The sequence below is a fragment of the Macrobrachium rosenbergii genome, chromosome 6 (assembly GCF_040412425.1).
Source record: "Macrobrachium rosenbergii isolate ZJJX-2024 chromosome 6, ASM4041242v1, whole genome shotgun sequence".
In the NCBI taxonomy this organism is placed as follows: Eukaryota; Metazoa; Arthropoda; class Malacostraca; order Decapoda; family Palaemonidae; genus Macrobrachium; species Macrobrachium rosenbergii.
The window spans coordinates 14,551,869-14,623,957 of NC_089746.1; the positions used below are offsets into that span (position 1 = coordinate 14,551,869).

At 40.6% G+C, this 72,089-nt stretch overlaps 3 protein-coding genes and 1 long non-coding RNA gene across 7 annotated transcripts in view; 2 read left to right on the plus strand and 2 right to left on the minus strand.

The window, feature by feature from the left end:
• LOC136839211 (beta-1,3-galactosyltransferase 5-like) overlaps nt 1-10,289 on the plus strand; it is a 55,023-nt gene extending 44,734 nt beyond the window's left edge. Inside the window, exons 4-5 of one of the 3 annotated variants that reach the window (XM_067104948.1) lie at nt 8,881-9,170; nt 9,685-10,289. In XM_067104948.1, coding sequence (XP_066961049.1) covers nt 8,881-9,170; nt 9,685-9,689 — 295 coding nt within the window. In that variant the 3' untranslated portion in view covers nt 9,690-10,289. Of the gene's footprint in view, nt 1-8,880; nt 9,577-9,684 lie in introns of those variants that run through there. The other 2 variants (XM_067104946.1, XM_067104947.1) reach the window with 2 other exon arrangements.
• LOC136839209 (uncharacterized) lies at nt 6,376-7,693 on the minus strand. The gene is made up of 2 exons (XR_010853254.1): nt 6,694-7,693; nt 6,376-6,488 (listed from the first exon to the last, which is right to left on the minus strand). It is a non-coding gene; the product is annotated as an uncharacterized lncRNA (long non-coding RNA).
• An 8,428-nt stretch (nt 10,290-18,717) lies between the features above and the next one.
• On the minus strand, nt 18,718-43,367 carry LOC136839212 (dnaJ homolog subfamily C member 27-like). The gene is made up of 7 exons (XM_067104949.1): nt 43,067-43,367; nt 40,593-40,749; nt 33,698-33,850; nt 31,537-31,655; nt 27,866-28,037; nt 27,401-27,558; nt 18,718-25,120 (listed from the first exon to the last, which is right to left on the minus strand). Exons 2-7 carry the CDS (start codon nt 40,677-40,679, stop codon nt 24,976-24,978), a joined length of 834 nt encoding a protein of 277 aa, XP_066961050.1. The 5' UTR covers nt 40,680-40,749; nt 43,067-43,367; the 3' UTR covers nt 18,718-24,975.
• Nucleotides 43,368-48,077: 4,710 nt separating this feature from the next.
• On the plus strand, nt 48,078-64,116 carry LOC136839213 (uncharacterized). Of its 2 annotated transcripts, none has more exons than XM_067104950.1 (4): nt 48,078-48,197; nt 50,939-51,595; nt 56,032-56,232; nt 60,467-64,116. In XM_067104950.1, exons 2-4 carry the CDS (start codon nt 50,987-50,989, stop codon nt 61,061-61,063), a joined length of 1,407 nt encoding a protein of 468 aa, XP_066961051.1. In that variant the 5' UTR covers nt 48,078-48,197; nt 50,939-50,986; the 3' UTR covers nt 61,064-64,116. The 2 variants fall into 2 exon arrangements, with proteins under 2 accessions (XP_066961051.1, XP_066961052.1); XM_067104951.1 differs by lacking the exon at nt 48,078-48,197 and adding an exon at nt 49,417-49,539.
• The last annotated feature ends 7,973 nt before the right edge of the window (nt 64,117-72,089 follow it).

Sequence of the window (72,089 nt, forward strand, 5' to 3'; positions counted from 1 at the left end):
TTTTCAGTATAGAAATTTCTCACCTAGTTTAAGGTTATCATGGTTCTCTTGTCTTTACTCTTTACTTCATAATCAAATTACTTCACATGAATTGTTAAAGTTCACTGACACAAATATTATTTACTAAGTATTCAACATGGTACAGTAGTTTGCAAAGACTGTTTGAACTAGGAAGATGATTTGATGAAAATTTCTTACAATTTGTTGAAATTTAATCAACATTTTTGCTATTGTTGGTATGCTACACTCACAAGATTGAACTAGTAAGCTATACTGTAACCATTTTGTAAACATGCTCAGAAAATATGTGAATGTAGCTCAGTGTATATCAACCTATGCAACAACCATCTTTCTCATTGTTAGGCCTGTAAAGTCCCCGCTAAACGGGTTTTCTATGAAGAACCTCCCATTTTCTACGGTGCCTTCACACCTGACCTTAGGTCAGAGTACTCAGTCCTATTTTTCATTATATAATTCTACATTTATTACCTATTCATTTTGACCTTATATATTGTGTGTGTCAGAGTATTTTTGTGTCTAATCTACTATTTTCAGTCGTCACGTTACTTGTATGTACCTGTCGTGTTTTGCATAGAGAATGATTGACCTCGGGTCACCTGTATGTCTTTGTACTGATGTCTGCACACCGCTTTATGAGCGAACGGCTTCCTCAATAAACTAGCAGTAATTGCCTACCTGCGCTTTCTTTCGCACCGTCTCACAGTGGTGACCCCCGGAGTGGTTCCCGGAGCCATTAACGGACCCAAACGGACTAACTACGGTGCTCTAACAAAGCGTTCAGGCGTTGTCGACCCTCGTCGGCAAACCACTGGCGTCATTAGCGGACCCACACGGCATGCTCCCAAGCGTGTATTGACGCGAGTGTTAACTCACACTCCAAGTGAGAGCGCGGAAATGAGCATGGACACGGACATTCCCTCCCAAATACAAATAACCACAAACCTCTCGGAGACAGATATCTCCCTTGAGCAACCCCCACTCATGCCCTCCCCCACACCAAAACCTGTGCTCTCCTCCACGCCAGTTCCCGCTCCTTGCGCGATGCCCCTCCCAACGGATCAACTGAGGGCCGCCCTCACCATAAAGCTGCCACCGTTCACCCATCACAACCTGGCATCATGGCTCTACAGGGTCGAGGGGCAGTTCAGGGTGGCAGGCCTGACCGATGAGGTGCTGCAGGCAGACAGTGATCAGCGCCCTACCGGAGGAGATATACAGAAAGGTCGCCCCGTGGGTGACGTCAACTTCGAGTCCTGCCACCTACCAGCAACTGAAAGCCTCTCTCGTCAAGACCTGCTCCCTGCCGGTCTACGAGAGAGCCACCCTCGCCCTCGATCTCGCCATCAACCCCCGGCATGACATGAACCTCCTGGAGACGTGGCACGCCCTCCAGGACCTCCTCCTCCTCCCCGAGACGGACAGCAGCGGCAGGCACAAGGAGATCAGCCTGTCGAGGGAGATCCTCCTGTGGCACCTCCTCCCAGAGGTTTGGTGTCAGATTGAGGAGCCCTACACCCTGCTGGTTGAGGATCTCATCAGAACGGCGCAGCAGCTAACTGACTGCATGAGGGCAGCGAAGCGGGCATCCACGCCCACACACCCTGTCAACTGCCTCCAGCCGGAGGAACCCAATGCAGAGGAGATCAGTGTCGTCGCCAGGAGGCGGCCACCCCATCACCAGAATAAGGAAAGGCTGGGGCTTTGCTATTACCACCGGAGGTTCAGCAAAGACGCCCGAAATTGTGAGGCCCCCTGCCTTTTCGCCCATCCAAAAAATGGGGAAAGTGGCGACGGCCACCCTCACAGGCCGCCATGGCAGCAGAAACACCGAGGAGCCCCACACCAGTAGGGTTCTACGTCCGCAACACTGTCTCCGGCAGGAGGATGCTGATAGGCACGGGGGCTGTGCGGTCAGTGTTCCCACCTTCCAGAGAGGACCGCAAACGCCTGCTGGACCTGGCTGCCTCCCTGACAGCCGCCAACGGGTCCCCTATCCTCTCCTACGGCACCAAGCTCCTGTCAGTCTCCATCCTGGGCCGGAGATACAAGTGGAACTTCATCGTCGCGGACGTGAGAACCCCACTCCTGGGTGCAGACTTCCTGGCCCACTTCGGACTGGCAGTCGACGTCGGCCGCAAACGCCTGCTAGACACCGAGTCCTGCCAGTCGCTGCCCCTGGTGCCCACAGTATGTTCCGTCGCTCCCCACCAATACGCCTCCCTCCTGAAGGAATTCCCTGAGGTGTTCAGGCCTGAACTTCGTCAGGTGCCCGGGGCCCCAGCCAAACATGGAATATATCAACACATCAAGACGAGGGGCCCCCCAATGCATGCAAAGTTTTGGAGGCTTCCCACTTAGCGCCTTCAGGAGGCCAAGAATGCTTTCGCCGACATGGAACGTATGGGCATATGCAGAAAGGCCCCCAGCCCTTTGGCCTCTCCCCTTCACATGGTGCAGAAACCGGACGGCTCCTGGAGACCCTGCAGTGACTACAGGCGGCTCAACCTCGCTACGGAACCAGACCACTACCCTCTCCCAAACATGCAAGACCTCACGGCCTCTTTCCACGGGGCCAAAATATTTTCAAAATTAGATCTCTTAAAGTCCTATTTCCAGGTACCAGTAGCTCCAGAAGACATTCCCAAAATCGCCATCATCACGCCCTTCGGGTCCTATGTCTTCGCCTTCTCCACCTTTGGCCTGAGGAACACAGGGGCCACTTTCCAGAGACTGATGGACAGCTTCCTGGGGGACCTGAACTTCTGCGTCTGCTACGTCGATGACATCCTAATTTTTTCCAGGTCCCACAAAGAACACCTGCGACATATCTGGAAGGTCCTGCAGCGCCTGCAGGAGAACGGCCTTGTCGTCAGGTTCGACAAGTGCACCTTTGGCGTCGAAAGAGCTGACTTCCTTGGCCAGGAGACATCCCCGGGAGGCGTCCGCCCACTTGCATCGAAGGTCGAGGCTGTCATCAGGTTCCCCACCCCTACCTCCATCAAGGGCGTACAAGAATTCCTCGGGATGGTCAACTACTACAGGAGGTTCATCCCCGGGGTTGTGCACACCATGGCCCCTCTGACGGAGATCCTGAAGGGCCATCCTAAGTCCGTAGTGTGGGACCCCAACCAGCAGCAGGCCTTCTCCCTGACGAAGGCCGCCCTTGCCAAGGCAACAACCTTGGCCCACCAGGACCCCAACGCCCCCCTCCAGCTAACAACAGATGCCAGCAACGTCGCCTGTGGGGCCATCCTGGAGCAGGTCATCAACGGAGCCCCTCAGCCTATCGCCTTCTTCAGCAGGAAGCTCAGCCCCACCAAGTCCCGCTACAGCACCTTCGACAGGGAACTCTTTGTGGCGTACCAGACGGTACGCCACTTCAAATTCCTCCTGGAGGGTACGTCCTTCACAATTTGGACGGACCACCAGCCGCTGGTCCACGCCTTCACAAAGCTGGGGGATGCATGGTCCTCCAGGCAGTAGTGGCACCTCGCGGCCATCGCGGAGTTCACCTGCACCATCAAGTACCTCCCCGGATTGTCCCACCCCTCCAGCAGGACGACGGCCAAGCTGCTGGCAGAGAAGTTCATCTGGCATGACATATGGTAGGACGCAACGGCCTGGGCGAGGCAGTGCATTCAGTGCCAGACCAGCAAAGTAGGGTGTCACACCGAGTCGGGGGTGGGCGACTTTCCTCAGCCGGGAAGACGTTTCGGGCACATCCACGTCGACGTTGTGGGTCCTCTTCCCCCATCAGGAGGAGCCAGGTACCTTCTGACAGTCGTCGACCGCTCCACCAGGTGGCCCAAAGCGACGCCCATGGAAGAAGCCACCGCCAGTGTGTGCACCGAGGCCCTCCTCTCCAGCTGGATCAGCTGTTTCGGTGTCCTGGATCATATAACTACGGACAGGGGCCCAGCTTTCCTGTCCGAGCTGTGGACCGCCTTGGCACGCCTGCTGGGGACCACTCACCACAGCACCACCGCCTACAACCCCGCAGCCAACGGATTGGTGGAAAGGTTCCACAGGTCCCTGAAGGCGTCCCTCATGGCTCGCTGCACCGCCGACAATTGGAAGTACCAGCTGCCTTGGGTCCTCCTCGGGTTGAGGACTGCCCCCAGAGCCAATGGCAACCTGTCCGCAGCAGAAAAAATCTGTGGGGAGTTACTTGTTGTCCCGGGCGAACTCATCACGGAGGACCGGGACAACCTAACAACAGAGGCTCCTTGACAGGGTCAGAAAGTTCGCCCCCTGCCAGCGGACGTATACCGACAGGATGTCTCCCTTCATGCCTCCTGGTCTATCCTCCACCATCTACGTCTTCTTCAGGAACGACGCCGTATGCCCACCCTTAACCAGGCCCTACAGGGGGCCTTTCCTCGTGCTGGAGAGAAACAAAAAGGCATTCTGGTTGGCCATCCACGTGAAGGACGACTGGGTGTCGGTAGACCGCCTTAAGCCCACACTCCTGGAGGAGGACGTCGGTGGCACTCCCCAGTGCCCCCCCACAGGAGACATCACCCCCTCAGCCCACCCCGCCCACAAGAAAGTCGCATGGGCACCCCCGGAAAGCCCCGGGCCCAGGCAGGGGAACAACCAACCACTCCCATACGCAACACACCGGAGTCGAATGCACCCCCAGCTGACATCAAGGAGCCGCGGCCCTCTCCGCTGCCCCAGCAGATACCTGCCTTGATCAGACGTTACCTACGTGTTGAGGAGGGGGGGGTGTATTGTAAAGTCCCGCTAAACAGGTTTTCTATGAAGAACCTCCCGTTTTCTACGGTACCTTCACACCTGACCCTAGGTCAGAGTACTCAGCCCTATTTTCCATTATGTAATTGTACATTTGTTACCTATTCATTTTTGCCCTTATATCGTCGACGTTTCCACAAACTGTCGAATCGGCAAAATTCTTGTTTTGAGTAAATCGCGTTTAAAGATTTGTTCCATTTCATACCATCTTTTTATCAAGTAATTTAGTCGATAAACTTTTGATTTTTGGTAGTTGATAAGATTAAGACCTTCACTTTCAAACAGTGTTTAAACAATTTCTTAAATTCATAATAAAGATTTCTTAATAATGTTTACCAAAGATATTCGTCAGTTTGTGAAAACTGACTGACTCACTGCGTTAACGATTCGACATCTATTCGTCACTTTGTGGTGACATTTTTACCTGACACAATGGACATTCGTCACACACCGAATATAAGATTGAAATTTTTTTTCTTATAAATACATATGATATAGGCTGAGAAGGTAAATATATACACATTTATTTGTTTGATACACACACACACACACACACACATATATATATAATGGTTTTATTGGGTAAAAGTCCTTCAATATTGATGGAAATAGTTTATTTTCACTGAAAGCATTACACTGCATGTCTGTTCTAGATATAACTACTAAGCTTTTTTAGTAATGAGGGAAATTACGGTAAAATGAAATGTTATCAGGATTGCTAATAACAGGAATTGTTCCACTACAAAAGCTCAAAAGGTCATTAAATTTAGCACTTGATAATTTAACAGCCTGAATAATGTGCTGTGGTTGCTTAACACTGGATTTCTGTTTCCCTGTGGTTCGAGAGTCAATCAGTGATAATGTTTGAAAATCCTGGGCAGAATGGGAGGCTTTGTAGAAAATTTTCCTTTCTTTTCTCTAGCTAAATGCAGTTGCATTATCTTTGTCCAGTCGACTAGTAAGCCCTCGTCAGATGACCTAATTCGGAGAATCCTAAGTTGTTGAGAACAATCCTTTCAGTCGGTGATCATTTTTGGTTCCAGTTGTATCACCTTCTAAGGATTTTTCCTAGCAAGTCTAATAACCATTGCCAACTGTGATGGGGTGAAAATATCTCATGCCCTTTTCATTGCCCTCTCAGTACTGCTATGCACCGAGTCTCCTTCACATTAACCATGATCTGTTTCAAAGACGTACACAGCGATTTGCTTTATTGAAATTGAATTCTCCAAAAGTTAAACAACATAGCTGGCAGTATGGAATTCTTGTTTTGCCTGGCACATCCATCACAAAAAAAGACAACATTAGTATACTGTACTTTGAATTCTTGTCTGCTTCTGCTAGCCAGCTTCTGATGCAAGAAGCAATTCCATTTGCTCCTTGTTTAGCAATTCCTTCATGCTAAAGGAAATAAGAACCCTCGGCATTTCCTAAATTATGTATAGTAAAATTATAGCATGACAGTTTTCTTTTGTAAAAGAGTTCATTGCGGAGAGATTTAGGCAAATATAATACTTGTTTCAGGTCGATATTCGCAGCAATTAGTTCATTATTCGACTTGGCTTTCTCCTTTATTGTTTTCTTTATTTCTGTAACTAATTCTTTTTTTTTTTTTTTTTTATGTTTTCATATCGAAATTTAAATTCCTCTCGCTCATCTCTATTTCATTTTCGGGCACATGAAATTTTAACTTATGAGTTTTGAATATATTCCTGTAAAAAGAAAAGCTAACTTCACCTCCACTGGTGTCTTCGGTATAAAGTTGATACGTTTTGGTGATTGTCAAATCGGGATATAAGGTTTGTTGGGTGGAGCTTTTACGACAATAATGTGACTCCATCCTTAGGCATCTATTAATGTGCTCTATCACCATTAGTTTAAGTCTTTTATCCCTTTTCTTTATTTTCTCCCTTCTACCTCCACGACCCTTTTCTTGTACAGTTTCATCTGATGACAGTTTCTTCATGGCTGTCCTAATTTGCCTTTCACTAATATTTAGTGTGTTTAAAAACATCACTCTACACACCCGTAGTTTTCTACCGTCAGGTTATGGTAAGAAATGTAAGTTGTGGTTTTACGGCTCAATTTCATATCTTTATCATTCTTGGTGTCAGTAGCTTGAACATGTTGACATAACCATTCCCTTTGCTTTGTAACACTTCTTAAATCATAAAAACCACTGAGAATGGTATTTCTTTCTTCATTTGTTATTTCATTATACAGCACAGACCTCTAACATTGCACATTTTTTTTTTTTTTAGCATCATGGCTTCAGGTTTCTTCTTGCTGGTATCTCTCTCTTATTTTGTACACTTGCGTATGCATAACCACAGTTAAGATTTTCTTTGCACAATTTTCAAAGCCCTTTTTTTCTGAAAAGTTATCCCTCTTTAATGGCGGCATTCCACTTGGTTGTTTTGCAAATCCATCAACTTCAAACTATTCAGGATATGCAGCACTAACAGAATCAGAAACAGTTTCTTTTCCTAAGACATTCTCATATTTTGCACACGCTTTATCACAATTCTTACTTATCACACTGTAAGTTTTGCAACTGTCGTTGTTTTCAAAATGAGAAAAACAAAGTAGCTTTTGACATTCAGATCTTGCAAAAACTGCAAACACATCACGCATACAACCTTCACTGTCACATATACCAATTTGTGATATTTCATCCTCGGATATAAGGTCATCAGTGTTCGGTACATACACTGGATCACTGATTGAATCACACTCTGAACTAAATGTATCACTAACATCCAAGGAAGAATTGTCATTCTCAAGATTCTGTTTGATGGTAGTGAGTGGTATATCAGAATCCTCATAATCATAGTCGTTTGAGGTATTTTTCTTGGCTAATTTTGACAAAGGTATATCATCATCACTATCTGGGGCAAAACAATGGAAATATTTTGAACCTTAAGGAGCTTGATGATATCTCTTTTATTAACCACTTCTTGACCCAGGTGCATTCAGCATGGGATTCACATCCCCGAAATTCTACTGCACATGGGCTGGATTTCTTTTATAAATGGCTAAAGGTCAAATTCTCTGGATTTTTAGAAGAAATATATATATATATATATATATATATATATATATATATATATATATATATATATATATATATATATATATATATATATATATATATATATATATATATATATATATATATATATATATATACTGTATATATATATATATATATTATAATATATACTGTATATATATACAGTATATATATATGTATGTGTGTATATATTCTTTCCATAATATTTCTATTATTTCTTTTCTGAAATTGAACAGCAGACTCCGTAAAGTTTATGATTATCAGATACAAGCTGTTACATATAAATAAGCATAGTACCATCATATCAATATAAAAAGTTATCATACAGAGCAACCAGATGGTTTTAATTAACAATGCTGCACTTTGTGAAAAAACAAAGTGCGCATTCGAGAAGCCTCACGTTTTCACAAGGTGACGAATCGAACATTCGTCACTTTGTGGAAACTGATTTAGTGTGAAATGCCGGTATTCGACAGTATTGATATTTTATATCTCGAAAACCACTTGAGATATCAATTTGAAAGTTTGTGACATTAAAGATCAAAGTATGCTTGTTTTTGTAGTAGTAATAACTCATTTTGCCCAAAATGTGCGATTCGACGGTTTGTGGAAAAGTCGACGATATATTGTGTATGTGTCAGAGTATTTTTGTGTCTAACCTACTATTTTCAATTGTCACGTTACTTGTATGTACCTGTCCTGTTTTGCATAGAGAATGATTGACCTTGGGTCACCTGTATGTCTTTGTACTGACGTCCGTACACCGCTTTATAAACGAGCGGCTTCCTCAATAAACTAGCAGTAATTGTCTACCTGCTCTCTCTTTCGCACCCTCTCACAGGCCTACATATGTGTGGTTGATTGTTGATATTTGTGTTGAAATTCTATGCACAGTATTAATTGTTATATTAACTGTCATCCATTATATTTACTTGCATATGACCAGAATTCTAAAAGGTAAAAATAACTTTCATCTTCAGTGTAGTTGCTGACAGCATTATAAAAAAATTTTGTCGTCATTTTTCTGAAAGGAGCATAATCAGGCCTATCCTCGAAGCAGCAAACAAAACCCATCCGTTCCGCATGGAAGATGTTTATTATACCGGAATCATCCCAGACAAGATAAAAGTAGCCAGGAAAAAACACAGCATAAGAAGTCGTTTCCCTTGGCGACCCAAAGCGTGGCAAGACTCTTTCGTCTTTGGTGACCTGATGATCCTGGAACTTGACAAGAGATTGGGAAGAGGAGCCTCAGCTTTGGTGTGGAGTAACATCCTTAAAGACAGAGGTCTCATAAAAGAGATAGATGGTATGATCCAAGGTCAGTTTAAGAACATAGTTTTTAAACGTCCTGAGAAGCAGCGACAAACTTGAGTAGATTAGCATTTACAGTACTTGACTGTATAGTATAACAGTAATTTGTTAAGCTTAGTTTGTTAGTAGCAGTCATAATATTTAGTGAAATGTATTAATACTTTTAATGAAAAGCAGCAGTTTCGTACTAGGAACTTTAAAATAGAAGATACTAACATTGAAAAAACACTAGGCAGACAAAATGAAACAATTTTGAAAGTAGCACTCCCATAACTGAAGGCGACTGACCATATTTTTGCACGCAAGTTGTGTTAAATTTTTATAAAATCAAAAGAGACTGCACTTTGACATTGAGATGTTGCACAACATATTGTTATGTATTGTAATTTGTGTTTAATAAAAGTTGAAAAATAGTTTGTAGTCATTGGTTATGTTTAGGTATAAACATAACCTTTCACTTTTATTTTGTAGCCTTATAGCAGTATTACTTAATTATAGCTTTCCACTTTTGTTTTTTTCAGCTTAACAGCAGCATTAAACATAGTTACAAGCATATCCAAAAAAGTGCGAAGAATTCGAGAAGTTAAGAGGGCATTGTGGCTATTAGAATTACATACTCCAGTCATCTTTACCTAAACAGTACTGTACTGTAGACACCTGCTTAAACTCATTTTAGTTGTTAAACAAGGGTCCCCTTATAGTTTGGGTAAGGCTGTATGAGTCATACATTATCACATTTATTGCCAGTACAGTCATGGTAAGGGGGTAAGACATGCTGTAATAACACCTCAACTTAACAACCCCAACTTAGTGGATTTCTGTACTTATCAGCTGCAATATTTTATGTGATAGACTATGTTACTTATCAGAAAGCCAGACCCTTACTTATCAGAAAGTCAGGCCCTCAAAGTGACTGTTAAGTTTAGGTGCTATGTATTTTCATTTTATCATTTTCCTTGTATATAATAAGACTAGTATGTTTGTTGATGTGTACAGTAGATTTTCTTTTTGTAATCAGAAGTATCTCCTTGCTTTGCTTGAAATCATTAAATACAGTACTAAGAAATGGGAATCTGGGTACTGTTGACCCTGACCCTTAATGATTTTAGTGCAGTACAATACTGTAGTGGAATGATTTACGTAAATTATTTTGAAAATACTGTACTGTAAAAACAGTCAAATAGGGGAGGATGATATTTATGAAGGTTTCATTTGGTCGAAACAGGTAAGGGTAGCAGCTTTTGGATTACAGAGTTCATAATGGATAAAAATATTTAAACAGCAACTATATTAGGGTGCATTTCATCAATTAAGTAGTGTTGTATCAAATTACATTTTTACTTATAGAACTTACCTGGTAGTTACATATAGCTGTCGTCTCTGACGTCACGGCAGAATTTTAAATTTCGCGCTAGCGCTATAAACACCTAGGTGATCCCTCTACCAGCGCCCTCTATAGGTAACAAGGAACTATCCCAACAATGTTCTAGAACCCATTTAAGTTTTCTGCCGAGAGACCAGCAACATGGTCTCGTTTTTTGGTTGAATTTTTGTCTGCAAGTTATACTTAAGTATTTCTTTGTGGTTTTTTGCTAGCTAGCGCTTTGCAATTTGTGGTTGGAATTAATTCATTGTATAATATGTCTGATTCTGGTTCTCAGTATAGATATTGTGCTTTAGGCTGTAGGACTCGATTGCCTAAGGCGGCTATCGACCCCCATTCAGTTTGCTCTTCATGTAGGGGTAAATTTTGTAATTCAGTGAATACATGTGAGGAATGTATGCATCTAACAACAGATGAATGGTCAGCCTTAGAGAAATATCTACGAAAGTTAGAAAAGGACAGAGTTAGGAAGGCTTCGCAGAGTTCATCATCTGCTAAGTCTGTAGGGCAGGTAATTCAATCTGTTAACCCCTCTCCTATTAACTCTCCTTTGTCCGACCCTGTTGATCCCAATCCTATCACCGTGTCAGAGTTAAAAGTCCAGATGGACACTAAATTTTCAGCAGTGCTTTCGCCATCCAGACGATGGGCCAAGCCATTGAAAAGTTGGCTCCTCGAAGTGAAGTGTTAGTGGAGGAGGTGTCTGTTCGGCCGACTCGTTCTCCCAGGTCTAGACCTCTGTCGGACTCCTCTGGTTCAGGAGAGGGGCATGTCGAAAGCCGAAAGGAGGCGAGTGGGGCTTGCTCCCGAACAGTCACCCCCTCAAGTATTCCTGTTGTGCAATCCCAGGATGCTTCCGCACGCCATAGAAAAGGCGCTGCTGGGGATGTGTCTTCTAGTGGTGCTGATTCTTTGACTCCTCCTCGAAGTGGGCGCTTCAAGCATTCTTCTCGCCCTCTCAAGAGGTCTCGCGCCGTCTCTCCTGCAGCGATTCCTAAGAAAAAATCGTTGACGGATCCACAAGCGGGCTGTAGCTTCTGGGAGGATCCTGAAGCTTTTTCCTTCTCTTCAGTGGATCCGCCCCCTCGTCGGAAGGAACCTACGCATTCCATTGCTAGTAATAAGCGTGATTTCGTACCAGGAGCGCCTACATCTTGTCCAGCTTCATCGCAGATAGTGCCTCCTCCTACTACCGGTCAACAAGATCCCCGTTTTGTCGCTCAAGTTACGGACAAATTGACGGATCTTATTCAGTTCTTTTGTGGCGCTCGTGCTGCTTCGGGAGCACCTGTTGTGGAGGCGCTTCCTTTGAATGCGCCACAAGTCTTGGCGCAAGAGCCTCCCACTTCGCATGCACCAGTGAAGAGGCTCAACCAGGCGCTTCAGCATTCTTCTCTGGCTCCGGATACGCCACGTTCTGTTGGTGAGGCGCCACTTCAGCTTGGCACGCGCCACTTCAGCATGGCGCGGCGCCACACCTGACGGATTCGGGCGCCACATCGGCATGGTCGCAAGACTTTCGATTCCGTGCGACCTACGTTTCGTCAGGAAACAGTTCCTGCACACCAATTGTCTCCTGTGTCTTCTGAAGAAGAGGAAAATGAAGAAGATGTAGAAATGGAAGAGGACTTTCCAGGAATCAAGGAGAAATCTTCTGGCTATAAGAAGTTACTCAAGTTTTTCGTTGAGAACTTTGGGGACTCTTTTTAAGCCTTCGACTCGCATCTCCCAGATCGCAGTTTAAGAGGGACAACGCCTCGGATCCAGCTCCTTTTACACACCTAGTTTTGGCGATTTCGGCCAGGAAGGCTATCAAGAAGATTAATTCCTGGCTCTCAGACAAGAGAGAGCAAGGCAAGAGTGTGTTTTGTCTTCCACCCTCCAGATTGGCTCATCGCAGCCGCATGTGGTACGAGACTGGAGAACATTTTTCCTTGGGTGTGTCTGCCTCCGCTCAAGGGGACTTCTCCAGTCTTGTGGATTCAAGTCGTCGCACAGCTCTTCAATCAGCGAAGATCTTCTTCACGCAGTCGGAGTTGGATCATCTTCTCAAGAGTATTTTCGCTGTTGTGGAGGTCATCAGTTTCCTAGATTGGTCAGTGGCGGCTCTGGCTAGGAAAGTCAAAGAATTCGGACTTTCGGATGCGCAGTTGACGGATTTCACTTCGGTATTGACTGCATAGACAAGGGAGTATGCGATAGTGCCATGGAGCTAACTTCGGTTTTTGCAACCGGAGTTCTGAAGAAACGACAACTCTGGTGCTCTTTTTTGGCGAAGGGTGTTTCCCGCAGCCAGAGGTCTGCTCTCCTCTTTGCCCCTTTGTCGCAGGACCACTTGTTCCCGAAGGAATTAGTTCGAGAGACTGCTGAAGTTCTCACGCAAAAAGCAACACAGGACCTGTTGGCTCAGTCAGCAAAGAAACTGAAGAAGACTACTCCTGTAGCTACTTCCGCCAAAACTTCGGTGTTTTCAGACACTTCTAAGACGTTCAAGGGCAAGTCTGCTTCTCGGCCCTTTTCCAAGTTCTGTGGGAAAGGGAAATCCTCTACTCGACCTTCCAATTTTCAACAGAAGAAATGAGTGTGCTGTCCTCCACATAGCAGTAGGTGCCAGACTCCAGTCGTTCTCGGAGGCCTGGCAAAAGGTCACTCAAGATCCTTGGACCTTACAGGTGATTCGGGAAGGGTACTCCATCCCATTCCAACAAAAGCCCCGTTGTCGGACGCCCAGTCGCTTTTCAAGCGTCTCCAACGATTCTCAGAAGTTTTGCGCCTTCGAGAAGAAGTAGAAGCACTACTAAGGAAACAAGCCATCGAATTAGTGCCGACCCCATGCTCTCCGGGGTTTTACAACCGCCTCTTTTTAGTTTCGAAGGCGTCGGGAGGTTGGAGGCCAGTTCTAGACGTGAGCGCATTGAACGTTTTTGTAAAAAAGACGAAATTTTCGATGGAGACGACAGAGTCGGTGTTGGCATCTCTTCAACTGGCGACTGGATGGTCTCGAATAGACCTCCAGGATGCGTACTTCCATGTTCCAATCCATCAGGAATCAAGGAAGTTCCTGAGGTTTGTTTTCCAAGGCAAAGTATTCCAGTTCAGAGCTCTTTGTTTTGGACTGTCAACTGCACCTCAGGTGTTTACAAGAGTTCTGTCAACGGTGGCGAAGAATCTTCACTTGCAAGGAATAAGGATGTCAATGTATCTGGACGACTGGCTTATGAAAGCACACTCCAAAGCCAAATGTGTGGAGGACCTAATAAAGACATTATCTCTGGCAAAGGAACTAGGTCTACTAGTCAATGTTCCGAAATCGTCCCTCTCACCATCACAACAGATGGTTTATTTGGGAGTGAGGATGGACTCTCTGCTGACTTTTCGGGCTTCTCCATCAATACGGAGAGTAGAGTCTTGTCTAAGCATGATAGAGGACTTTCTACATCGCAAGGTTTGCTCAGCCAACCAGTGGATGAGCTTGCTGGGGACTTTAGCCTCGATGGAGAAGTTTGTAAAACTGGGGAAACTCAAGATGAGGCCTCTGCAGTTTTATCTACAAAGCCAATGGCCACGCAAAACCCATCTGGATTCCTTTCTTTTCAAGATCTCAGATCGGATCAAGAAGGAGCTGGTCTGGTGGAATTCAAGAGAAAGACTAGAGGAGGGAATTTCTCTTTATATCAAGAACCCAGACCTCACACTCTTGTCAGACGCTTCGGATCAGGGGTGGGGAGCGACTTTAGACAACAAGGAATGTTCGGGCCAGTGGCAGGAAGAACAGAAAGAACTGCACATAAATGTGAAAGAACTGAAAGCGGTACATCTAGCCTTGATGCAATTTCAACAAGAGGTAAAAGGCAAGGTAATTCTAGTTCAGTCGGACAACACGACAGCTCTTGCTTATATCAAAAAGCAGGGGGGCACTCATTCCTTCTCCCTGTATCAGACGACCAAGGAACTTTTAGAATGGTCGGAAGAGAATGAGGTCACGTTATTGACCAGGTTCATAAAAGGCGAGAGGAATGTAACAGCGGATCTCTTAAGCAGGAAGAATCAAGTCTTGCCCACGGAATGGACCCTACATCCGCAGGTTTGCAAACAGTTGTGGAATCTGTGGGGTTGTCCGCTAATAGACCTGTTTGCAACAGACAGAACAAAACGCCTCCCCGTATATTGCTCCCCAGATCCGGACGACAAGGCACTTTGGGTGGATGCAATGACAATGAGTTGGGATTGCCTGGAACTTTACGCTTTTCCACCTTTCAAAATTATCAGGAAGGTCCTGGAAAAAGTTCAGGAACCACAAGAACACCAAGATGACACTAATTGTTCCATTCTGGCCATCGAGGGAGTGGTTCCCAGATCTTCTCCTCCTCTCTCGCAGATTTTCTGAGGATCCTCCCGTCGAGGAAAGATCTACTCAGACAGCCCCACTTCCTGAGGTTCCATCAGAACTTGTCAGCTCTACGGCTTGTCGCCTGCAGACTGTTGAGCGACTCCTCAGGAAGAGAGGCTTTTCAAAGGAGGTTGCAAGCGCTATTGCGCGACCCAGAAGAAAGTCTTCGGACGCAGTATACCAGGCAAGATGGAGTCAGTTTAGAGACTGGTGCAATAGACATGGAGTTTCGTCTTCTAAAACCTCTCTAAATCAAATAGCGAAGTTCTTGCTATCCCTTTATAAGGACAAAGGATTGTCTTTGAGCACAATTAAGGGGTATCGATCAATGCTTGTGTCGGTATTTAAGCACAGAGGTCTAGACATCTCGAACAATCTGGATCTAACGGATTTACTTAAGTCTTTTAATACCTTGAAGACGAAAGTTCCTAAACAAATAGCATGGAATTTGGACATCGTTCTTAAATGGATTTGTTCAGATCAATTCGAACCTTTGGCAAATGTCTCGTTGAGAAATTTGACTAAGAAAACTATTTTTCTAGTAGCACTCGCAACAGCCAGGAGGGTGAGTGAGGTTCATGCCTTGGACAAAACTATTGGTTTCGCTCAAGGAAAAGCTGTATGTTCTTCCTCTCTTAGGTTCTTAGTGAAGAACGAAGATGCGTCCAGACCATGGCCTAGGTCTTTCAGCATTAAGAGCCTTTCAGATCTTGTGGGAGAAGGAGAACAAGAGAGATTGTTGTGCCCGGTGAGAGCCTTAACGTTCTATATTCACCGAACAAAGGGAATCAGGGGCTCTTCGGAGAACTTGTGGTGTTCTGTGAGAAACCCGACAAGACCACTTTCCAAGAATGCTCTTGCTTTCTTCTTAAGAGAAGTTATTTCGGAAGCCCATGGGAATTGTCAGGACTCAGACACGGGAATCCTGAAAGTGAGAGCACATGAGATAAGAGCTGTAGCTATATCTTTAGCTTTCAGGCACAATCTCTCAGTGCAAAAGATTGTGAATTCTACGTTTTGGCGATGTAAGTCGGTCTTCGCATCGCATTACTTGTCAGAATTGAAGACAGATTTTGACAATGGCAGTACCTTAGGACGTTTAGTAGTTACTGACACGGTGGTGGGTGAGGGAGAAAGAGGGGCAATCCTATCCGACTAACATTTTCTCCTTGATGTTGGAAATTGGGTTTGGTTGCGTCGTCTGTAGGTACTATGTTTGATGGTTTAGGAGTACCTAGTCTTTTTAATTTTGTGGTTGAAAGTTTTTAATTTTTAATATTATGGTGATAGAGGTGATCCCTTATTGTTAATTTGGTACTGCGCCCAGAGCAAGGGCATACTAAGTCTTGTCCATCACGGCGTTGTCCTCTACGGCAAGTACTAACAGATTGTATGTGACACCCGGATCCTTTATATCCTGTCTATACAATCGAGGGATAAGCAGACTACAGAGGCAGTAACTGCTGAGTCAGCAATCCTGCAAGGTAAGGAACTAAAATTCATGTTTTAATTTCTAACAATGTATGTGGCTGACATGGTCCCACCTCCACTAAAGGTGCCAATCAGCTATATGTAACTACCAGGTAAGTTCTATAAGTAAAAATTATATTTTTATGATAAAATAAGGTTTTACTTATACTTACCTGGTAGATTACATGAGTAAACCCGCCCACCTCCCCTCTCATGTCAAAGGGGCATAAAACTTAATGGGTTCTAGAACATTGTTGGGATAGTTCCTTGTTACCTATAGAGGGCGCTGGTAGAGGGATCACCTAGGTGTTTATAGCGCTAGCGCGAAATTTAAAATTCTGCCGTGACGTCAGAGACGACAGCTATATGCAACTACCAGGTAAGTATAAGTAAAACCTTATTTTATTATAAAAATATCATTTTTTTCACAACACACCCATTAGTTATATTTTAGCTTAAATTATTGCCAGTGAATATTCCAGGCACCTCATTCCTGATTTGTTTCCAAAGGATTCAGGAATCTTCAATTACTTTTCCTTCCTGCAGTATTCCTCAGACATTTAGTGTTTTAATGATATTCATATTCTTAGTACTGGACACAGAAGGTGGCTGACCCCAGAGGCTTGAAGTAGTCCCCTTTGACCCCCTGCAGGCGTTGAAGGAGACTTCCCAATGGATCAAGGGGTCCTGGTTATCAGAAGTCCTCTACTTCACAGCTGCTTCAATTTTACTCTTCAGAGCTCTCCAGTGTAAAGAGGAACCAAGACTGTTGTGTTGATTGAGACTAATCTCTGCCAAAACTTGTTGGGAGAACATAGTACTGTATACATAAGGACATTGTCTTTTAAAGTTTGCCCATAAGTTGCACTTTTGGTCTGAGAGGAGAGTAGGTGCCTTACCTCCTTACACCATCAACCTCTAGAATTTTGCTGTCTCATCTACAAGTGAAACTTCAGTGATGGCAAAGTCAGCAGGCATGTTCAACCAAAGTTCGATGTTGCCTGTAAGGAAGCCATGTTAATACTCCTGACTGTGTTTGAAAAGGAAGAATCTTTTTTGTTGTAATCTCTCTAGGGATGATCATTTGTCAGCCTGCAGACTTGAATCACCCTGAAGGGGAGTAGCCTCTGCATCCTCTATGTTTTAACTTCCTCTGGCTTGTCAGTGGTGGGGAAAGTAGCTTGCTTGATCTGCTGGAGGGTAGGAAACCTCCTCTACCTCAGATCAGACTGTTAAACTGATCTAAGACACAACAAGCAATCAGTGACCGCAGCAGTTGTTCCAGCTATCTCACCTCTGGATTGCACCTTAGGCTATGCGCTGTTGAGATGGGTTTTACAGAGGAGTGAAAAAAAACTGTTCCAACTCTGCCTGAAGGGGTTTTGAAGGAGATGGAACCTTAGGTCCTAACAGATTCCTGAAAGCGTGAGGTGGGTCCTCTCCTTAAGAGAGGCTAACACATCAGTCTGTCGCAGTGAGCACTCTGGGAATTGTGGACATGAATGATTGGAACTGGCAGCAGCAATTTCTGAATCATGGACTGAGGCTGACTCATAACCACTCAGAATCTTGGTTCACTTTCTCATCCTTCCATACGGACGGCTTAAGCCGAATTAGATGAGGTTGGAGATGAATACTCATGTTCTCATCAGGAGTCTTGGGTGAACCAGGAACACCCCAAGTGTCTGCATTATCTTGTGTATGTGGCTTGCTACAAGGCTAAGTGTTATTGTAATGTGCAACTTTGAGTGTGAACCCTTTGTATGTATGAACACATTAGGCCTTCTGGACAAACAAGGCACCACCTGAGGGTTTGTATGATTACAGTACACACATACAAATTACTGTATCATGATACCCAGCAGTATTGCATAGCTATGACCTGTCAAGCAAGAACCTTCTCAGCATGTTCATGATCAAGGTGCCAAGCATGCACCAAGTGAGAGAGAAGCACAAGTATGAACAGGGGAAGAGTTGGGAACAGTCCATGTGTCTCAGATGGAAATGGACAGTTCCACTAGCATGCTAAGAGAGCCAGGTGTCATCCCTGCATATGGCAGTGCCAATGACATCTGAATAAAATATGCTGGCTTCAGCAGGTTAGTGGGAGACCCCTACACCTGCCTAATATCAGTTGACCACTTTACCAATTTCCAGTGACCATTTCCTCGGCACACTGAGAAATACTTCACAAAATCCAGTGGTTTGTATTTCTGTAGGAACAATTAAGTTTTCATTATACAGGGAAATGATTTCATGCTAAAAGACTTGAAAAAGTCAATAGTGGAGGTTAAAATAATATCCCAGTAATTAGATTCTGAATGAAATTTATTTTTAAGTTGACCATGACATCCAATTACAATATGAAGCTATGTTTTACTTTAACAAAAATGCAGTAACTTTGAATTGAATCTTAGTTATAGGCAGATTTCAATTTAATTTCAATACATCTTATACTGTATACACATTCTCACAGCTAAGCACAACAACAAAACAACCATTAATTTCAGCCAAGGCCAATGATTCTGACATTTTTCATTTTTATATACTATTCAACTCAGTATATATAATAAAACAATTGGATAACAAAATAACAATCTGTAAGACCTATAAAACAAGTACACAATGATATTGCAGGTAATTCTCCTTTATTTTATCATATAGAAAGTAGATCCAATTTAAATTTTAAAAAGTTGATACAAACTAGTTGTTAAAAGTAAAATCTTACCCCTTTATAATACTTTGAGGTATATATTAATTTTACAAACATACTGTATTACTCTTATTAATCTGTGTATATTTGCATATAACACAAAAAATATTGTTCAGTGAAATAAGATACAGCAGTTTTAGTAATCTTCTTTTAAAAATATTATACACATTATTTTGTTCCTATAAATATTGCTGAGCTCTTGATTTCATCAATTTACAAGATAAAATATGTTTTTGTGTGTACAGTATACAGTCATACATTGATTAATGCCTCTGAAAGTGAAGTCTATTATTAAGGTGTTGGCATACTGTGCTTTATAATAATTTTAGTAATCTCTGTTTTTCTCAGGTATGCAAACCAATGCCTTCTACATAGGAGTATTCTTAACCACAAGCTGGAATTAGTTGTTGAAACTTTGTAACAAAGTGGTTTCTTGGTGGTAAGGGGGCCAAGTGTATCTGCACATGGTACTGCATGTACTTGGGTCAAGCTGCTGACCCACAGGAGGAGGAAGGACAAGAAGCCAGTCACTAGATCACTCTGAGTGCTGTAGGTGAGGTTTTTTCTGTCTGAAAGGAGCTTGGGTGATTACACCTGTTGAGCAGGGTGACATCCTTCTGGTAGAATGAGTAAAAGTGGTCTTATGCTTCAGACACCTGTCCTAATACTGTGCTACTGAAAAGTTACTCCCAAATGCTAGGCATGGTTTCATGACCCCTGACTTCATAAGCTTTTGTATAAACTATACAACTGTTTATTTTGCAGGGTGTTACATTGGCTAGTTTGATTACAGCACAAAATCAGAAAGAAAGGGTATTCCTCAAAACACACTTCTCATGGTTGCCACTACTAGCAAGGAGGCATTATCACTAGCCTAAGAAGTTGGGTCCTACTCAGGTAGCATTTTATAACACACACGGGGAATAGAAGCCTCTTGTCAGCCTCACCAGCAAGGTCCCAAAAAGAAAGAAATGAAAAATTGTGCACCAACAAGAACAAGAAAGATTCCAACCCTTTGGGTGCTAGAGAAGAAGGACCGTTTTACTTGTCAGTATGTTTAGGAGCAAGATGGTCTTCAGTATATCTGTCCAAGGCCTTCCTCATGGGCTAAAACACCAGCTGCAGTGGAAGACAAGTCACATGCATCTCCTGAGACCTTGGGGAGGGCAAGATTGCTTGATGTAGACAGCTCAACTGAATTAAGAGATCTCTGATGCCCTTCAGTATAGAGGCCTGGCTAAAGAAAACAACAGTTTTTCACCAGTGACTGAAGCAAAAGATATAAGCATAGTGGCATATGACAGCAAGTGGATAGGGATGGTTTCCCTTCACCTCTTTCAGTTAGCAAAGCAGATACACGAGTGGACAGTTTGCTATGCTCTTAAGTTGCCAGCCAGGTATATTCTAATGAGTAATATTTTGGTAGACCAGCTCAGCTACAAAAGGCAGTTAGTAGGGATAAATTAGTCCTTACACCTTCATGTGGAAAAAGGGTGTTTGAGCTCTGAGGAACAGTGGTGACTGACCTGTTCACCACACAGCTGAATGGAGTTCATGGTGTTTGGAGTCAGGGATTAGCCCTAAAGGACGCATTCCAGCATACCTGGTACAATCTGGACATTTACACTTTTCCTCCATTTAGACTGATTAACTGTGTTGATCAGAAGTACCCTTGTAGGCTTCTCACTGACCCCATTCCAAGTGGGTTTGTTCTACTGGCTCTTTTGGCAGGCTCTGAGACAGACTCCTGTGGGACACGTTGCCTACCAAAATTAGTGGACAGTCTTCCATGATTATCAAAAGACTGTCCTATTCTCTTGGTTGGAAGGGTGGGCCACGGGAATCACTCTCAGAGTCTGCCAAGGGAGCAAGCAGAACATGAACCACATGGCATGGGATCAGTGGGAGCCACGAGGGCCGTTCTGAGCCCCAGGGTGATCAACACAGTTGATCAGTCTACAAGGACGAAAAGTGTAAACATCCAGATTGTACCAGGTGTACTGGAATTCATCCTTTATGGCCACCCAGGGATCTGGCACTTGAGAGCAAGACACCTGGAACTCCCTCTTCTGCTGTGAGCTGAATGGGTTAGTCACCACTGTTCCTCAGAGCTCGAACAGTCTTTTCCCCATGTGAATGTGTATGGACTAATCTCTCTCTACTAACTGCCTTTAGTAGCTGAGCTGGTCTGCCAAAACATTCCTCCCTCCCAGAAGGTACCTGGCTGGCAGCTTGACAACAGGGCAAACTGTTCACTCATGCATCATGCTTTACTATCCGAAAAAAGTGAAGGGAAACTGTCCCCATTTGCTTGCTGATGTACGCCATTATGCTAGTGTTGCTGCCCATAAACAACAGTGATCTACAACACAATCTTGAAATGCTTCCAAGAAGTGTAGAAAAATAATCAACCTCACTCCTCCTTACATGAGTCTGAGGACAGAAGCATCTCGAGAAGGGGAGATCTGAAAAGAACTCCCACAAGTAGGTTCCTGTTGTCCAACTAGCAAGCAAGGTCTTCCCATACCTGCCAACTCAAGGGCCTGAGCTGGGAAGAGGGTTCCTTGTCACTTCAGTTGCCACAGAAGTGAATGTAGAAGTTGCCCATGCAGGGTGAGCTTCTGCAGGGATGACATGACTGAGAAGAAACTGCTGAAGCCAAGTTGGTTGCTGGTGTCACACAGAAGAAACTATGCTGCCACACCTGAGATTGTTGACATGAGAGTTTGAAGGAAACGGACACTTGGCAACAATGTCTAAGCATTCCCAGATACCTAGCCTGCTACTAGGATATGAGATCTAAGTTTTCTCAGTCTATCAGATCTCCAGGTCTTGACAAGAAAAAAAAATGTTCATGATTTCCAGATCTTGACAAGAAAGTTTGTTCTGGAGAACTGTAACTCCAAGGATACCCAAACTGGACAAATGTAACTCTTAAGGATGCCCAAACTAGCCATTTGCCCATATAGCAGAAGTGAGCTAACCTGAGAATGGGCGCCCAAGCCAATGTCAAGTGAACACTAGTCCAAAGCACAGATCTTCATTGGAAGAATTCTTGGAGTGGCGAATGGGCATATGACAGTACGCATCCTTCAGACATACCAAAAGCAAGACCTCTCATGGAATCCAACATGGACTGAGCAGTTTCTATCTTTGAGCCTACAGACAAACATGTTCAAAGAGGAGAGATTGATGACTGGTCTCCAAACATTAGTCTTCTCTTCCACCAGGAAAAGGCCCACTATAACAACCCAGAGATTGTTCATCTACCAGTGTATTACTCTCCAACATCTACTTGCCTCTGCTGACAAAGCCCGAGTTTCTGGAGATCCTGGAGATAAAAGGAGTGATACTGTGGTGAATGAGATCGTTCTTGAAAGTGAGTCTGCAACAGTCCCAAAGGACATATACAACCTTAGGTTGTATCCCATCTCAGCCCCCTTGCCCAATGGCATAACAGGCACCCAATATTCATGATGGCTGGAGAGGGAGGCCTGCTAACTTTGGTGTCCCACTGTCTCCTTTTCCTTTTATCTCTCTTCCTAGGCAGAGCTGGAGTCTAAAGGGTTAAGAAGGCTCCTTACCCCTTCCTAGAGAGAGGACTGGGTTTCTGTCTCAGTTTTGTGGAGGGGAACCCCATCATGATAATGGACACAGAAGACATGCCCATACCCTGAAAGTTCCTTTCATTACGGGAGGAGTTGAAGGAGACCATACAATGGGTCAAGTGTCCTGCCCATCAGGGCACCTTTTCTCCATTATGTCTGAACTTTCTAGAGATAGTGTGAAAAGGAATCCAAGACTTGTTGAAAGAAGAGTGCAGACCTCATTAGACTTTGCATCTGCCAGCAAGATGAACTTTCAGCTCAATTACTGGATAGCAAGGACCTTCTGATCCACAAATCAGGTTGTTAGCCTGATCCAGGACATCAAGCAAGCAGCGACCACACCCACAGCAGTTGGAAGAATTGCCTTGCCTCCAAGTTAACCCAAGAGTATGCTTTATCAGTGAGAAGAGCATGACAGAGGCGTTTAGTTCTACAAGTGACAAACGATATCTCCATTTAAACTGCTGAAGAGTGATTGATTCTAGCTTGCTCTGAGGTAGGCAAATGCTTCTTTCTCCATACCAAACCTTTTCCTGTAACAGCTGCAGATCCTACCCCTAGAAAGGAGCAGTTGTGGTGGGACCCACCTACACGGAGGATATGAAGGGCCAGAGTATAACTCTCACTCTTAAACTACTTATCCTTGGTTAAAAAAAAAAAAAAAAAAAAAGTTCCAACTTAGCAGTCAGCAAGAGCAAAGCAAGATATCCTCATCTGATTTGTGGCCAAATAAAAAGGGGCTCGTTGAAGGTTGGTGAACATGGGATTCCCCAGTTAACCTTATTACCAAGCTTCAAGGTGTGATTCTCTAGCTTGCTCTAAGGAATACTCTTACATAAAAGGTAATGATTTACATCCCTGTAGGAACAGTCTGACAAAATTTCTTAACTTAAATAAGCTGTACGAATTTAACATGAACTGAATGAAAACAAAAAAGTAGTCTATGAAAAAACACCTGCACATACAAACACTGGCTATCTTTTATATCCTCATATGAGAATAATACATCAAGTTAGAGAGAAATTAAGAAATAACTATTGTGGGATATATTACTTTACTCTATGGTTTCTAAATTATGCTATAGCTACAGTAGGTTAGTACAAATTACAAAATGATTGGTATAAAAAATCATATGTATATGTAAAACAATTCATTCTGATCAATTACCGTATATAAAACAAGTAAACACATTTGGTGATATCCTGTAACTAGAACTAGTTTTCTTGGGGATAAAGATTACAACAAAGAGAATTAATAATTAACCTGAGATTAACCTTTTGACTGTAAAGAAACAATTACTGCTTGATTATAATGAAAACCTTGTCTGAATCAGGCTCTACAAAACTTGAAACCTAACTTGCCTTTCAAGAAAGTCTACATGAAGAACCCTATACTGATACTTAACTGTTCCACTAATTTTAAGCATGCAGTATACACAAATTTACAAACCTTAAATCTATCAAAATAGTTTTGAAAAATATTACTGTACATCAGTTTTGTAAATTCTTACATAAATAACTTATGAACATTAATATTGCTTTATCAGTGTAATAAAATACTGCTAAATATTGTACAGTACTTGATAATCAAGCACAGTACATGATAATTTTTCAGATTTCATAATCTACCGTGTGCTAATTTTTCACGTCTACCCTACACAGAATGCCATCCCCCACCTTGCACTTTTACAAAATCTACAAGAGTATGAAAATGCTAATTATGTTATATAAAAAAAATCATCGTATAATATAATTACTTATAAGTCCCCAGAAGCTGATACAAATTTTAAAGTATTCAGTTATTAACATACTGTAAATACCCAGAGATAAAACAAGACTACTCGAGTTAGTTTTTAACATAAATCACAGTTTCAAAAGACTACATTCCACCAATCGAGTTTCACTTTTGGCCATGAAATATACAAATTCCTATGTTAGAGTAACATGTCTCTCTCAACTACTGCCATGGAAACTTCTATAAGATCCCGACACCTAAGTAACGAAATGGTCCCAAGATGTGCCTACTGGAAAATGGCACAGTCACTTAACACTTAAATATAATTCCTGTTATTTACCATTGAATCTGTAATTTGTAAGGAAGACTTCTAAGGGCTACGGTATTTCTCTCTATCGTGAAGTACAAAACTCATATGAAGAATATTCCACACAATTAACATGACATAAATAGTTCAACAAAGAAAGACAAAAGAACTCTTTACAAAAAACATGCCCTCAAGTTTTAATGAAACTAAACAGTTGTTTCAGTCATGATCTTGAGGAGATTTCCTCGGGCTTGTGTAAGTGCCTTGAAGGCTTCCTCAGCCCCAGGAGCCTTGCATTTGTCTGGATGCACAATGGCTGCTAATCTTCGGTAGGCTTTATTCACTTCGTCTCTGGAACATGGCGGCATTAAGTATTTTTAACACAAAAGAAAATTAAACACTGACAATTCAAAGCACAATGCATTTAATCATACTGTGAAAACACAAGCCAGAAAACATGTGGGCAACAAATAATCTAAAGTTTTTTAATACAAACTCATTAGTTTTACAAAGCCTTTAGTGCATCTGTACAAACACTCAAGACACTCCACATTTGGAAGAATAGAAAGATGTCTTTCACTCCTTTGATGTCTGATCAGCTGCAAGAAAACCGAGTCATGGAGGAGAGACATTATGGTGAACATAATGGGTTTGTATTAGAAAAAATAATTTTGTCTTTGAAAAACTGTAAAATCATACTCCTATTACTTTTACATAGCCTGAATAGCAATTTAGGTGAAAGGGAGCAGCACTTCTGTGCATTCTTTGATTTGAAGGAACTAGATGAGGGCTTTAGGAATTACAACAATCAAAATCAGAGACTCCAGTAGGAAAAACGGGTAAAAAAGGACTGGAACACTGTTTTGATACAGTAAAATAGTTGTAACCTATGATTATGTAATTCGAGATAAACAATTCAATTTCTCTTAAAAATGGAACAGGCAAGAGTGTTTGGATTTCATTAGCTGTCTTTAACTTAGACATGTGCTTCTTCACTCGATTTTTCCAAGGCCTTAAGGATAGCCCTGTGTAGCCAAAATGAGAATATTCTCCTCGAAGTGCTTAACAAGTCTTGTGAAAGGAAGAAGGCACCAGGTGTTCTTTAACTCCGTAGTTCTGCATAAACAGAGATGGGCAGCTCTAACAGAGCATAGCAGAAGGCCTCTTCATTAACGGTATGAATTGTCTCTTATCAATTCTATAGTTTTCCATGGTTATGAACTTGAGATGCTTTCAACCTGTGAAACTGCCTTCAAAACCAGTGTGTTTTTGTGCCTGGCTAATTCTTCCAGTATCCATATTCTTCCTGCCTTACGTAAAGGATGGACTTTCCAATTCCTAACCGGTGAGTTTGTAAACAGTAGTGGTTGCAGAGTAAGAACATGCAGATAATTTGAGAGGGCTACTGGGATTCTTCTAGTGAGATTTGCTACAAGGAAAATTTCCTATTGACTTTTCTTTTCAGATACTAACTAGGACTAGTTGGAAAGACATTGTCTTGCACAGGTAACTTCTCAAGTAAGGTAACTTCTCAAGTAATAACATATATGCTAAAACTGGGAAGACCTCAGCTGACTCCTACCATGCAAAAGCAGCTTTCCCAAGGACAAGATATACCTGAGGAAAGATTACCACAACGGGGGGTAGGGGGACTGTGGTTGGACGGTTGGTTGACAGAGCCTTCTTTGAAAAAGTCAGTCCTTTATGTGTTGTCATACCCTACACAATAATTGTGTTCTAATCCTAAAATAAACTACTGCCGGCAAAAGAACAATGTACGATTTACGTATTCCCCTAATACTGTGCTTGAATCTAAAAGTATTACAAATTCCAATTAATACTCAATTTTATAGCAATAAACTACTATAATTTCTTTTCAAACAAAATGAATGACTGCTGCATCTTTCTACCAGAAAAAATTGATCTTTAGCATAAATAATTTACTCTTAATATAAGGCAACTTTACATATGTAAGTTAATATTATTCTACTGTTATGTCCACACTATCATCCAAAGAAGCTTAATAATGTAAATTCTTATAACCCATTACACTTAGGATTGAAGGCTAAGCCAGCAGCTCCTTGTGTAGTCAGAAATGAAAAAATGACCACTTGGAAAAGAAGTCAGAAGTAAAAAATATATATAATCACAAAAAAATTTTGTAAGATGAAAGAAAATAACAAGGGGATAAATTAAGATATAAAACATATATTTATAGTAACCTCAAAAACTCAAGAATTCACATGTACAGTTTTCTACTCAAGTTGCAAAATATCAAGCTGACACAGAAACTAGAGGTACAACAGCAAAGAGCATAAGGAATAATGTACAGAGTAATGTGCCTACACTGCATCCAATCATACATACTTTCTATTTTGTATTTTGTGGTGCCTTGCAACATATCCAAGTCCAAGCTCAGTCTCCTAACTATAGTTAGTATGCAGTCAATTGGTTCATGTGGATAAGGCACCAGTTTTGGCAGAAAAGCAGTATCCTAGACTTGCCTTTAACTGTAAATTCTAAAATAAAAGCTTCCCATGATAGGTTAGGCAACCTTTCAGTAACAGAAATTCCTTTAAAGTTACCACAACCAATGTATAGAAAGTGATAAAGCAAACGTATGCATCTCACCTGGATACAGATCTTCTACTGACACCCATCTTGTCAAAATCGTCTATGGCGTGGGTAAGTCGATGAATAGCTTGTACCACTTCAGGGTCCACCGCACCTGTTCCCCCTCCTGGCTGCCGCACCCCTTCCTTCTGTTGTAATGCTTGAACAAACAGCGTCTGTCAACAAGAAGTATTATACAGTAACAATAAAATGGAATCTACCTCAAGTTTGCATATATACTACCCTATGAGTGAACTTTCTACAGTATGCCTTGAATGGCACCCTTTAGGCAGTACTAAGTGTTCTGTCTTTTATTTTTCATTTATTTGCACTGATCTCTTCCCATCTAGCCATCCAACTTATTCAAATATATCTTACACTAGTTTTTATCTCATTTATAAATACAGTAATTACTTTATGCCACCCCCAGCAGTCTATAAAGTAGTAGTTATTTTTGATAATCAAATATCCATTTACACTTACATGGAATGCCTGTGTGATACCATTTCCTAAAGCAGCTGAAGTTAGAACATGTGAGAAACCATGCTTGTCTGCCCATGCACGCCCATCAGTCTCGGACACCTGCCTTCCTCCAGTTCCCCCTGTATCTGTTCGAGTACCACAGACTACGACTGCTAAGTTCCACTCATCAGCTCTGAAAAAGCAATAAAACACTAACTGATGTTCTGAAGCATGGATATAAATTATCTACAGTACTTAGAATACAATGTTAAATTACTTAAATTCTACCTCTGACTAGTTTTCAGTTAGGTAACAACAACAACTAAAATTTTCTCTTCTCTATAAATCGAATGAAACAATCTTTGCAATGTTGATTACTCTCCATTTTCACTATGTAAGTTTCTTGGCATACTTTAGAATTCTTGGTATTAAAAGAAAAAATAGCCTACAATAATACTGAATAACTGAATAAAAAAATAAACCCCTACTATAAAATGCATTTCCAAGACATCCAAGTTTGGATGGTCACTTGGTGAACACTTCCGATGTCTTTTAAAACAATATTCATGAAACTCCTGAATCAATAACAAAACAAAAGCTAACTTCTTATAAAACAGCAAAAAAGTATTGTTGACAGTGATACTGAAAATGAGTTCTTTGGGTGGCAGTGTCCCCAGTGCATAACACAGTCTATGGTTCATTTTGAATGCAAAAATATGTTATGATGAATCTACCGAACTACAGCTGAGGCACTATTTGTGCTTGTGTTTGTATAATGGTACTACTATATTAAAATGCTTGCACAAATGTTCAGTAAGAAATTTTGGCAACCAACAATCTTTTCTAAACCTTCTGCCTTAGTTTAGAGTCTGATTAAATATAAATTATATACATAAAATTATATACATAAATTCCTTGGATAAGACAGACAGCTACCAGATAAAATCAATATAAGCTTAATTCTCATTTGATTTAAGAGCTGATGTTCTTATAGATTCATTAATACACATTCTTACCGAAGGTTCTTTGCAGTGTCCCTTCGGCCCCTAGCTGCAACCCTCTTTCATTCCTTTTACTGCACCTCCGTTCATATTCTTTTTTTCATCTTTGCACCCTCTCCTAACAATTGTTGCATAGTGCAACAGCGAGGTTTTCCTCCTGTTACACCTTTGTAACCTTTTACTCTCAAATTTCCTTTCAGCAATGAATGGCCTTATAGGTACCAGTGTTTGGCCTTTGGCCTAAATTGTACATATTCTATTAATACAATTTCTGTGATTTTTATCATGTCTAAAGTTGTTTAAGCTAATAGTAACATACCAGATATACGCAAAATTTGAACAAATGCACTGAAATCTTCAAATCATACTTTTTGCAGTACCTTACTTGTGCAACTCACTTCTAACTTTTACAGACATGAAAAGAAACTTTACTAATGAATTGTAAACTTTAGCAGTAAGGATTTTAACCTATTCATACTTCAACAAGAAATAGTTTGTTATATGCTCAATGGAAAGTAACAGATTTTTCATCTTATATTAAAACTAAGCAAATACACTTCACAAACCTTTGCAACCATTGCATCTGCACCAGCCATCTGAGTACTTCTGAAAGTTTGTTAAAATTAAAAACCATTAGTCACACATGTTCAAATGCTTACAGAAATGTTAGCTTAATAAAACATTGTTAATTTTGTTAACACACACAAAAGAACACCTAAACAGAAGCACATTTTGGCAAAACTGAATGAATTAACCCTTTGAGCTTCTGATGACATCAAATGATGTCATACAAAGATGACATCCTCCACAGAAAAAAATAATCATATTCTGATACTTGGTAGCACAGAGGGTTTTGGGGATAGTTTAAATCTATCTTTTTCCCAACAGTTGGGGCAATTCAAAGGTAATACAGAACCACTAAACAATATCTAAATAGACGAATAAAAATTTTGGCCTATGTTTCTTCCTATTCTTTTTATATGCAATAACAGTGATAAATACCTATATTAATGGAAAGGAAATTTGTAATTTTTCAAGGTCAAAACAAAATTTTCTAAGCTTCTACTTTCAGTTACATTCAATACATCATTCTGAATGCATAATTTTGCTGCTCTTCATTTTGCAAACACAAAGGACAATTTCTGCACCTCAAATTAGGACCAAAATCAGCATTATAGCACTAAAAATAAATTTGCAGTCGGCAATAAGAAAAAATTATCTTTTAAGCTTGTAAGCAGTAAAGCAGAATCAAATGGGTTTTACCATAGTTATGATCTAGATCGCCTTAGAATCTCAAAGGGTTAACTGAATTCTCTTGGAAAGCAAGCTATACAGTATTGCCTGAAGATGATTTTCTTTTGGAATAACTTGGTATTACCTAAATTACATGGCACTTGTACAGTATTTGTACAGTATTTAAATAATTTTCACTACATAAAATAATTATACACAGTTCATGTCAACTGATTTGACATTAAAATGCTGTATTTAACTAAAACCAATATAGTAGAATTTTATCACACTACATTATAAAACTATCAAACCATATTAGATAAGAGTATACTTTGTATGCTGAGTAAAAACAATATAATCTTTTCTTGTCTGATATGCTGTGTAAAAACAAACAATCTTTTCTTGTCTGACAAACTGACATATTCTTTTATGGTAAGCATTCTGATTAGAAGACTTGATTTTCATCTCAATTCTTTGAGAAAATCTTGTCTAGGAACAGAGGCCTTGTTTCATACAAACTTGAGCATCTGTGTCCATAGCAAGCAGTTAATTTGAGTGTACAGTGTACTGTAAAATAATATTAAACTATTACAATGTGTGGTACTGTATTAACAAAGTATTTCTTATCTTACCAAGGACAAAGACCGTTAATTACTTTTTGCATATACTGTATATAATGCCAAAACCAGCAACTGGACCAAGGAAATGGCCACTCAAAACAAAACTATGGTTTGTTCACTATGGGTTATTTTTTTCCTTTATCAAGTTCATGTTTTATATACTCAATGTGCAACAGATACCTGAATAGAGAATTTAGCACACTGAAACCGTATCAAACTATTAGTATTCATATTGCATGGCTATGGACAATTCCATGGGAAAGCTTAATCAGGAGTCACTAAGGATGTAATGTCTTATACATCATGTCAAATTATTTATTAAAAATTCTGTAATATTACTGAAAACGATAAGTACAATACTGAGAAACTCAAATGTTTCTGCACTACATATCAAAACACACTATAATTCTTGATATGATAAATTAAGGAACTAAATAATGTGCCATATTGAAGAATTTTGTATGTCAAGAACCCTTTGGCATTATCTTATGGATTTTGGTACCAGGACATAACCTAAATGAGATAAACAGGACAAACACAGGTAGCTGTCTTAATTCAGACTGCCATAGAACCCTGCTTTATGTGTAAATATACTTCCACTTCTATACCCAAAAGAAGATCTATTCAGTCATAACTGCCAGGATTACAATTTTGCTAATATCCACGAAAAATGTCCTACAAACCATATGTTTATTACAAATCAATTAGTTTCCTAATGCATCATAATATTACACACAAAAAGGAACAATTCCAGTTAGCATAATAAGACATCAATTTCACACTTGTAGTAGAATATTTACAAACAAAAACTCACAAAGCACAAGACTCTTTTACTTACGGTCCTAAATTATGTCTCAGTTCTGCCATCCAGGCATCCAAAGCAATAAATGATGACCTATCGGTGACATCATATGTCAACATAATTCCTTGCATGTCGCGGTAAAACTCTGAGCGTACCTACAACAAGGAGACGTCACAATTTTGTAAACTGCTTAATAATAATAATGAAAATAAATGCACTGCACTACAGTTTTTAAACTAAAAAGTGAACTGCTAGCACCACCAAATGCTTTACTGTACACAAATTATCACTACTGCTCTATGTTCTGAATGGCCTCTCAGCCCCACACTGGGCTACATACATGGCCCAAATTTCCTACATATATATGGTATGACTGCTAAAATGTCAAAATGTACTAAATCTGGAACTTTCCAAGGATTATGTTGAAATGTTACCATTTCTATACATTCCATCTTTACTACCTAGCTTACAGTTAACAATATACTATCTGCTGCACATATCAATGTACAGTAGATATCTTTCATGTTGGAACACAGTTTTTTTTTTAAGTACATAATAAAGAAATTACATTTCATAGACACAAACATTTTTTGGTTTAACAACAAACCCATCATTCATATACTGCATATCATAAATTTGTGGCCTTTGATAATCACAGACACTGCAGTCTTAACATACAATACTGTAAACCAGAAAAAGAACAAAAATAGCTCTATGCATGCAATAACTACATCAACTGATAAACAACAAAATCACCTGGTACAATTTTCATGAATCTGCAGCTTTGTCAACATCTAGGCAAAGTTCCTGGGTCTGAATTTTTACTGCCAGATTCCAGAAAGTTCATTAATCCTAATTCATTTTTGTTCACAAAATTAAAGTCTGTGGCGATCCTCTGACTCACTTATTTGTTCAGGAAAGAAGAAGAGCACTCGCTAGTGACACCAGGGCCACATGGAACATCAGACATCCAGTTACAAACCATATCATAAACTGTGAATGGAATGGAATATAAAATTTAGGACAAAGGCCAAGCGCTGGACCTATGAGGTCATTAAGCACTGAAAAGGAAAGTGAGAGAAAAGGGTTTAAAAAGTGTAACAATATTAAAACCTCACTGATGATAGCTCTAACCACCTACGGGGCATAAACTGTGTCTGCTGGGCTAATAATGGCCCCAAAGAATGCTCCCCGGCTTTTCTTCAGTAGGATTTATTGATTTGTACATTTTATATCCATATTTTAATGCTAATTTGTTCCAGCTTTTTGTAACTTTAAGATATATGAGAGAAAATGTTGAGCTAGGAATACTTTGCCTCTTATCAGGTTGAATATTTTTCCAGTAACTACTGTAAGTAATTACATATGTCTCTATTTGCTACTGTATATGTTGTGCTTCTAAGCAAAATGTAGCAAATGTTCATGGCTTATTACTAGCTGCCTACATATAACAACCATTCCCATGTTCAGACTCATTAATGGAGATAGCAAGAATGTTGGTCATACTGTCAGAAAAAGTTTTCTCTCATCCTTGGTCACACGGCACTCCCTCTACTATATATACTGTATATATACTTGCCCCTAGACCCAAAAATTGTTTTATTGGTAGACAGGAACATAAAATCACCAATTCTTTAGTTGACTTCCCCTCCATTAATTCAAAGTTATAGATCCTTATCCCTACTGCAGGCCTTACAATGATTTACAGGAGTGCAGCACTGGTGACTGGTAGTGTACTACTTCACTTTCTAAAATGTCATATTGTTCCTTCCTTGAAACCTTGGCTCCAAAATTCTTTGCAGCTATGAACAACCTATCATTCAGCTATCCCTCGCAAAGAAATAAAATCCGCGATGCTGCGCAACTAATAAAATTCTAACATGATCTTCACCTGGCCTTGTTTAAATACACACTCAGGAAAATGTGATTAAACCAACAGGTGAAGGAGGATGATTAGCTCTGGGTAGTCTTCCTTGGCCATAAAACTTATTACAGTATCACTAACAATGTGGTACTAGTCTAGTATAAATAACTTACATCAGCCAAAGAAAGGCAATTGTGGACCAGTGGTTTGAATCTTAGTATGAACACAGATGCCACATGCATATTAATACAATTCTACTGTAACTATACAGGATATTGATACAATTCTATTAAAACTCTGTACGAAATTCATTCATTAAACAGCTAGTCTTACTTCTTCAAACAGTGGGCTGCCAGAGGTATCAAAAAAGTGGACAGAGATCTTGCGTCCATCCACTTCGACTGTTGTTGAACCATAATCGATTCCTACGGTAGGAATGTATTTATTGACAAATCTTTTCTCGCAATATCTTTTAATCAGGCAGCTCTGAAAGAGAAAGATAATTAAAGTTTTTTAATACATACAGATGAATGATTGGCCTTGTCAGTTTAACTATTTACACAAAGGATAAAATAATGAATAATCTACATGATTTTATCAAGCAACATATGCGTTGTTATGGCATATATTGTACACTTTTGCATTTTACTTCTTTTCTAGTACTGTATCTATACATGCAAACAAATTGTGTGTAAAAAAATGATATTTTTATGATAAAATAAAGTTTGTTCATACTTACCTGGCAGATATATATATAGCTGTATTTCTCCGAAATCCGACAGAATTTCAAAACTCGCGGCACACGCAGTGTGGCTAGGTGGTTAGTACTCATTCCCACCGCTGGGAGGTGGGAATCGGGAACCATTCCCATTTTCTATTCAGATTTTCTAGTGCCACTGTCTCAAGAGGGGAGGCGGGTGGGCACTAAAAGTATATATATCTGCCAGGTAATTATGAACAAACTTTATTTTATCATAAAAATATCATTTTGTTCATGACACTTACCTGCCAATATATAAAGCTGAATCCCACCATTGGAGGTGGGAAGAGACAGAATAGGATTTAGGAAACAAACAAATGTAGGCGATTGACGCCTTGGTTCCTTACCTGTTAGCATAGCTGACTTCGAGGTTACTGTCACCCAAGCCTGCTTCTGCTTTACTAGAGTCTCCAGCAAAGTAGGGACCTATAAAGCTGGTGAGTTCTAGATGACCTGTCCACGGGAGCGTGACCACAATAGGACTAGATCATACGACCATACTGAGAGGGAAAAGGAGCAACGACCAACCACCTGACCGAGCCTATCTAAGCCATTGAACCTAATATAGGCTAAAAATTGGGACGTTCACATCGGTGGCCACCCAACAACCAAAAATACAACAACAAGATTAAAAGATACTACCTAACCCCTAAAGGATAGGATGAGTATTGCTCTCTTCCCCCAACATTGTGTCTGCGGAAACGTATGGTCCCAGCGAAGAGCAGTCTTCAAATGTTGTCTTCACATCCCGCAAGTAATGCGAAGCGAACACTGAATTACTTCGCCAGAAGGTGGCACCCAGAAGATCGTTAAGGGACATATTCTTCTGGAAAGCTACCGAAGTCGTGATGGCTCTTACTTCTTGAGCCTTGACTTTCAGAAGTCTCATGTCACCGTCTAGGCAGGTAGAATGAGCCTCTCTAATAGTGCTTCTTAAAAAGAATGCCAAGGCTTTCTTAGACATAGGTAAATCAGGTCTCTTCACCGAACACCACAGACTGTCCGATGGGCCTCTAGTTCTTTAGTCCTGGCTAAGTAGAACTTGAGAGCCCTGACAGGACACAGGACTCTCTCTGATTCTTGTCCAAGAATCTCCATCAAACCTTTGATTTCAAAAGTCTTGGGCCAAGGGTTTGAAGGATTTTTGTTCTTGGCTAAGAACAAAGGATTCAGGGAGCATACAGCATATGGACCCCTAAAGCCAATATGTTTGCTAATGGCCTGAACTTCACTAACTCTCTTCGCCGTCGCCAGAGCAGTTAGGAAGACAGCCTTCCTAGTCACGTTCTTGAGGGAAGCAGAAGACAGAGGTTCGAAAGCACTTGACATAAGGAACTTCAGGACAACATCCAGATTCCAAGGAGGCGTCCTGAGTTGAGGAATCTTGATAGTCTCGAAGGATCTCAAGAGTTCGTGAAGATCCTTGTTGTCGGTCAAGTCTAGGCCTCTGTGTCTAAAGACTGCCAACAGCATACTTCTATAGCCCTTAATAGTTGAGACTGCCAGTTTATTCTTTTGCCTGAGATGAAACAGGAAGTCTGCTATTTGTGGTACAGAGGTCGTGGTCGAGGAAATTCCGTTGCTCCTGCACCATTTCCTAAAATTAGCCCACTTGGACTGATAGACCGCATCAGATGAAGGTCTCCTGGCACTGGCGATAGCCTTTGCCACTGCTCTCGAAAATCCCCCTGCTCTTGCCAACTTTGTGATAGTCTGAATGCAGTTAGACTCAGGGCGGGGAGGTTTTTGTGGAACCTTTCGAAATGAGGCTGCCTGAGAAGATCCACCCTCAGGGGAAGGGTCTTTGGAAAGTCCACCAGGAAGGTCATGGTCTCTGTGAACCAATCCGCTGCTGGCCAGAAGGGGTTATTAAAATCATCCTTGTTCCTTCCGACGCTGCGAATTTCTTGATCACTTCTCCCAGAATTTTGAAGGGAGGAAAAGCGAAAAGATCGAGGCCTTTCCAGTCCCAGAGGAGGGCGTCTATTGCTATTGCTCCTGGGTCTAGGACAGGAGAGCAATAAAGAGGGAGTCTCTTTGTCCTAGACGTCGCAAAGAGGTCCACTAGAGGATGTCCCCATAACCTCCACAGTTCTAAACACACCTCCTCGTGAAGGGTCCACTCGGTCAGTAGAAGTTGATGTTGCCGACTGAGACGGTCCGCACGGATATGCTCCACGCCCGCAATGAACCTCGTGAGGATCATGAGCCCCCGTGCATGTGTCCAAAGCAGGATCTCCTTCGCTAGGGTGAACAGGGAACGGGATCGAGTACCCCCCTCTTTCTTGAGGTAAGCTAAAGCTGTGGTGTTGTCCGAATTCACTTGAACAACCCGGCCTGAAACACGGTTCTCGAAAAATTGAAGGGCCAGCAGGATAGCCCCCAAAGATTTATGTGCCAGGACACCTGTTCCCCTCTCCAGGTGCCTGACACATCTTCCCCTCCTAGTGTTGCTCCTCATCCTTCCCTGGACGCGTCGGAAAACAACACTAGGTCGGGGCTCTGAAGGTGTAGAGAAACCCCTTCTGCCAGTTTTAAGGGGTCGAGCCACCACCTCAGGTGATTCTTGACAAAGGGAGAGATCTTCAAGGTCTCTTCCAGATCCTCCTTGTCCATCCAGTTCTCCGCCATGAAAAACTGGAGCGGTCTGAGAAGAAGTCTTCCCAGGGAAAAAAACTTCTCCAGTGAGGAAATGGTCTCCAGCAAACTCATCCATTCCCTCACCGAGCATGTTTCCTTCCCTAGAAAAGACGAGACTTTTTCTAAGCAAAGCAGTTGACGTTCTCGGGATGGAAAAGCTCGAAAAGCCACTGAATCCATCTGAATCCCCAGAACACTAAGGACTGCGTCGGGATCCGATGGGACTTGTCTACGTTTACTAAAGTCCTAGGGACTTCGTCAACATCAAAGTCGATTTCAGGTCCTCCAAACAACTTGACTGGGAAGAGGCTCGAAGGAGCCAATCGTTGAGGTAAAGCGAGATTCGTATGCCCGCTAAGAGAAGCCATCTCGCCACAAGCTACATGATGATCGTGAAGATCACCGGGGCTGTGCTTAGCCCGAAGCAAAGAGCTCTGAATTGTAACACTCGTCCCCGATACAAACCTCAGGAACTTCCTCGACTGGAGATGTATGGGGACGAGAAAGAAGGCATCCCGAAGGTCCAGCGAGACAACCAAGCTCCTGGTCTAAATGCTCCTAGAACAGACTAGGACGTCCCCATCGTGAACTTTCCCTTCGCCATGAAGCGGTTCAGTCCGCTGACATCTAGGACTGATCTCCATCCTTCCGACTGCTTCGGAACTAGGAACAGTCGGCAGAAGAATCCTGGGGAGTCCAACTCCAGGACTAGCTCCACAGCTTTTTTCTCGAGCATTTGCACTAATAACTCGAAAAGGGGCTTTTGCTTCTCTTGATGGTAGAAGGGCGACAGATCCCTGGGCGACGTGCACAGATGTGGCGTGTCGAGAAAGGGGATCTTGCATCCTCTCTCGAAAAATAGGAGGGACCAGGAGTCCTCCCCTCTTGCTCTCCAGGCTCCCGCAAACGAAAGAAATCTGGCTCCTACAGGCGTCTGGAGGTGCTGCAGGTCACTTCTTGCCCCTAGGTTTAGGCGGGGCTCCGCCTCTGGAAAGACCTCTTCCTCGGGGAGAGGATCTATAGGAAGAAGCTCCTCTATGAAAGGGCTTCTGTTTCCTGGAGGTCTGACCCGACGACGACGACAAAGGGACTGCCGGGCGTTTGACGAGAGGGCCAAGAGATCTTGAGTGGCCTTCCTGGCGGCGAGATCCTTGATCAAAGACAGGGGGGAGAGATGGCTCGACAACGGGGCGAACAGCAATTCTGCCCTCTGCGAAGGAGAAACTGACTTAGTGTAAAGTTACAGTACAAGGCCCTCTTCTTCAAGAGGCCCGTACAAAAGAGGGAAGCCAGTTCCTCCTAGTCATCCCTGACAGCCTTGTCCAAGCAGATCCAGACGCTGGACAGCTCCCTCAGGCTGATAGAGAAGGAACTTCTAATCTTAATGTCTAGAGTCCTCAAACACCAGTCCAGGAAATTAAAGACTTCTATGGGACGAAAAAGTCCCTTCAAATGTAGATCCGTCTCCGACAAAGTCCACGACGCTTTGGTTGCAGATAGGAAAGACCTTCTAGGCGCGTCGACCAAGGTAGCGAAGACCCCTGGGACGACGAAGGAACACATGAGCCGACGTCCTCTCCGGTCTAGTACCACAAACCTGCCTTGCCGCAAAGCTTGGACGGAGGCAGGGTAAAAGAAGTCTTGCCTTGGGTCTTCCTTTCCTCAATCCAGGTGTTAACCTTCTTGAAGGCCTCCTTCGTCGCCAGAGACGAAGTCATCTTAACAAACCCTGGCGCTCTCATCGTCTTGGACGAAGTTAACTGCGGAGGAGGAGAGAGAGGAGCCGAGGGTTTGAACTTGTCGCCAAACAAGTCCTTGAGAAGACCGGGTAACACCTGGAAGTCCGTAGACGAGGAAGTAGGAGGCTGCTCAAGGTCTGCAGGCTCCGACTCACAAGAGACTTCTCTCTCTTCAATGGGAGAAACCAGAGAGTCTCCCAAGTCCTTGGGAGAACGAAGACCTTGCGGTGCAACACGCAGAAGGGAGCTTCGATTCCCCGCAGTCTTTGATTGCTCTGAAGCGTCACGTTGAACAACCAAAGAGGCGTCCTGATGAGCGTCCTGACGAGCGTCCAGCCGAGCGTCCTGCACGGCAGCAAGAGGAGCGTCCTGACGAGCAGCTACAGAAGCGTCCAGGATAGCTGCTTGCGGAGCGTCAGGTTGCAGTCGATCGCCATGATGGCGATCCAGCGAGCGGTCTTTGATTGCTCTGAAGAGTCACGACGAGCAACCAAAGAGAAGTCCTGATGAGCGTCCTGACGAGTGTCCATCCGAGCGTCGTGCACGGCAGCGAGAGGGGCGTCCTGACGAGCAGCTACAGAAGCATCCAGGATAGCTGCTTGCGTCACGCTGAAGCCGATGGAAAAGCATCGAAACACTCAAAGAAGACGAAAATACGCCTGAGAAAGAGGACGTGAAGCGTCCTCTTCTCTGAAGCTTCTCTAAAGCGGGCGAGAGTCCTTCCGAGAGTTCTACCCCTTGCACGGGGAGGACACCTCAGAGGACGAGAAGCAAACCTTCAGGATACGTGCACGAGCACGATCCTTGGCAGCCTGAGAAACGTCAACAGATCCTGCCGAAGGGACGCCAGATCGGTGGGAAGCCCCCGTAACCCTCTTGCGGCTTTCGACATGTCCATTCCCTGAGTCCTGGGAGTCCGACAGAGGTCCAGGCCTAGAAGTGTTATGGGGCCGATCTGAGAGGACGAGAAGCAGTCCTTCAGGATACGTGCACGCGCACGACCCTTGGCAGCCTGGGAAGCGTCAACAGGTCCTGCCGAAGGGACGCCAGATCGGTGGGGGTCCGCGTAACCCTCTTGAGGCTTTCGACTTGCCCACTCCCAAAGTCCTGGGAGTCCGACAGAGGTCCAGGCCTAGAGGCATCATACGGCCGATCTGACGCCCCCTCCACTGCACTAGGGGGATCACAACACTTACCACTTTAAAGAGAAATCACTTTCGATTCCAGAGCACGGATGGTGTTTATAATTTGTAACGTTCCAAATTTAATAAAAATAAATTAGGCGAAAGTATCACCTTCCGCTCCAAATTGTCGTCTTAAATTTGGATCTAATTGCTTTCTCCCCAAGAAACTCGGGTTTACAGGAGAGGAACAAACATCCTTACTCTACTAGCACTCCTGGAGGAATACCTCCAGATCCTATGATGCTCCAACTTGCGGATATAGGCAACAAACACCTTCCAGCTTGCATTCGGCAAGTCTCACACTCCTTGCAGCGATTATTTAATATTCACCTCGTGCATACAGTGTGAGGATCTACCGAAGTCTTCGGTAGCCTCACCTTACACTCATTCGCACAACATACTCTGAAGCTAGCAGAACTAGATCCAGACATCAATCAAAGAGCAATCAAAATCAAATCTAAAAAACAGATCACAAAAGCGTATGCCAATTCACAATCCAATCACGATGCAGCCGTGATAAAAACCAAAAGTCAAATCGAATACTTAAGTGAAAAATAACGAGTTTATGAAATCCAAAGACGGAGGTACTGAAAACAGATGTTGACAGTACCGGCGACAGAGAAAATCTGAATAGAAAATGGGAATGGTTCCCGATTCCCGCCTCTCAGCGGCGGGAATGAGTACTAACCACCTAGCCACACTGCGTGTGCCGCGAGTTTTGAAATTCTGTCGGATTTCGGAGAACTACAGCTATATATATATCTGGCAGGTAAGTGTCATGAACAAAACTCAATCCACTGAGCTAGTCAACAATTCATTTAAATTTTACAATACTAACAATCCATAAGATAAAAAAGGCTATAAAATAATGTATAAGGCTAAGGAACCTTTATTTAACACATTACCTTGCCAACACCTGGATTTCCTAGACTCAAAATACGAATTCTTGGGGTTAATTTTGAACCATTACGGTTCTCCATGTTCACAACCATTCACTTCAAGATTTATCAACTGCCACTAACATAAGATACTTCAATCATGAACAGAGGGGTTATCCACCACCTGAAAAAGAACACAACAAATAAGAAATCCTAAATAAAAGATTAACCAAATTTGCAAAAATTTCAAAATCTTCTGATTAACCACAACTTTTAACAATATAATATCCTCTAGAGTTTAATAATATTCTTTGTACTTTGTAAAAATGTTTAATAATGAAATAAAAATATTCCAATGAGAAAGTCTGAAAATAGTTCTTTATAGGTCAATTATTGGAAGCACATGGAAATCAGTACCTTCTACTCTAGCAATGATAATGGTTGTTATCAAGTATAGCACTGACATGTCTGACTTTTTAAATGCTGTCCTTTATCATGTTAACACTGGGTCATGTGCTGGTTTGGCAATTATGCACAAAAAAAAAAAAATTTCCTCCTCCTACTGTCACATGTATGGCGATATTTACTTGCAAATATCTACAAGTGTATCAATTCCTTTTTCAGTGTGGCAGGCTAATCAAAGGGGGTTCAGGGATGAAGCCCCCAAATCTAGGTTAAGAGGCCCATTAACATAGGGTCTAGCTCCAGGGGTAGGCAAGTAGCTTATGTTAATAAGATAAGAAGGTTAGGATAGTTTTGTGTTAAATGATAACAAAACTAAGGTTGGACATTACTCATTTCCCATCCTGCACCATACCTTTGAAAATATGGTGACACTGTGTATGTAAATGATCAAATGATACAATTTCTGTATCACTAGGTAGGAAGTCATACTGAAGAATGGTTATTTTTTGCTGTGATATTTGCAAATAGCCTCTATAGGTTGAAACTAAAAATTCTCATCTAATTAATAAGCTATATGTTTTCAGCTCTTTTGCAGATGTCTAGACATATATACCCTATTTCTGTCAATAGGCCATGGCTATGGTCCTGTACATAAGCTGAATGTAGGGCAATATTTCTAATCACAAGAGCTCTAAAATCACAAAGCCACTGTACAGCAAAATCTTCTAGGGCAAAAAATACAGTGATCAAATAACAGTGATAATTTATGCTTTCACTGCTGGGGTTGAATGTAGAGTGGGGGTCACAACTTACAGGAAGCCCGGGGGAAGTGAAGCTCCCCTGGCTACATTAGGGTATGAAAATCGAGGTTAGGTTAGGTAAAGGTGTATGAAAATCAAGGTTAGGTTGGGTAAAGGTAAGTCTGGTTAGCTCATATTCCCTTTGAAAACACTTCTTACAGAAATCCCTACTACAGTTGCCTTGACCCCTGATTCTGCATCCGCTTTCATTAGTGTATTTAGTTTACGACTTTAAGAATTAAAAAATTAAATTCATTATCTAACTGGACTGCAATAAGGAATACATCAGACATTTTAATGTAACGTGCCAGAACACTTATGGCTTACGGTAATGATATTATATTAGGCTATACAATGGTTATCATTTGAAAATACACAACTTACATACTAACAATCTCATTTACAAGAGCTGGCACTACACAAAATGAGAATGCAAACAGAAAAATGATGAAATACCCTAGTACACAAATATTACCAGGCAAATAAAAGAAATACACGTTCGAAAAACTAAGGCGGCAGTAGTGAACGTGATTTAAAGTACATTTAAGCAAAATTGGGATATATTCTGCTTCAATTATCAAATGGCAAAACAGGTATTTTTTAACTCCAGAAGAAAACTTATGCAATTAATTTGTAAGTGGGAACATGAAGGTGAATAAACATATATTCAGTTTTACAACTAAAACACTGCACACATCTGCTATCCTATCTCACTGACCACATCAGGTTTAATATTCTTGTTTGGGAAGATTATCCTGTATTTTCCGTTATATAATTGGGTCAGTTTCTTCCCATGAACTGCAGGTTGGACAGGGAATGAAAAATTGGCTATGTTGACACTCGTTGGAATATGTCAAGGCCATACTTAATCGTATCCCATCCATTTGTGTTTTACTGTGAATCTAAGTAAGGTGTTGAGCTACTTAAATTAGTCTCAACCAATTTTTATTACCCTTTCTTACTTCTACCCTTACCAGTACTGGGTACTTTTGCCAGTTTGGCATTTGTTAGCTTAAGTTTGCATTTAAACTAATCAAAAGGACTTTGAGCAACCCTTTTCCTATGGGGAGTTTGGTCTAGAGGATTCTGACCTAAGGGTTTTAGTCCTAGAGAATTTACTTGACCGGACCCGTCGTATCCTAGACCTCAAGTAGGGTACCCGGTTCTTTGAGAAACATTCAAGATGTTCCAACAAAATGGCATATTTAAGAAAATATAACTGAAACTTTCAACAAATGAACACTTTAAGAACTCGGTATGCTTTTCATCTAATGGAAATAGTGAAATTTGACCTACTTTTGTGACTGGCAGCAGAATAATCTGTCAAAATAAACTCCTCGGCTGGTGTTGTCACCGATGGGTTTCTTGAAGACTCCTCTCAGGCTTTTGCCAAAGGACACTAGGCTTTCTTTACCCTCCTTCTTTGACAAATGGCTTCCAGTGCACAAAGATGACGTCCTTCTTCAATTAACTCACGGAGATTTAAGAACAATTAAGTGTGACCAAAAGGGGAAAAGGATTATTCACGGGCTCGAAATAAATAGACACTGAAATCTCGGCTGTTCGTTCGGTCGAGGTAAAAACGTCTTCTCTGACCCCTGCGGACATTGTGTTGTTTCCGGTATTATTATTGTTTCTATGAAAAAATGCTTATAAATCATATATATATATATATATATATATATATATATATATATATATATATATATATATATATATATATATATATATATATATATATACATGGATATAAATAAAATATATATATATATATATGTAAATAAATCACCACATGGAAGAAATAAAACACTGAAGTGCTTGGTATATTAAATAAATCACGTGTAAGAATGATTATAAGCATGTGTATGTATATATATATATATATATATATATATATATATATATATATATATATATATATATATATATATATAAGGGCCAGAGCTGAGGCTCAAGTATACATCATGAAGGAAGCAGTAGGGAAAGGCATCCTCATCATCTACAGTTTATTTCCAATGCCGACGTTTCGCGATGAATTCCAAGTCGCATTTTCAAGGCTATAAAATATAATATAATTTGCGAACATCAATAACAAATTAATGCAATGGCAACAGCTCTTTATAGCCTACTTGCTCGGGATGTGATCACGGGATATACGTGGGATGCACGAGGAGGCTGTTGAAGGTCCGCATAGATTCCCACAGGGGCATAAGTCATAGAACAGGTAGCAGGTTATCTAATCCTGAGCAATCAAATATACGAAATCATTCAAAATTATGTAAAACTTATATTGACAGCAAGGATTTTTCCATCTTAGGTCAAGTGCAGAACAACGACTTAACCATCCTAGAATCCATAATTAAGAAGACTGTACCGTCATTAAATACTCAATTGTCCTCAGTCAAATTGTTTATAGCCTAGTTTGGGCAACTGGTTTTCCTCACTCTGTTTTTATTCATTATGTTAACCTTGCTCTTTCTTTCATATAGGTAGGTTGTTTTAAGATTTTAGTGAACTCCTTTTACTTATTATTGACTTGTCTTGGAATGAGGTGTTTTGTTTTAAATATTTTTACTACATAAAGAGCTGTTGCCATTACACTAATTTGTTATTGATGTTCGCAAATTATATTATATTTTATAGCCTTGAAAATGTGACTTGGAATTCGACGCGAAACGTTGGCATTGGAAATAAACTGTAGATGATGAGGATGCCTTTCCCTACTGCTTCCTTCATGATGTGTATATATATATATATATATATATATATATATATATATATATATATATATATATATATATATATATATGTAGGCATGTATGTTTTCACATTTGATGAGAAATAAAATGACCGATTTTATCAGATTTGCTAATGAATATACCTGCATATTCTGCAGTGATTATCCTACTATATAAAAATCAGTACACCAGTGTGTTTGTTTACAGGTAAATAACACCTGACCCCCACATAAGTATGCTTTGGGACAGTGCTTATGGTCATTTGGGTCTAAATTTACCATGCTCATCAGTGTTTATGGTAAGGATATACTAGCTATGAAGTAAGTGATGTATGAAAACATATAACAAAAACATATAACAACAAAATTAATGGCGAATAATTACATTTGGTTCGTGTATAATGAACTATAGTGGTATACGAAACATATGAGAATCATTACGTGTATATGAATGAGGTCACTTCTAGAGGAAGTGCAGACGTCCCTTGATGATTGAATAACCGAAGTATAATCTTGTAGCCTCGAAATATCCCGGCCTTTGTTTACGTTTTCCCGATGAGTCAATCAAAGTTCCACTATTCTTTACCAAATTGTATTTCATATAAAGATTCTTAGTAATTTAAAGAGTGAAAATAATTTCTAATATTATAATACATTTTATAATTTTGTGGATTTTTATATTATTTTTATAACACGAATTGTAGGCATAGATTAGTTTTTAAAGTAAGACTTAGTATTCCTAGTAAAGAAAACGTATGAAGGTAACATAGAAAACCTGATAAGTAAAGGTGAACTATGATAAGTTATTATTGTATTTGTTATATAGTACTTTTCCAAAGTTTAGGTGATTTATCCTTTAACAGAAGCTGGTAAGGTACTAAAAAACAGAGAAAATAAGATGTAAACTAGTTTGCATTATTTTCATTGGTATTATTCTTACCTCAGAACAAATGTGTAGTGATTAAGAGTTTTCTTCATTACCGACAGATGTCACGGAAAATTTATTTGAAAAGTCTTATCAGTGTTAAATAGTTAATCCTGCAGTAATTCTCTAGTTAATGCGTACGTCATTATTCTGTTACACCCATATGGCAAATAAAGCTGATAGATAAGGCGGAGAGTCCGCATATCAAACTAGTCTTATCTGAAGCTGAAACATGTTCAAGAGTAAACAAGTCTTAACTGAAGTTGAATAGTATTCAGAAGCAAACTAATTTTTTTAGCTGAAGTTGAAAATTGTTGAAGAGCAAACTAGCTCTAGTTAAAGATGAAAACTGCTGAGCAAAGTAGTCTTAACTGAAGTAAAGACTTTTGGGAAACAAACTAGTCTTAGCTAAGGTTGAAAATCATTAAAAAGCAAACTCGTCTCAGCTGAAGCTGAAAATTGTTAAAGAACAAACTAGTCCTAGCTGAAGTTAAAAATTCGGGCAAACTGGTCTTAGCCGAAGCTGAAAATTATTCATACCCAAACTAGTCTTCGCCTAAGTTGAAAAGGTTTCAAAGTTAGTCGGAACACCTGAAATATTCAACTAATCATAGGTCCGTGGAATTCAAAATAAGATAAACATCCTCAAGATCAACCTCCATCCCAAAGGGATGTAAGTCTCTCTGGAAATCTAAATGGATTATATACCTTATTTTCCCAAACTAACCAGCTAGCCTCTGCCTATAGTTATATTTAACACTTTAGCAACTTGACACGAAGAAAATAAGATCACTCACAAAATGTAAATGTTTTGAATGCCCTGTAGTCAGGGCGTTTGAACACAAATAAAAAATTAAGAAAATACACATTTCCTTCAGTAAAGCAAAAATGGCATCATTCCTTCACTCGCTGAGTCTACTTCGCTGACTACTTTCGCCTGAATTTTGCAAGAATGAATCTTTTCCAGCGATAGGCCTATTCATTACTGCACCCTAAGTTTCACTCCAAACAAAATTCTTTGCAAAATGCTTTTATGAAGACACACGTGCAGAGAAATATAAATGTTTCATTTAGATCAAATCTGTCACTGCTCAAGGTTTTGGCAGGCCTTCGTTGGCTGAGTCGGTTGAGCTTTGGACTGTCACTCGATGGGCCGGAGTTCACACGTGCAGAGAAATATAAATGTTTCATTTAGATCAAATCTGTCACTGCTCAAGGTTTTGGCAGCCCTTCGTTGGCTGAGTCGGTTGAGCTTCGGACTGTCACTCGATGGGCCGGAGTTCAATTCCCCCGGCCGGCTGATGAAGAGTTAGAGGAATTTATTTCTGGTGATAGAAATTCATTTCTCGCTATAATGTGGTTCGGATTCCACAATAAGCTGTAGGTCCCGTTGCTAAGTAACCAATTGGTTCTTAGCCACGTAAAATATAAGTCTAATCCTTCGGGCCAGCCCTAGGAGAGCTGTTAATCAGCTCAGTGGTCTGGTAAAACTAAGGTATACTTAATTTTTCAAGGTTTTGGCGATGCATCGTTGGCACTTCTGCTAAAACGTAATTCAAGAGATGAAAACATTGCGGTCAGGCAATACACGAATTTTATACAGTGTCAGGCCACTCAGTTAACCTTGAGGGTCTAATCCGTGGCATGGTACCAAGTATAACCGATGCACAGCTCACCGACTGAATTTAGTACCAGCCCTGTGGATTTTTAGTCGCAAGTTGAAAACAAGCATGTTTAAATTTGTCGAAAACTATACCCCTATCCTTGTCATTAACAAAAAATTATTTGATTGATTTGCTATATTTTTACCGAGATATCTAGATTGTGGCGTAAGCTATTGCAAATGCAGCATAATCCTCCAGTTATTTCTCAGCTTATCTATAGCTGTTCAAATCATCAGATAAATATTGTGCATCAGAAAAATACTTACTTAGAGCTTTTACATGTGTCTGGTAAATAAAAATATGATATGATTGGGGCTCCCGAAGAAGAATTTGAACAGAATCGTAATCTAAACAAACCGTATCTTTGATGAATCACTTGAGGATAAGACAATACAGTATCGCAAAACAGATAAAATCATTACCGAGAATCACATCGTTCCACCGTTCCATAGATGGAATGGTGTGCAATATCCTTCTAATTCATTCGGAATTTCAATGACCAATTCTTACGAATTTATTTAAATTCTACAGTGCACAACAATTCTCCAAAACCAAAGAGCACTAACAAGTTATTTGTCTTACTCTGTTCTTGGAATTATGATGATCAAGACTGTTTCAAAAGGTGAATTTTGTAGAGAAATATTATTATGACATGTTATCCAAATCACTCGTTTGTAAAACATACCATACAGGAAAGCTTACTTATACTGTCTTTAGGCTATTTGTATAAAAAAAAATTGACAATTAGTAATTGAGCCTCAACTTATACATTTACCTTCACACACACACACACGACCTTTACCGTCGTGAAGCGCGGGAGCGTTTTACGAACGTGTTCGATACTTGAGCCCAAGTCACACAAACTCATGATCAAGTGAGCGGTGAAACTCATCTCTAACTCACGCTTTAAGATGAAAAGCTGGATGATTGTCACGGATAATTTTCTCTCACAAAAAAGAGAGAAATATCACTTTCGGAACCCGTATGTTACCCGTCCAGAAAGCGCCTGACGCCAGTATTCGTATGATAGTCACTAAAGAATGTGAGTGACATTCCCCGTCAGTCCATACACCCGTCAAGTGTGGCTGCACTACGTTCACTGTAAGTTGTGCAAGTTCTCAGAAGTCTTCCTTTCGAACCAGCGTAGCTGTGTGTTGGAATGATCATAACCTTTTCAGTCAGTGAACTGTATAACTGTTCCAAATTGTGCATTTTCCATTGCCAATAGTGATAATGTAAATGCTATTTAATGTGATAAGTGAATAAGATCGCCATGAAATTTCAACAATCGATATCATGCGTGATACGTCTGGCAACGTAGTGTCCAACTTATTTGTGTACTGATAGTTTTCATAACAAGATAAAGCACTTGCATAGAAAACTGTTCGTGATACTAAATGCAGAATCTAAAGATGTCACGTGTCCTCCGTTGTGTTTTCTATCTCATCGTGTTTTACCTCTTCTAGACTAGGCTCCTAGCTAGGACTTGCTTCAAGACGCATATAACGACAAACCAGTTTATGTGAATGAAACCCGCACAGAGCATTTGTCACTGGTTTCACTGTAAGACACTTATGATTTTTCGTTGAGTTTGTAAAGACATACATCACTGCATGACGTCGTTCTTTTAGAGAGAACTGAGAGCAAGACAGTTTAGGCAGGCATTAGACTGGCAACGCACACCTGCGGTATGACTATAAACAACTACGGTTCTTACCAGTTACTGATAACCAAACGCCTGTCAGTTGAAAATACACAGCTCGCTCTCTCTCTGACCAATCAGGAGGGAAACATTTGCCCTTAGTGAACAATTGCTGTTGGTAACGACAGATGTCCATAGCATGTAGGCCTACGCAGGTCCATTTATTATTATAAAGCGCAACAGTTTTCGATTATATTTTCCTCTTTTATTAGTTGATATTTTCGGCCACCGGAGAAACAATTCGATATAGGAATCTATAAATGATGACGAACACAGTACTGTGGTTACGTCTGATTATGTTGTCAAATAAACAACGTTTTTTTCTCTCTTCCTCGTGTGTAAAGTTCACGCTTCTCGCGATTCAAAGGTTTACTTATGGTAATGCTAGCCCAACCTTGTACGACGCCAAGGTATGATTCAGTGAATCAATACTATCTTAAATAAACTCCTGCGATTTTTAGCCAGTCAAAATCTACATCTATATGATCAACCATATTCTCAAATGAGCTTTTGCAAATGCAAGTAAAGATTTTATAACGTTTCTTTTTGAGCGTGTTTTTTTTTTTTAACCATAACTGAAATTGGCTTTAATTTTTTTTTTTTTTTTTTTTTTGCCAGTGATTACAGTCTGTGGTCGATGCACGCCCCATGACCCATTGATGTTAGGGTTTGCTAATCAGTTAGCTTCTGGTTTTACCAAGTGAAATTCTCTCAAGTGCTCCTCACTGCTGAAAAGTTAAGGTACTTCAAAATGTTTCTCTTGTCCTTGATTAAAATGACGCGATTTTATTTTTATTTTTGTTGTTGTCTATAAAATTCAGTTTTACTTAAATTACACGTTTTGCAGTAAATTTTCTGCATCCAAGTTCTACCTGTTATAGACAATTAATTTCATGTATTTAATTACGATTCGACTGCTTTGTAAAAATTGTAGTGGACAATTTAGCATTAACACTGGAAATATGCAAAGCAAAACGAATTTTTCCTTTACTCTTGTTCCCCAGGAAACTGTCAGAAGTTCGTAGTCTAGTGTATTCACTGCTGACTTGGCTCTAGTATTGCTTTGTGGTTTAGCTTTGAGGGCATTTTCTCCAAGTTATGCACTAAAACCTAGGACACTGGTTGCCTGTATATTTGCTCCAAACATTTTTTTTTCTTTTGAATAGCCCACCTGTTTATTCTTATGGTAAATACCCTAATGCATATTTAAATTTATTGTATCTTGTTATGACTTCCATTCCCTATAGGGAACGGTCATTATACATCCTATTGTGTAATCAGTCAGTTTCACTTGTTATTTTAGGTTTCTGTTAAACGGAATGATTTTTATTGAAATGTAATGATAATGGCGATATAAATCTAGTAATGTGCGTTTTGAAGTTTGCACTATAATTCTAGGAATCCACGTCTTGAAAATGGAGATATTAGTCTAATAATTTGTTTTGAGAATGGCGATATAAGTCGCTGAGGCTGTCATAATAATCTCAGATTGTAACTAACAGAATTGACAGGGAATAAAACTGAAAAAATCAAGTGATGTATAATAAAACTAATAACATACTTTTGTCCTGTGGGAGAAGTGTAAAGAGCCAAACATAAGTACATGAATGAAGAGAGAGAGAGAGAGAGAGAGAGAGTTGGAAAGGAAGGTTTGTCGAAGGTAAACAAAACAAGAGCAGCTGAATCAACTTGTTATAGTGGATTAAAAGTTACCTGACTGGAGATTTTGCTGAATTGGTTAGTGAGCTTTGATCTCTCTCTCTCTCGTACCAGTGACGTCATGGTATCACTCCTGACTCACAAATAAGGAGCCTGCGTTCGATCCCCAAGCCAGACATGGAAAATGCACAGTATTGAGGTAAATTCTTTAAGAAAAAAATCCAGTATACATGTGTTGATGTAATCAATGAATTAATTTACTGGTTAGTCGATTGTCGTGCATTGCAATGGAGAAAAAGAGAGATAAGTCATATAATTGCAAATGGAGAGATATTCTCTCTCTCTCTGCAATTTTCGTTGTTATTCCGAGGCTTTTCCTTGAAAAAGAGCCTCTTTTCTCACCAAATTTTCTCCCTATTCCATTGCACACACAGATCACGTCTTGATCTCTCTCTCTCTCTCTCTCTCTTCCCCTCCCCAGCAAAAGTTCCGAAAAGTGAAGTGAAAGCCGACTCTCTTCCTCTGGGCCATGGACGACTCCGACAGTTCCTCAGACGACCTTGAGTACTGTGAGGTCTGCAACGAAGCATACACCGACGACATCCGACCTCGTTGCCTAATGTGTGACCTGACCTTCTGCACGGACTGCCTCAACAGCTCTGTCAGGGACCAGGCCCTGGTCTGCCCTTACTGCGAACAGCAGCACCGCGCCTTGAGCAAGAAAGGACTCGACTTCGATGACGTCACGGTCGTCGAGGAGGAGACGCTTTCACCTTCTTGTTCTTCTTATCGTGGTGGTAGGACTTCGAAGAAGCTTGTACTGTACAGCAGCGACCGAGAGCAAAGCGAAGGTCAACTGGTCGTGAGCGTACACGTCGAGAAATTCGACTGCCTCAATTACGAAACACTTATACTGTACAAGGAAGCGTCGAGCGAGGTATTGTCCAAGAAAATGCGTGAGATAATCGACGAAATTGAAGACGTGGTCAAGCGGAGGCAAAACGAACTGAATGTTCTGGTCGAAGCGAGTGTAAGTGAACTCAATGCAAGTGAAGGCGACAGCTTAGATAACAATAATTCAGCTCGGAAAAGATTGGTGCGTCAGTCTCCCATTGGGCAAAACATTAACACGAGTAAGGTATGTCTCCTTTTATAAGGAATAACATAAAAATAGCCTTTTTTTGTTATCATCAATACTTTGCAAGTGAATAGTTATAGGGCGTTGCGCGAGTGGTTACGGAAGTAATCGCAAAAATATGTATGTTTGTATGTCCGGTTCTGTGTGTGTGTGCGTGTGTCTGTATGTGCGTGTGTGTAATGCTATTGCTCCCTGTGAATCCGTCTGTCGATTATTAGCATATTTCGGGTAATTTGATAATTTCCTCGTCAGTCGTAAGTCTATAAAGCATTTGTCAGTTTGTGAAAAATGGTATCGATAGCTTTTAGTCTACTTATATTAGTAGCCTATGTATGTATACTTATAGTAGTATATATTTTGCAATTTCATTTATCCTGGAAAAATATGACCCGTAAGTAATTATATTTACGCCGTGGTTCTCGTTTAACAACGAATTAAGCTCTTTAAGTGATGATTTTAGTGTTATCTAATCTCCAAAGGTTGTGTTTTGATTACAGCACGCTACCAGAGACAAAACTTATTCCAGATGCTTTGAATAGTTGTTTTCCCTTAAGTATCCTGACTATGTGGTCGAAAAAATCTATTTACAAAGCTAATATATACGCAGTTTTCATTCCTGACGATATGCCAAAAGAAACTTAAATCAATAGACTCGAAATCCCACACGCAGACGTCATGAAGAAGTTTGACGAAAAGTTCGATAGAGAGTAATGTTTCTGAGAATTCAGCCACTCCGTCTCCTGCGAAGCTTGAAGCCTTGTAACAAGGTGGAAGAAGAACAGGTGGAATCACGCGCAGCTCGAGACAAGTCAGTGACGTCAAACGGAACCCAGAACTACAAACGGTCAAATATCACTGCAACGCATTTCTAGCCATAGGGCACTATTGCATTATTTTATAGTTCAATTAGCTCATTATTAAGTAGTTATAATACGATAAAATGACATTTCCCTTTACAGAAGAAAATATATTGTCATATAGTCTACTGTAAATGAAATACGACCAGGATAAAATAATATATTACTTGATTAAGAATAAGAAGAGAGAGAGAGAGAGAGAGAGAGAGAGAGAGAGAGAGAGAGAGAGAGAGAGAGAGAGAGAGAGAGAGAATTCTGTCGTGAGTTTTACTTAACCTAATAAAGACATAGGCCTATATCGATATATAATTTTATATATGCCAACTGAAAATCATAAGGGTTTTGACCATAATATTAGGCCCACTTGCTATAGTCAATTTACTTTAGCTAGATACATCTGCCTGAAGGGCTCCCCTACAATGACTCCGATAATTGTCTAAAAAAAAAAAAAATGCTTTCTTTAGCAGCCAAGTCCGGGGAGGCCTTTTAAGCGAGCTCTTCAGGAGGAGGAATCTAGCTTAAGTAATGTACTATTAACCCACGAATTGACAAAAATACAAAGAGAGAGAGAGAGAGAGAGAGAGAGAGAGAGAGAGAGAGAGAGAGAGAGAGAGAGAGAGAGAGAATCTTGTAAATTTTCCTTGTCCCATAAAAAAAAAAAATCTAGGCTAGACCTATGCGCCTATATGCTGTAAGCCTAGGTATTCTAGTTTATAGCAATGAGCCCAATAACAACAAAGAGTTAACAAACAATATGAGAGTTGATAATAGGCTTAAGCAAAATCACTTTCATGAAAATTATATCAATCATCCAGCAAAAGTGTTGCATAGATATAGGCTTATAAAATAAAAATAATTATACAAAAAGAAGGCATACAAAGATCTGAACTGTAAACTTTAAACTTTATAAACATGCCTTATAAATAGATTAATCAAAATTTTTGTATTCAAAGTCAGCTGGTAATAAACCAAACCATTTTCATTTGAGAAATATTGAATTGGGTCTCTCTCTCTCTCTCTGTCTTACATAATTTCAATTCCAAAATAGGCTAAGCCAACTAAAATACTCTTCTATTGATATAGCAAATAAACAATATTTACCTGGAGTTATATCCTTTGTTGAGTAGGCACAGCAGTATCTTTCAATTTGTGTGCATTTTTAGGATGATAATCTAAAAGTATGTCTATGGCTTTCTCCAACATTACCAGGGACAAAATGAATGGAGCATATTCTTGCATTCTCCACGTTGAAACCATCTTTCCTTTTGCACAAATTAACCCAGGTTTTGCAAAATAAAATGCCTTTTTCTTGGCGATGGCGATCATGATTATCGCAACCAAACACAGCACATACCACCATCTTTGTTGTCTCTTATCAGCTGATTGAAATGTTAAAAGATCGACAAATTCCCTCCAAAACAGTATGAGTCAATGAACCTCTTGCCACTTACTCAGCTGGGTTCCAAGTGACGTCACTGCGCGGGAAAACGCAAAATTCGTTCTCTCACGAACTCGCCTTACTCTTCTTCCACCTTGCCTTGTAATTTGTACTAAACTCGTTTTTTTTTTTTACCGAAGCGCATTTGCACTCACTCGCATGAGTGCCCTTTTAGCTCGGAAAATTTTCCTGCTAGCTGATTGGTTGCAAGTATTTTGTCCGAATAGCATCATTGTTTTCAAATAATTACCAAGTGATGTGAATCGAAACTTATTTACTAACCTAAATTTCTCCCTTAGATATATGTTATGTCAATAAATAATGTAAACGAATAAAGAGATTATAAAGTATTGTGATGGTAAGTCTAAATTTAATAACAACACCCGCCAAGGTCAACGACAGGAGCTTGTTTTCGGATGCACGCTGCATAATTTTTTTACTTTTCACATATTTTAACACCAACTGGGATAAATTACACTAAGCATAAGAAAAACATGTTATTATAAACTTCCTTTGAATACCAGAATCTACTAAAAACATGGAATTAATAAAACTCGCTATTGGTGAAAACTTCCGGGAAGGTAAAAGGAACAGCCGGTGGCTTTAAATAAAATTTAGATAAAATTACCTAGATAGGTAGGCCTAGTTATTCATATGGTATCCACATGCCAGCAAATGTTGATGGGCAAGAAAACTTTTCAGATACATGTAATCTTTCATAGGCTTTTGTGCTGAAGCCTTTCGTTATATCATTATGATAAATATGATGATAAATATGAAGAGGCTGTTTTTTTCTTTTACATAATGATAATGTAATTCCCTAATTATGGCTTTATTTCTTGCACACATTTCAAACTAGGCTAGCCTATGTCTATGTGTCTTACATCATTTTTTGACAATTGCAATAAATTTTGCTTAACTCTTTAAGGTAAGGAGTAACAGTAAACAGTAGCTGATGCTTGATGTAAGTTAGGCTAGGTGTGTGTAGGCCTATGATGTAAGTCCGTATAGAAAGGGTTTGCTAATTTTGTCGTAAAGGTATAGATTCTATTAATAGCACTATTTTCGGTTTGAGGATACTGTAGTGTTCCATAAATTGCATAAAAATCACAATTAAACGAATTCAAAATTTCACCGAGTTACAACCGCGATACCCCTCCCTCTCCCTTCCATCCCCACCTCGGTATTTGACAGTAGACGCCTATAGCCTACTAATCCTTAAAATAGTACATTTTCTACTCAGTCACATATTCTTTTACTTCTCAAACACTTCTCAGAAACTCGTGCTAACCTTATATGTGTCCTGAACAGAACGCAAAATAAGAAAATAAAAAGTTGTCTTATCTAGCATTGTCTGCTGTAACTTACATGAAAGAGTAAGTTGTTAATTTCTGCGAAATATATTTTTAATAGTGTGCACCTACAAAAAGAAGCATAGAAACTATTTAATTGCATATATAGCCATTAAAGTAATCTCAATAACATAACACTGATTTCAACATTTACATAAATCAGGAGAAAGCTGCAATGACATAAATCAAGAAAATGCTGCAATGACAATCAGCTGGGATAGTTTTCCCGCCAGGCCGCCACAGGCTGTTCCTCTTACCTCCCCGGAAGTTTTCACCAGTAGCGAGTTTTATTGATTCCATTTTTTAGTAGATTCTAGTATTCAAAGAAATTTTATAAAAATATATTTTTCATATGCTTAGTGTAATTTATCCCAATTGGTGTTAAAATATGTGAAAAGTAAAAAAATTATGCAGCGTTCATCCGAAAACAAGCTCCTGTCGTTGACTTACCATCACAATACTTTATAATCTCTTTATTTGTTAACATTATTTATTGACAAAACATATATCTAAGTGAGAAATTTAGGTTAGTAAATAAGTTTCGATTCACATTACTTGGTAATTATTTGAAAACAATGATGCTATTCGGACAAAATACTTGCAACCAATCAGCTAGCAGGAAACTTTTCCGAGCTAAAAGGGCACCCCTGCGAATGAGTGCAAAAGCGCCTCGGTAAAAAAAAACATGAGTTTTAGTGCTTTTGCGCAGCAGCATAGCTGATAAATCATACGTAATGATATGCAATGTTGAGAATTGATGACAGAATACATTTTTTAAATTGTGAACAGGTAACCCTACTCCAGTCGATGATAAGGGCCCTTGAAGTATCACTGGAGGAAAATCCTGCTTACGCTGTGATGCAGAGAGATGGTCGAACTTTCTCGGCCAGAATTTCGATAAAAGATTGCGAAGACTCTTCGAGGCCCAGTTTCGTACATCTGCATCGCTTGGAGCATGAAGTCCCGACCAATTCTTTGAGAACTGTCAAGGTATGTTAAGCCACAGCTATTCTACAGTATCTAATTCACTTGGGTGATACCACGCACACAAGGGGCGCATGCGCCGCGGGCAGGATTCGAACGTTTACCCTTCGGGTTTGATAGTTTTCACTTGGAATTTAAAATAAATGAATAAGAAAGGTATCATCAACAACGGATCTTCCCCGTAAGGGATTAGTGCCGTCAGTGTACCTCACGCGGTGCACTGTAGACATTATTTTAGGTTCTCTGCAGCGTCCATTCGGCCCCTAGCTGCAGCCCCTTTGCATTCCTTTTACTGTAATTCCATTCATATTGACTTTCTTTCATCTTACTTTCCGTCCTCTCGTACAAATGTTTTCAACATTATTTTCAGCAATGAATGACCTTTTAGGTCCCACCGCTTGGCCGTTGGCCTAAACTTTGTATTCCAATGTTCCAACAACGGATGTGTGTGTGTGTGTGTGTGTGTTTTAGTTCTGTTAATTGACATTATTTAGTTAAATTGCTTTAGGAGTTTAACATAATCTGAAAGATGGAAAACTTGATTACACACACACACACTCGCACACACACACACACACACACACACACACATATATATATATATATATATATATATATATATATATATATATATATATATATATATATATATATATACATTATATATGAATGTCTTTTCCTGTAATACCACAGTGTAATATGAATATAAGAAGGCCCATAAAACACTATTTGAACGTTGCAACCATATATTTCGAGCACTTCCTTCTGTGCCCCTATTCACTGGTAAAATATAGACAGATGAAATGTTACAGGAGTATATATACAAAGCGTATGTAGGTGTGGAATTAAGTCTCCGATGGTATGCAGGTGACCGTTCCCAAGAAGGAGGGAAAATAAACAATTCCCTAGTGGTTTTTGGCCTCATTGACTCCTGCTTTGCGATTCGTCTGGTGGTCGTGTTTCCTGGAGCATCCATTTGAGAAGAGGTTTAAGGATTAACCCGTCGATTTCATCCGCTTTCCAATGTCCTCCTAACAAGTTCATATTGCTGGTTTGATTGATGATAGCAGATTTTATCTATGAAGACCATTTTCCTCATGGCATAGATAAAACTTTAAAACTTATCAAGCTCTGTGTAACTAACAACGTGTTTTCTTTCAATGGTAATTTTTACAAAAAAAAATTTGGCTGTAGCATGGTAAGTCCCCTATGACCCCTTCTAGCAAACTTGTACATGGAATATTTCGAAACAGAAATTTTGTTGTCTATCAAACCCCGCAACATGATCTGGCTTAGATACGTAGATGATATTTTTACTTTCTGGGACAATAGCTGGGGAGACTTTAATGAATTTTTTAATAGACTAAATTTGCTAGTCCCGACCATAAAATTCAAAACAGAATGGGAAAAGGCAGGAAAATTGCCATTTCCTAGATGTACTGACCATAAGAGAACAGAACAGATATGCCTTCACAGTATATAGGAAACCCACTTTCGCTGTTTCCTAAATTCATTTCTTAAGCTACCATGATGTCTCTGTAAAGATCATGGTAGGGTGCAACTTATTCCTCAGGGGGCTTGGAATATGTTCAAATGGGTAGATAAAGAATTCAACACGATCCGCCAACACCTAATGCAACTGCTGTACCCACCGCACATTATCGAGAAGGCTGTTAACAAAGCGAATAAAATATACTACAAAGGTCCCACTCACAACAGACAAATAGATTTTAACAACAAAATAAAGCTTCCATACGACGAAAACATCCAAAAAGCCACAGAACAACTCGGGTCTAACAATCCTTTTATCTTCCATTATCCCAAATCCATCGGGAGCTCGCTCATTAACGTATACTTAAATAAGTAAGGGGAAGAAGCCGGAGTTTACAAGATTCCGTGTAGCGATTATAATGAAATTTACGTGGGAGAGACAGGCAGGTCCCTCTTGCAAAGATTAACAGAGCACAAAAGATCGGTACAGTATGCTTCGGAGAGTTCGGGGATTTTTCTACATATCAGGGATAGAGGCCATTCCATAAATTGGAGCGGGGCGGAGCTGGTTTTCAAAAGTAGCTGTAGGACATTGGAAAGTGGATGAAATCGACGGGTTAATCCTTAAACCTCTTCTCAAATGGGTGCTCCAGGAAACACGACCACCAGACGAATCGCAAAGCAGGAGTCAATGAGGCCAAAAACCACCAGGGAATTGTTTATTTTCCCTCCTTCTTGGGAACAGTCACCTGCATACCATCGGAGACTTAATGCCACACCTACATATGCTTTGTATATATACTCCTGTAACATTTCATCTGTCTATATTTTACCAGTGAACAGGGGCACAGAAGGAAGTGCTCGAAATATATGGTTGCAACGTTCAAATAGTGTTTTATGGGCCTTCTTATATTCATATATATATATATATATATATATATATATATATATATATATATATATATATATATATATATATATTTTATATGTGACATAAGAGCTTCCACGCACCATTTCAGGAATGTAATTTTTATTTACAAATGCTACAGTCAAGCTTATTGGCAATCTGAAGAATTACAAATTTCAAAATGAAATATTTACCTCGTGGAGGTGTGTTTGCAATTTGGAGGCTTAGGAAGATTGAAATTCAGGTTTCCGTTCTTTAAAACAGACTCCCTACCATCTCTGATAAAACTGCAGTGGATATATTATGAAAAGAACACACCTCTTTGAAATGGACTCCTCTCTCTCTCTTTCTCTACTATACTATGACAATTCTGGTCTGTATTCTGAAAGCTCTCCTCTCTCTCTCTCTCTTTGCTATAATAATTCTGGTCTGTATTCCGAAAGCCCTCTTCTCTCTCTTTTACTATAACAATTCTAGTCTATTTCGAAAGCCTCTCTCTCTCGCTCTCTCATTACTATGACAATTCTGGTCTGTATTCCGAAAGCCCTCTTCTCTCTTTTTCTTTCTCTCCCTCTCTTTACTATAACAATTCCAGTCTGTATTTCGAAAGCCTTTCTCTCTCTCTCTCTACTATAACAATTCTGGTCTGTATTCCAAAAGCCCTCTTCTCTCACTCTCTCTTTACTATAACAATTCCAGTCTGTATTTCGAAAGCCTTTCTCTCTTTTTCTCTCTCTCTCTACTATAACAATTCTGGTCTGTATTCCGAAAGCCCTCTTCTCTCACTCTGTCTTTACTATAACAATTCCAGTCTGTATTTCGAAAGTCTCTCTCTCTCTCTCTCTCTCTCTCTCTCTCTCTCTCTCTCTCTCTCTCTCTCTCTCTCTCTTACTATAACAATTCTGGTTTGTATTCCGAAAGCCTTCCTCTCTATCTCTGAATCGCAGTAAACGATAGGGAATGTTTTAGTAATGAGAAATTATACTTACTGTATTTGTTTGATCTTTTGGTGATAATCCGATTGTTTCGTCGACCATAGCAACTATAGTTACAGTAGAATGTTGTAGAAATCATCCTTTATGTCAATTATTTGGTCACAAAGACCAAAGGAGTTTTATGAAGGATAACTGTAACAGTTGATATAATTGATGACATTACATTAAAAGCCACCTCAAAACTCAGATACACTTCCATTTCGTTTACTGAACTCTGCTGAGTTTTCATCAGTTATTCTTTGTGGGAAACAGTCTTCTATAATTGTAAAATCTCCGAGTAGATCTTTCTTGTTTGTCCGGCCTGGGATGATCAGGAGGGTAAAGGAGACATGATGGGCAGCACCGGGCTCCAGCGCAGCGTAGCGCGCGCCATCAAGCTTGTAAAAAAATAGTTACCAATAATAATTATTATTACCGGTGGCAGAACTGGAGCAGGTCCTTTATCCTCACACCATCGGACAGTGGAACAATCTCCCTGAGGATGTCGTGCAATTGGAACCTCAAAAGTTCAGGGGAAGGTGCAGTTCATTTCTACCCTAAAGCAATTTTACTTGTATTTTATAATTTACTTGCATTTTTATTTGATTATTTATTAATTTGTTAATTTATTTTTTATTTTCTAATAACTGGTCTCTTCTTTCTGTATTTCCTATTCTTTCAAATGAACACCGCAATATTCTTTGGAAGCTTGAATTTCAAGTGGCCCCTGTGGTGGGCTTGTTCCTTATGAATAGGGTTCATCTTCTGAATAATAATAATAATAATAATAATAATAATAATAATAATAATAATAATAATAATAATAATAATAATACAAATTATTACAAGTTCTTTTTCTCCAATTTAGCACGAGAATTTGCTCAAATCACTGCAGAGACCACCCGTCACAGCCTTCCTTGATTTATCCTGGGAAGAACGCCTTCAAGGGAGGGTTTACATCGAACTCGCTTCTGACACCGCCCTCGGTCAGCACTTCAAGCTCCTCTGCACTGGAGAACTCGGCCCTTCCTACGCCTCCTCGAGGTTCCTCCAAGTCGTGGACAAAGGAGATCCCGTGTATGAAAGCGTCATAGGGGGAGATTACGAATTCAACAACGGCAGAGGAGGAAGGCCTCTCTGGAACGGGATTGATATGCAGGAAGAGATCTACGCCCACAAGGGCGCAGAGGGCATTGTCTGGGCGGCTTTTGAAGTCAGCGACGGGCCTAAGAGCGCCCAGTTTGGTATTACTACCGGAAGTGCCATTGATCCAGAGCGGTGTCGGTTGTTGGGTGAGGATGTTAAACGATACAAAGCAGTTTTTGGCGAAGTGAAATCGGGGTTGCATGTTGTGAGGGAGGCTGCAGAACTGCCCGATATAAAGTCCGTCACGATCTCAGACTGCGGTGTCGTGTTGCCTATCGACTGCTGGGACCTTAACCAAATGATTCTGAAAAGAATGTAACGCGATGTCTTGAGTCTAGAGCAACTCTGATGCTCTCTTTGTGACACCATTTCAGTTGGGACCCTCCCGGAATGATTCTGAAAAAACTGTAGCGTGATGTCTTTAGTCTAGAGCAACTCCTTTGCTCTCTTTGTGTTATCATTTCAGTTGGGACCTTTACAAAATGACTGAAAAAAATGTAGAGTGCAGTCTATAGAGTAGAGCAACAAATGCTCTCTTTGTGACATCATTTCAGTTGGGACCTTCACGGAATGACTGAAAAAACTGTAGCTTGAATTCTATAGTCTAGAGCAACAAATTCACTCTTTGTGACATCATTTCAGTTGGGACCTTCACCGGATGTTTTTGAAAAGAATGTAGCGCGATGTCTTGTGTAGAGCAACGCACATGCTCTCTTTGTGTTATCATTTTACAATGTAGAATTGTTCATGTTGTACAGATTCGGTTTACTAGGGTTGACAGCCTTTTCTGTTCGTTTTTCTTGGGCATTTAATTTTACTGACGGTAATCGTAGCGACGATATGATGGTTGTTTTAGTGGTGAAAATGAATTGGAGAAATCAGTTGCTAGTCTTTCTGTGCCTCTATCTCTCTGTTTGTTTGTCTGTCTATCATACACACACACATATATATACTGTATATGTATGTATATACCACCAGATTGGAGAGATTCCCTACGTGAATATTGTCATGTGAAGATGAGGAATCAAGTGTATCGGAAACTGAAAAGTAAACACGATAATAAAGTGAAACTGTTGATTGAAAGAAGCCCTTGGACCAACAACGCCAATCATGAATGTGTCGTCAACTTATCAAACAAACAGCTGGATAAAAATGTAACTAGTGCCTTAAGCTACGGTTTTAAACTTTGCTTTATCTCCTGGCGGAAGGAACAGTGTGGAAATAACTAAAGGACTGTGTAATTTGGAAAAATATAGTGATTTAACGAATGAAGAAGTGAACATGGTTAAGGGAGTGATTTATGGAAGTATGAAAAATCAGACACCACAAACGTCCCCAAAAGATTTATGGTTGCTATTAATGAACTGAAAAAGATAAAAATATACACATGACAAAAGCAGATAAATCAGGCGCCCTTGTAATTTTAAATAAAAGTGAATATATAGAAAAAATGCAAAATCTTCTAGGTGATGATAACACATATAAAGAATTAAATAAGAACCCGATAGACAATGTGAATAGTGGTTTCAATAAGAAAGTGAAAAACCTGTTAAAAGGTAACGAAAGCCTTATAAAGAAGTTGTGTGTGACTTCTCCATAGCTACCATACATGTATGGTACAATAAAAACTCACAAAGCAAACTTTCCTGCCAGGCCAATTATCAGTTCAGTTGGTTCCGCATCATACAAGCTAGCGAAGTACTTAGTAGATATTCTCAACCCATTAGTAGGTACCATCTCAAATGCAAATATCAAGAATAATGTGGACCTGATAAATAAACTAAATAGTGTACAGATTAATAGTGAATCCATGCTTGTAAGTTTTGATGTTGTATCACTATTCACAAAGATGCCAATAGATGATCTGATGGCGTTTTTATCTGAACTGTTAGAGAACACACAGCTGGATATCCCATTTCCTAAAAGTACTTTAATTGAACTGATTAAATTATGTGTAAAAGATTGTAAATTTGAATTTAATGGTAAATTTTACTCACAAGATTTTGGTATGGCAATGGGAAACCCTCTATCCCCAGTGTTAAGTAACTTATATATGGAATTTTTTGAAAAGAAGATATTAAACAACATAATCCCACGTAATGTAACATGGTTTAGGTATGTTGACGACATAATTTGTGTATGGCCAGGGAACCAAGATGTAAAAACTTTTTGCCAAGTTAAATCAATTAGTACCATCAATTAAATTCACGATGGAAATGGAAAATGATGGGTGCTTACCGTTTTGGATGTCCTCATACGAAGAAATAGTAGTGGGTTTAAATATAGTGTGTATAAAAACCCACTAATATTTCTTCCTATGTGCATTTCTATTCTGGACAAAGCAATAAGGTTAAAAAGTCAGTGTTTTCATCTATGTTTTTAAGAGCATTACGGGTATGTAGCCCTGAATATATTGATGATGAAATAGATAAGATTAGGAATGCAGGCAAAAATTGAAATATCCTGATAGTGTATTAAACAGTGCATTTGAAGCGGCAAAAAGACTATGTATCAAAACCAGAAAGAACCTTACAACACAAAAAAATTTGCTTGTTTTGCCTTATAATAATAATATGAAAGATATCCCTCATCTTCTTAAGAATTTTGGTGTTAATGTCGCATTTAAGAACAATACAACAATGAAAAATGTACTTATCAAGAACTCCCCAGACAATACCAAAGGGTGTGTATATAAAATTTCGTGTAAGTCTTGTGACAACTTTTATATTGGCCAAACCGGGAAAGCACTGGAAAAAAGAATTGAACAACATAAGAAATGTGTGAGATATGCACAAGGGAACAGTGGTATATTTGTACATGTTAGTGAGAACAATCATGCTATCAACTGGGAAGGGGCAAAAGGATTGTATATTCTAATAATGCACTGGAAAGGAACATCATTGAATATAGCTTTATAAAAGAAAGTTACAACCATAATATGAATATCAGTCAAGGGATGTATAAACTTGATCCTTTAATATCAAAAGAAATTTGTAAATTGTTTAAACTTTAAGGTAGGCAGTAGAGATGTATGAAAATAGGATTATCATATTTGTAAACACAGTACGAGGGTAGTAATGTTAATGAGTTTCCAAACTCCGCCTCCATGACACCTGTCAGGTGTGGATCTGAGGTGGGGTATGGTTTGTTTATCAGCAATGTCCCCTGAGAGTCTATTGTGATTTTTAGCCAAATGAGTTTTAAAGGCCACTCCTACCTCGACACCGGCCTGAGTGGGGATATGGAGTCTCTAACGGTTGTGTATGTTCGTCAGTACTGTTCTTGTAGTATATATATTTGTGACTTCTCACACTCTGTATCAGTCCTTCGTCAATGGCTTGGAAATAAAGTCGAAACCGGTCAGGACCTACACCCCGTTTCTTATTTTTCACCTGTGGTAATGTGTGATAAATGAATCACGTACAAAAGTGATAATAATCATACATACGTATATGTATATATATATATACATATATATATATATATATATATATATATATATATATATATATATATATATACTAAATATATAATGAAGCAAAATGCAGATATAAAATAATTAATTGCTAAATTCAATATAAAATAAGATAAAAATAATTAATTGGATTTAAAATAAAAATAAGGGATTACTAAGAAGAGCCAAGCCAGAGCACAATATAAGGGTACGGTAAAAGTACAATGAAAAGACATAATAGGTAAAATGCATGGAATAATGTAGCCGGGCAGCTGAAGCCATTAAGTCAATTCTCCTTTTATAATAAAAAAGTAAAACTATTGAAGGAACTTTCCTGTTTGTCTAAATATGATTGATTCCCTTACCAGGACTGTTGTGCATTTTTAAAAAAAATTCCACTATAATTAACTTTCACTACATACACGTTGTGAGACGTATCTACTGTACAGCTTATTCTACATTTGCAGATAATATATACAAAGATGAAACTTACGGCATGGAGAATAATGTGACGAGGTGAGGCCAATGTGCAAAATCTGGCTACGTTTTATAGGCCTATGGTGTAAGAACGCCCAAGAAAGTAAACACACTGAGCCATAAACGAACAATAAACTTTCTTCTTGTTGAAGAAGTACGGAAATGTAAAGGATCAAAAGAAGATGCCCACATGTTTTGGGGGTAAATAGGCCTAATAACCAAATCTACATGTGTAGCAGGTGCTAGAAAGAACTAGTCTATCATCTACCCGTGTAATTCATATTTCCCATATTTTGGACGTAAACGAAAACAAATATCTATGTGCTGCAGTTGCTGGAAATAAGCAATCTAACTATCTACCTTTGTAGCTGGTGTTGACCTTACTCTACTTTTTAAATAGGAATAGAAAGTATAGTCACAGATTCTTAGCTTAATGAACCAATGACCAAGAAAATGTCTGTAGTATGATATAAAAAGACTCATTTCTATGGAGGAATAAGTCTAAAGAATGGTTATCGAAATGTTTCCGTCATAAGATTGGAAAGTTCTTGAAATGCTGTACGATAACCAAGATTAAGCAGTTAACCTTTGAAAGATAAGAGAAAACGTACATATTTCGTTTTCTATGAAGTTCTTAAGGTAAACTACAAGCTAACATTACTTCACTGGTAACCATAACATTTTGGAAATTAAAGACAACTTCTCTACTTTCAGCCTTAAAATGCAACGGTTAAGAATATATACCATCTAAGAAATTTGTTAAATTAAATTAATCTTACTTTTAAACATTATCTGTAGAAGTACTAATGACCAAAATTTTGTAAACAGCTGCACCTTACAATCATACAAGAAATGGGTATTACTGAAATATACTAGTAATTTATACTTCAATGCGACCATGTAACAAGTGTTTACGAAAGCTCTGAAATGTTAGAACATTCATAGAAAGGAAAAAAACCCGTTACCCCTTATAAAGATGCTGATAATCTGGTCTGGTGCAAGATATTCTGGCATCTGTTCATTACCAAGATGCAATGCTATGCAGCTCTTGGGTTTGATTATTTACTGGAACGAAAGTGAAAAAATACTACTCAGAAAGTAATTTTGTTAAACACTCTTGTCGAATCTCCCCTAAAGAAAGCGTCTTGTTGACCAAAAGAATGTTTAAATTGTTTTAAAAATTTTATTAATAAAGAAAAAAGATATTTGATCATTTTGACTGGTGTTCAACCACTAAGGTAGTGTAGCAGAGACAATCTCAGCCTATTTCCCAGTGTATAAAATGTGTAACGTATTCTTTTCTAACACGCATCCAAACACAAGTATGAAGTATACGCATTTTAAGGCTCTGAAATAAAATGCACAAGAGTTAGTGATTATTAAAATGGAATTGATTAAAGATACTTAGCATTTAGTAACAAGCAATTATATATTCTGATAACTTCAAGATATAACTGCACTCCATTTTAATACTAATTATTTTTTTTCAGTTCTTCACGAGAATGATCAAGCATAATAACTCTTGTAAGGGCGACAAATCGCCTCTCCTTTCTTGTGTCTCTCCCTTCAGATGTACATTAATCACGTCATGTATATTACCTGTCTTTATTTCAGATTCTTTATGTACCTCATCTTATGCACCATTGTACGGCTTTTCCGCCGATATGTATACCTACCTTTTATATGCCATGCAACGAATGTTGTACGTATTTTTATGCTTGTCAGAAAACACAAATTCTGTATGGATGCAGCAGGGGGTCTCAGGGTCGCCTGCTACCTTTCCGTCCACTTTTTGTTATATAAACACCTGTCGAGAATAATAAAGAATCAGTCTCTCTTTTGACATTTCTCTTGAACCTCACACTGGTGACCGCGGGTCAGGGGCAGGTAGCGCGGTTTTGGCCCAGCCATTAACGGACTAACGACGGCCACACCCTACCATCAGAAAGCCTTTAGTGGACTAACTACAGTGTAAAGTTTAGGCCTCTGATAGCCCACCCCCCCCCACACCCCCCATGGTGGAAACCTTGCCATTAATGGATTAAATACGGCGTACCCAAAAGGGCACGTTTTGGCACTTCATACGACCTCTCAAACAAATCAGCACCATTAACGGACTCAATGCGACGCATTTTCCCGCATTTTGGTGCGTGAGAAGTAAAGATGTCAGCAGCAGAACCTCAATGCGAACCCACAAACATCGTCTGTACGCCTCTCTCACCAACAAAGCCAGACACAGTCAAACTTCCCTGTTCTAGCGGCAAAACACAGCATCATGGTTCCGGCGCAGACGCACACTTTCGCATGGTGCGCATCTCAGACGATGCTACTAAATCAGACATAGTCATGACGGCGCTCCCGGACGAAGTTCGGCGCCAGATAAGGGATGCAGAGAACCTAGACAAGGACGCCTTAGTCGATGACGCCCAGAAACTATACGAGGCCACCAAGGCTTCGACACATGCCACCGCCCTCGCAGCTGCCGCCCTGGGAGCCTGCAACCTGTTGGAGGAAGACAGCGACGACGACGGAGACATCAACGCCGTTTATAAGAAGAGACCACCACCCAGAGAGCACAGGACATGGTCAAACCTGGCGTGGTGCTTCTACCATAGAAAGTTTGGGACCAATGCCAGAACCTGCAGGCCTCCCTGCTCTTTCACAAAAAACAACAAAGGCAGCCGCAAGTAACAGCTGTGGCCACGAAATCCAACTCCCCCCGCCCAGCAGGTTTTTTCATCACGGACGAAATTTCCAAATGTTGCCTGCTGGTAGATATGGCGGCAATGCAGTCAGTCTTCCCGCCATCCCAGGAAGGTTTAGAAAAAATACCTGACTCAATACCCGCCCTCATAGCAGCAAACGGAACTCCCATCTGCACTTATGGCACGACAACCCGGGCTATCTCAATCCTGGGGCGCAGATATCACTGGCCTTTTGTCATAGCAGATGTTAAGTTCCCCCTGTTGGGCACGGACTTCCTAGGGCACCATGGACTTCTAGTTGACATCGCCAGGCAACACCTCCTCGACACAGGAACATGCCACTCCCGTTAGCTCTCCACCGGACCTGGAATGCCCACCATCTGCTCCACAGCCCCCAACAGCTACATGTCCCTCCTACAGGAGTTCTCGGATGTATTCCAACCAGAAATGCACCAGTCACCTGGGGCTTCAGCACGGCATCTTCCATCACATCACCAAGACGGGCCCACCAACCCATGCCAAGTTCTGACGACTGTCCCCCAAGAAGTTACAAGATGCCAAGCGGGCCTTCACAGAAATGGAACGCATGGGCATCTGTAAAAAGGCATCAAGCCCATGGGCATCTCCCCTCCACATGGTAAAGAAATCCGATGGTTCATGGAGGCCCTGTGGGGACTATCGGTGCCTGAATTTGGTAACAACACCAGACCACTACCCACTCCCTAGCATGCAGGACCTGCCGGGTGCCCTCCATGGAGCCAAAATTTTTTCCAAGATGGACCTACTGAAGTCGTACTTCCAAGTCCCTGTACATCCAGATGATGTCCTAAAAACCACCATCATCACACCTTTCGGGAGCTACACATTTTCCTATTCCACTTTCGGTCTCAGGAATGCAGGCACCACATTCCAGCGCCTGATGGACGCCATCTTGGGAGGTCTGCCTTTCTGCATCTGCTACGTCGACGACATCCTCATTTTCTCCAAGTCCCCAGAGGAACACCTTCGCCACGTACACACGGTCATGAAACCTGTAGGACAGCAGATTCGTTGTCAGGTTCAACAAGTGCATTTTCGGGAAAGAAAAAGTAGACTTCCTCGGCCACAAGATTTCCCCAGCAGGAGTGCGCCCCACGGCCTCTAAAGTAAAAGCTATAGAAAATTTCCCGGAACCACAAACCATCAAGGCCCTTCAGAAGTTTCTCAGGATGATAAACTACTACCGGCACTTCATCCCAGATATCGCCCACATCATGTACCCCTGGCATCAATCCTGAAGGGGGGGAAAACCAAAAACACTAACATGGAAGCTCCGCAGCAGCAGGCACTCATTCAAACGAAAGGGCCCTTTCCAGTGCCACTACCTTAACTCACCACAACCCCACCGCTGCCCCCAGGTTGACAACAGACGCCAGCAACATCACCTGCGGTGCAGTACTTGAGCAGATGGTGAACGGCACGTCCCAGCCCTTGGCCTTCTTCAGCCACAAGTTTTCGCCAGCTGAGACCCGCTACAGTGCCTTCAACAGAGAGCTGCTGGCTATCTACCAGGCTGCGAGGCACTTCGAGTACCTGCTGGAGGGAACTGAATTCACAATCCTAACAGACCACAAACCCTTGGTTCACGCATTTGTAAAGCAGGGCGACGAGTGGTCTGCAAGGCAACAGCGGCACCTGACCGCCATCTCCGAATTCAATTGCACCATCAACTACGTTCCTGGCAAGAAAAACCCAGTGGCTGACGCTCTGTCAAGAGTAGAAATCAATTCCCTTCACCTCGGCATCGACTACGAAGACCTCACGAGAGAACAAGCAGCGGACCCGGAGACGGCGGACTGCAGGATGGCAGTGATGGTTCTCAAATGGAAAGACGTGCCCTTAGCAAACTTGGACACAACTCTCCTCTGCGACACCAGCACGAGCTGCCCACACCCCCTGGTGCCCGCCTCGTGGAGAAAGCAAGTGTTCGACATAGTCCATGGTCTCTCCCATCCATCGGGGCGCACAACGGCGTGCCTCATGACTGACAAGTTCGTCTGGCACAGCATCAACAAGGACATCTGCCAGTGGGCAAGGAGCTGCATCCTGTGCCAGACGAGCAAAACATCCCGGCACACAGTCTGGGATCGGCGATTTTCCCCAGCCTCGTCAGCGGTTCGGCCATATCCACAGCGACGTCGTTGGGCCCCTTCCGCAGTCAGGGGGAGCCAGATACCTCCTGACAGTCATAGACCGCTCCACCTGCTGGCCCGAAGCGACCCCCATGGATGAAGCATCAACAGGATCATGTGCAGAGGCCCTCCTCTCCAGTTGGATAAGCCACTTCGGAGTGCCAGACAGCATCACTACAGACAGGGGTCCTGCCTTCCTGTCAGAGCTCTGAGTCTCCTTGGCACGCCTGATGGGTACAACTCTACACAGCACAACAGCATACAACCCTGCAGCGAACGGCATGGTCGAGAGGGCACACCGATCTCTTAAAGCAGCTCTCATGGCACACTGCACCGATGAGAGGTGGAAGGATCAGCTGCCCTGGGTCCTGCTGGGTCTTCGCACCGCACCAAAAGCAAATGGCGATGCCTCCCCTGCGGAGAAAGTCTACGGGGAAACACTGGCCGTCCCCAGAGAATTCTTCCCGTCGTTGGCCGACAGCGCCGACACCTCTCCTTTCGAGGTTGAGGGAACTCGCACAAAAGTTCACGCCCTGCCACAAGACCTTCACCGACAGAACCATCACCTACAGCCCACCCACCTTACACTCCTGCGCCTATGTCTTCATCAGGGTGGACGCCCACCGGCTGCCCTTAGCCAGGCCCTACAGGGGGCCCCACAGAGTCATCAAACGAGCCAGCAAAGCATTCCTCCTCGACATCCATGGGCGGGAGGACTGGATCACCATTGACAGGCTGAAACCCACATTCCTGTCGGACAGTGAATTATGCGAAGAAGAAGGCAGGTGCCCCAGAGTCCCCCCTCAATACCTGCCTGCAGACGCACCCGCTTCCCCGACAAGGAGGGGCCCAGGGCGGCCACGGAAACTCATCTAGCCAACCCCAGGTGTCAGCTCCACCCAGCGCCCACAGTTCTCCAGAAGCAGGGGCCGACTTCGGCTGCCCCAGCGCCTCTGTGATTAATGTTATTTCATTGAATAATTGTTCCTCTAATTATTGTCTGGGAGTATTTGTAAAGGCGACAAATCGCCTATCCTTTCTTGTGTCTCTCCCTTCAGATGTACAGTCACTCAAAAATGTATTGCAACATGTTCCAGAAGTTTTCGTTCACCTAACAGTAATTTGTTCTTTTGATATTTACAAGGAAATGTAATTTTCTTATGCGACTTTGGTTATTAATCATATGGTTAACAATATAAAAAAAGAATGGCAAGTGAAAAATTCATATTACGAAAAATGACGAAACATTTTGAAAAATTTCACTTCAGATGATTGGGCAAAAGAGTCAAAGAAGAAACTATATTTCGAATCCAGATAAAAGCTTATTGACTAATAAAATAATATTGAATAACCATCAATGAAATTACATATAAATAAAGAAAGAAAGAATTCAACCATTATCATTGTCAACAACAAAAAAGAAAAAATCTCATAACGTCGTATGTTATCGTGTGACTCCACATTCAGGCAGGAAAAGTTATCACGTGCACCGATAAGATGGGCAACAGACTAAGCCGCACCACAATCATTAGCTTGCATAAGACTAATGTTTCTATTGTAGATATTGCTCGGCAGCTTAGCGTAAATAAAACAACCATGTATAGAGGGATACAACAACAGAGAGAACGAGGAAACATGATAAATTCATTGTAAAAACTGGAGGACAACCCCATTGTTGCACTACGTTAAAGATCATCATCAGATGATCACTCCCCCCTGACAACCGATGTTGCTATAAAGAGAGAACATTACGCTCTCCCTTCAAGTTGCTGCTCAAACCATCTGTAACAGGCTACATGAGACCAAGATATTTTTTCATCATACTCCTGCCAAGAAACACTTCATATCAGCCAAACACAAAGAACAGAGGCTAGGGTTTGCGTTATAATATAATCCAGTGGCCGATGATTTCTGTACGAGTCATCTTTTGCGATGAGGAGGAGACTTTCTCCACTGATGAGCATGGTAGTGTTCTTCACTGCTGGCATTTAGCATCAACTAAATTAATGTTGAACTTCTAGCTAATTTTAATTCTTTAGAAACTTAGATAATAAGAAATACAAAAATAGGCGTTATATATTCAGTTAACTTCATAAGAGGCATCAAAATGATAGGCCTAAGTAGCAATGAAAGAAATGAGAAATTACACATGATAACGGCATTATATATATATATATATATATATATATATATATATATATATATATATATATATATATATGTGTGTGTGTGTGTGTGTATGTATGTATGTATGTATGTATGTATGTATGTATGTGTGTGTGTGCGATTATATTCTATGTATTACAAAAATAGACGTGAAATCTGTTAGTCTAGTTCAGTATATTTTATATTAAGTTTCACTAGTTCACAATATACATAGGATTAGTCATTCAAAAATTTAATTAATAATAATGTGAAGCAAATCTTTACAAAAATCGTATTTGTTGATGTTAATAAGACTAATAGTTCAACTTGTAACAGTCGTAGGCCTATGTCTACAAAGTTCACACATATGAAGGAGATAAAACAACGATAGTG

What these genes read in the sequence shown, in the direction of transcription:
- LOC136839212 (XM_067104949.1), bottom strand. Translation starts at nt 40,679, where the DNA reads ATGGTTGTGAACATGGAGAACCGTAATGGTTCAAAATTAACCCCAAGA. An exon ending in CTGAGACATAATTTAGGACC is followed by an intron (nt 28,038 to 31,536) that starts GTAAGTAAAAGA and finishes TTGCTTTTTCAG; the next exon opens with AGCTGATGAGTGGAACTTAG. An exon ending in GTATCACACAGGCATTCCAT is followed by an intron (nt 27,559 to 27,865) that starts GTAAGTGTAAAT and finishes TCTTGTTGACAG; the next exon opens with ACGCTGTTTGTTCAAGCATT.
- LOC136839213 (XM_067104950.1), top strand. Translation starts at nt 50,987, where the DNA reads ATGGACGACTCCGACAGTTCCTCAGACGACCTTGAGTACTGTGAGGTC. An exon ending in AAAACATTAACACGAGTAAG is followed by an intron (nt 51,596 to 56,031) that starts GTATGTCTCCTT and finishes AATTGTGAACAG; the next exon opens with GTAACCCTACTCCAGTCGAT. An exon ending in ATTCTTTGAGAACTGTCAAG is followed by an intron (nt 56,233 to 60,466) that starts GTATGTTAAGCC and finishes TCTCCAATTTAG; the next exon opens with CACGAGAATTTGCTCAAATC.